Here is a 72,089-nt window from a genome sequence, read left to right on the forward strand (position 1 = left end):
ATTTGGTGAGTGAGTGTGGGTTTGCTACCTGTGCACGACCAGTAAGTTGGTTTGAGTCATACATACTGTTTCTTGGTCTACACGGTTAGGATCAAGTCAAGGTGATAGTCCTTCGAGTTAGGATTGTGTGGGTTCAAACGGAGGTCGATTTGGCTTAGAAATGAGTCAGTTATGATTTTATTTGGTGAGTGTGAACCGGTTTGCTGCCTATGCACGACCAGTATTTGGTTTGAGTAGTACAAGCTGTTTTCTTGGGTCTGCACGGTTAGGATCAAGTATAAGTGATAGTCCTTCGAGTTAGGGTCGTGTGAGTTCAAACGGGGAGTGATTTGGCTTAAAAATGAATAAGTTACGAATTTTACAGTGAAACCACTAAAACTGCATATTGTCAGGGCAGAATTGAGCAAGAGGAGTTTTTGGGTTCCTAGTGGCAGCCGATTTACATGGAATGATTATTTCGATTGTCAAGCATGTCTTATGATGTTTTAGTAGTTATTTCAAAACTTTAGTTTGGAAAAAAAACAAAGGGTTTGAGATTTTAGGCGAGGAAAAAAAATAAATTTTTTTAAGGTGACTTAAATGTAGTGTTCTTTGACGGATATGGGGTCAAGAGTCATCTCGTTTAGCCATATCGAATTGATGCATAGTGGACTTTGGACAAGCACCGGGGTGCTCTGCACTTGACAGGTATGGATTCCAGAAAAGTACTGGGATGCCATATCAACCTAGTACCATGGTTTGACAGAGCTTGATCAAGCGACATGAGGTTGAGTGGTAAGAAAAACAAAAAGAAATAAAAATCTAAAAGATGAGTTCTTAAGAAATTTAGTTGAGAAAGTTCATTCATTGTTTTTTTAGTTCATAAACATTTACTTGAGTTCACTTAGTTTAAATTGCATGGGTTTGTATGTGTGGTACTTGTTGTTTACAAATTTTGTACTTGTTGAGTCTTAAGACTCACTGTGGTTGTTTGGTGCAGGAGGGCATGCGCCAGAGGCGGAGGGGTTGGATTCTTGAGCGGACTGTATTGAAGCAAGACACTCGACCCAGTGACCCCTACGTTTTCCGCATGATTTTCTTGTGGAGTGTTGAGGGAGGTTAAAATAAAAAGACATTTTTTTTTTGCTTCTTTATGGTTATCAAATTAGTTTGAGTTTACTGGTTTTGCATTGGGTTTAGATACTTATAAACTAATTAAATTATTTTATAGATTGTTTTCATTTTCTGTTATGTATTTTTTTAAAAAAAAACTATTTATTTATTTAAAACTAAAGGGGTTTACAGTTGGTATCAGAGCAAGGTCCTGGTTTGGGTTGTGCCTACAGCTAAATGCAGAAAACTCGAGAAGTCACACCCCAAAGTCTGTGATTTTTTTCCATTTATATCTCTATTTGATGGTTGAGATATATTAAATGGTTCTTGATGTTGATTATTTTATAAAGTTGATTTTGTTGATTTCCTTATTGTATGATGCTTTGTTGATGATATGAGGGTATGTATATATTTATTTTATTTGAGCATGCTATGACTAAGTAGGGGTTGTGATATATCCCCAGATGCCTCCTAGACATCAGAATACACCACCGCCATTGAACGCCAGCGAACAAGTGTTAGCTGGCCTGGCTCATTTACTTTGTCAAAATGATGACACCTCTCAGGCGGCGAGGACTAAAATGTCGTATGAGAAATTTCATAAGATGGGGCCCCCGGAGTTCACTGGCTCCAGTGATCCATTCGTTGCTGAGGGATGGGTCAAATCCTTGGAGACAATTTTTCATTACATGAGACTAGAGGATGTAGCCAAAGTTAGTTGCACTATCTTCCAGTTGAAGGAGGATGCTACCCTTTGGTGGGAAGGGGCAGAAAGGACTGTGAATATGGAGACTTTAACCTGGGAGGAGTTCAAAAAGATTTTCTACGACAAGTACTTTACACCAGATGTTTAGGCACGACTAAAGAGGGAGTTTAGGAATCTCCAACAGGGAGATATGTCTGTGGCAGAGTACATCAAGAAGTTTGATAGGGGCTGCCACTTTTCGCTCCTCATTGCTGATAACCCTATGGAGAAACTACAACATTTTCTGGATGGCTTGAGTCCCGTTATTCGCAGGGATGTGTTGATGTCAGATCTTGCAGATTATGTCGCAACACTGAAGGGGGTCTTCAGGTCAGAGCAGACACTGAGGGACTTACAAGAGGAAGCATAGAGGAAGAGACCGCCTTATTCACAACCACAGTCGCAGGTGAAGAGACAGTTTACTGGACCTCCGAGGCCACAAGGGAAAGAGAAACCATACAGTTCAGGGAAGCCACAGGGTCAGCAGGCTTTGAAGCCTGCGATGCAACGGGAGAACCTACTTGTCAGACTTGTGGACGCCAGCATGCGGGGAAGTGTTTGCTAGGAGCCGGAGTCTGCTACAAGTGTAAGCAGCCGGGCCACCTGTCCTTCGATTGCCCACAGCTGAGGGGGCCCGTGACCGGGAGGGTTTATGTGATGAAGACTGAGGAGGCTGACCCAGGCACTACCTTGATTATAGGTAATCTTACGCGCTTTATTTTAGGTTTCCAAATATTTGAGATAGTAATCTATGCTGCCTTATCAATTGAACCTTAGCTCCTTTTATGCTTTGTGCAACTATCGTCCTATGTGTATGCCTATTACTTGAGTGCAGGCAGAGTATTGGTTTTGGGAGTAGCCGTCGAAGTCCTATTTTATTCAGGGGCTACTCACTCTTTTATTTTGGATGTGTTTGTGCGTCGGAAGGGGATTGCTCAGGAGGGCTTGACAGAAAGTCTACTAGTGACGATTCCTTCTGGAGAGGAGTTAAGTACGACTAGCATCGTTCGGAATCTTGAGATAGTGTTGCAAGGCCATACTATGGATGCTGACTTGATAGTATTCTCGATGCCAAAGTTCGATATCATATTGGGGATGGGCTGGTTGTCAATGAATCAGGCAGTAATCGACTTTCAGCGCAGGACAGTCCAGCTGAGTCCTCTTGGTGGAGAACCTTTCACCTTCGTGGCAGCGAAGAATTTAAGGAAGCCTCGACTTATATCATTCTTGCAGGCGAGGAAGCTCATTAACAATGGTTGTCCATCATTCTTAGCTAGCATTACAACGACTACAATGCAGGGTGGTGCTTCTATTTCAGATGTGGAGGTTGTTGGGGATTATGCAGACGTCTTTCCTGATGACGTTATAGGGATCCCATCGGATAGCGAGGTGGAGTTTTCTATTGAGTTGCTACCAGGTACAGTTCCAATCTCTAAGGCACTATATCGTGTTGCTCCTACAGAGATGAAGGAGCTGAAGGAGCAGCAACAGGAGTTGCTAGGCAAGGGGTTCATACGCCCTAGTGTTTCTCCATGGGGCGCGCCTGTCTTATTTTTGAAGAAGAAGGACGACAACATGAGACTATGCATCGACTATCGAGTGTTGAATTTGGTGACCGTCAAAAACAAATATCCATTGCCTAGAGTGGAGGCTCTCTTTGATCAGTTGCAAGGAGCTTCGATATTCTCAAAGATAATCTTCATTATGGCTACCATCAGTTGAAGGTAAGGGAATCAGATGTGCATAAGACAATGTTCAGGACTCGCTATGACCATTACGAGTTCTTGGTAATGTCATTCGGGCTAACCAATGCTCCGGCTGTATTCATGGACCACATGAATCGAGTATTTCAGTCGTATCTTGATCAATTTGTTATCATCTTCATCGTTGACATGCTCATTTATTCTCGGAGTAGAGAGGAGCATGGTCAGCACCTGAGGACAGTACTGGGGGTTCTAAGGGAGCGTAAGCTTAATGCGAAATTCGGTAAGTGCGAGTTCTGGTTAGAGAGGGTTACCTTCCTTAGGCACATTATTTCTAGCAAAGGAGTGGAGGTTGATCCGTCCAAGGTGGAGGCAGTCAGAGAGTGGGCAGTGCTGAAGAATGCATCAAAGATTCACAGTTTTCTTGGATTAGCGGGCTACTATCGGAAGTTCATCAAGGGTTTTTCCTCTATTGCAGTGCCCTTAACCGCATTGAGAAAGAAGAATGCCACGTATGTATGGAGCCCGGAGTGCCAGCACGGTTTCGATACCTTGAAGCAAGCTCTCATATCAACACCTGTCTTAGCTATGCCATCAGGGCAAGGTAACTATGTGATATACACTGACGCGTCTAAGCTAGGCTTGGGCGCAGTATTGATGCAGAATGGCAGGGTTATCACTTATACCTCTAGACAACTGAAAGTGCATGAGAAAAAAATATCCTACTCATGATCTTGAGCTAGCAGCAGTCGCGTTTGCACTCAAGAGTTGGAGGCACTATCTGTATGGAGAGAAGTGCACGATCTTCACCGACCACAAGAGGCAAAAAGAGCTGAACATGAGACAACGAAGATGGTTGGAACTAGTGAAGGATTATGACTATGAGATCAGCTACCATCCGGCAAAAGCTAATGTAGTGGTTGACACTCTAAGTAGGAAGATTGCAGTGATTGCATGTTTGTCGGTTCCAGGACCTCTGCAGTGGGAGATTCAAAGTCTTGGGTTAGAGGTATATACAGTAGGCAGAGCACCGAGACTGAATTTACTGACTGTACAGTCTACGCTATTGGATCTCATCCGCAGTGGTCAGGCAAGTGATGAGCAATTGCAGAAGTGGAGAATAAGAGATGAGGAGAAGGACAGTAGAATATACACCGTAAGCAATGGGATTATGAAGTATAAGGGTTGATTTTGGGTCCCTAAAGCAGATGCACTGAGAGAGCTGATCATGAAAGAGGCTTTACATCACCCTATTCCATCCACCCCGGGAGCATAAAGATGTATAAGGACTTGCAACAGTTGTATTGGTGGTCGGGCAAGAAGCGTGACATCAATCGTTTTGTGTCCAAATGCATGACATGCCAGCAGGTCAACGCCGAGCATCAGAGACCAGCTGGGTTACTGAGACCACTCCCTATTCCTGAGTGGAAATGGGAGAATATTTCAATGAATTTCATTGTAGGATTGTCGTGGACAGTTAGAGGCTCTAATTCCATTTGGGTGATTGTGGATCGTCTTACCAAGTTAGCACACTTTTTTCCAGTTAAGACTACATTCACCATGACGCAGCATGCAGAGTTATATATCGAGAGATCGTCCGATTGCATGAGATTCTAGTTTCGATCGTATCGGACCGGGACACCCGCTTTACATCCGCCTTCAGGAGGAGTCTTCACGCTTCATTGGGGACGAAGGTACAGTTCAGCATCGCTTTTCATCCCCAGACTGATGGTCAGACGGAGAGAGTGAATCAGATACTAGAGGATCTGCTGTGAGCTTGTGCTATCAATTTTCAAGGGAGTTGGGAAGCTAAGTTACCTCTAGTAGAGTTCACCTATAATAATAGTTTCCAGGCTTCCATTAGAATGGCACCATATGAAGCGCTCTATGGAAGGAAGTGTAGATCTCCTATTCACTGGGATGAGGTAGGTGAGAGGGCAGAGTTGGGTCCTGAGATTGTTCAGCAGACAGAAGCTACAGTGATGAGGATCAGAGATAGAATGAGGACTGCCTAGAGTCGACAAAAGAGTTATGCAGATTTAAGGAGGAGGGGCTTAGAGTTTGCAGTCGGGGACCATGTTTTTGTGAAGGTAGCTCTTTTGAAGGGTGTGATGAGATTTGAGAAAAAGGGGAAGCTAGCACCCAGGTACATAGGACCTTTCAAGATCCTTGACTGAGTAGGGACATTGGCTTATCGTGTAGCTCTACCTTCGAGCCTGGCAGCTGTACACAATGTCTTCCACATTTCGATGCTCCGGAAATACGTGTCGAACCCCTCACACGTGCTGCACTTTGAACCTCTGCAACTCTCACCGCAGTTGACTTTTGAGGAAAGGGCTATATATATAGGTCTTGGGTAGACAGGATCGAAAGCTGCGGAACCGAACAATCCCAATGGTCAAAGTCAAGTGGTTGAATCATTGAGAAGAGGAAGCTACTTGGGAAGTGGAGGCAGATATCAGGGAGCGCTACGTTGAGCTATTTGGTAAGTCTACTAATTTCGAGGACGAAATTCTTTTAAGGGGGAAGTATTGTAGCCTCCGAAAAATTTCACTACTAAATCACATGCTCTAGTATTATTGTTAGTAGTAGTATTATGAATTTTTTTTCATTATCATATTGTTTGATTTAATTAAATTGTTTAATGGCGAGTTCTTTTAGAATTTTAGATTTTGATGATACGAGGCCCGAGAGGAGAGGACAGGAACACGAGGCAAAGGCTATTTTTATAAAATAGGTTCTTGAGCTTAATTTTCGTGCCTTAGGATATATATATATATATATATATATATATATATATATATATATATATATATATATATATATATATATATATATATATATATATATATATATATATTGGATAGCACTTTTATTAATAAAATAGCTTTTGTGCACACGTTTTGTTTTATTTTATTTTATTTTTTTTATTTTTATTATTATATTTTTTTTTCCTCTTACGAAACAAGTTTCCCTCTCCAAATAAGCCTTAATTTTGAAAAAAAAAAAGTAAAGGGGGTTAATGGCTAGACTTTTGACCAATATTTTTTTTATAAGTATCATGTAGTAATTGTTTACACATTATATAAAGCTTAAAATAACCTAGGGATACAAAACCTAGAACCATTGGCCGCCGCCCCCAAAGTTTTTCCCCATCAATTTTCAAGCTTGGAATTGAGAGATCCAGGGGTGCTCGTGTGTTCCCCTGCCTCCTTTGCCACCTCGTGACGTCGTGGTGGTAAGATATCCAAGTGAAGGCAAGTACAAAGTTTTATCTATGCACCATTTGCCCATAGTTATTGTATGTTATAGTTTACACATTTTCTTTCATTTTAGACATAATAGATTGTTAAAGTTGATGTTTCATGATATTCCTTTCATGTCAAGGCTGCCTAGGATCCCCAAAAATATGCTGAATTGCTGGTTTACAGCCTGTGCACGATCAGTAAGTTGGTTTGAGCCGTACATGCTGTTTTCTTGGGTCTGCATGGTTAAGATCAAGTCGAGGAGATAGTCCTTCGATTTAGGATCGCGTGGGTTCAAACGGAGGTCGATTTGGTTTAGAAATGAATTACTTATGAATTTATTTGGTGAGTGTGCTCTGGTTTGCTGCCTGTACACGAACAGTAAGTTGGTTTGAGTCGTACATACTGTTTTCTTGGGTCTGCATGGTTAGGATCAAGTCGAGGTGATAGTCCTTCGAGTTAGGATCGTGTGGGTTCAAACGAAGGTTGATTTGGCTTAGAAATGAATTAATTATGAATTCATTTGGTGAGTGTGCGCTGGTTTGCTCCCTGTGCACGACCAGTAAGTTAGTTTGAGTCTTACATGCTGTTTCTTGGGTCTGCACGGTTAGGATCAAGTCAAGGTGATAGTCTTTCGAGTTAGGATCGTGTGGGTTCAAACGGAGGTCGATTTGGCTTAGAAATGAGTCAGTTATGAATTTATTTGGTGAGTGTGCGCTGGTTTGCTGCCTGTGCACGACCAGTAAGTTGGTTTGAGTAGTACATGCTGTTTTCTTGGGTCTGCACGGTTAGGATCAATTCCAAGTGATAGTCCTTCGAGTTAGGGTCGTGTGAGTTCAAACGGGGTGTGATTTGGCTTAGAAATAAATAAGTTACGAATTTTACGGTGAAATCTCTCAAACTTCATATTGTCAGGGCAGAATTGAGGAAGAGGAGTTTTTGGGTTCCTAATGGCAGCCAATTTACATGGAATGATTATTTCGATTGCCAAGCATGTCTTATGATGTTTCAATAGTTATTTCAAAACTTTAGTTTGAAAAAAAAAACAAAGGGTTTGAGATTTGAGGCGAGGAAAAAAAATAATTTTTTTTAAGGTGACTTGAATATAGTGTTCTTTGACAGATATGGAGCTGAGAGTCATCTCGTTTAGCCATATCAAATTGACGTGTAGTGGACTTGGGCACCGAGGTGCCCTGCACTTGACAGTTATGGATTCCAGAAAAGTACTGGGATGCCATATCAGCCTGGTACCATGGTTTGACAGAGCTTGATCAAGCGACATGAGGTTGAGTGGTAAGAAAAAAAAAGAAATAAAAATATGAAAGATGAGTTCTTAAGAAATTTAGTTGAGAAAGTTCATTCATTGTTTTTTTAGTTCATAAATATTTATTTGAGTTCACTTAGTTTAAATTGAATGGGGTTGTATGTGTGGTACTTGTTGTTTACGAATTTTATACTTGTTAAGTCTTAAGACTCACTGTGGTTGTTTGGTGCAGGAGAGCATGAGCTAGAGGTGGAGGGGCAGGATTCTTGAGCGGACTGTATTGAAGCAAGGCACTCGACCAAGTGACCCCTATATTTTTCGCATGATTTTCTTTTGGAGTGTTGAGGGAGGTTAAAATAAAAAGATATGTTTTCTTTTGCTTCTTTATGGTTATCGCATTAGTTTGAGTTTGACTGGTTCTGCATTGAGTTTAGATACTTATAAACTAAATAAATTATTTTGTAGATTGTTTTCATTTTCTGTTATGTATTTTTGAAAAAAAAAACTATTTATTTATTTAAAACTAGAGGGGTTTACAGTTGGTATCAGCTTAGAGATGGTGTAAGCGACTGTCGGAGAATTCTTTTCGTCGCTTCAAGGATTTCCACAAGGTATTCTTGCATCACTTTTCTAATAATCGGAGGTACCACAAAACTTCTTGGAGTCTGTTTTCCATTAAACAAGGCTCTAAAGAGTCTATCAGGGCTTATATTAAGATATTCAACCAGGTTGCTATTGATATTCCATCAGCCACCACGGAGATCTTGGTAAGCGCCTTTTCTTAGGGGCTTAATGATACTGATTTTTAAAGGATTTGGCTAGGAATCCAACTACCAATTTTGATTTATTAATTGAGCGGGCTTTGGAGTTTATTAATGTGGAGGCTCAAGCTGCCCTCAGAAAAGATGTTAACACTTCTGCACTGGTTCCAGCAGTGGCTCATTCGGGGGGACCTACTCAGCCCCCTAAAGGACCTCAGGCGGATCCACACCATCGTCATCTCAAGCTTCGACCTCAAGCAGTACAGCATGTAGATGCTCTTGCACACTTCCTGCAACAATGGCGCACTTATCATCTGACCAACACCAGCAACACAGAAAACTATTTTGCATTGAAGAATTGATGTGCGTAGGTTTTATACACTTGTTTAGCATGTTTTGACGTGTATTCCTATATTTTAAGCATGCTTTATCTATGCATTTTCATAATCCTTGCTTTACTTTTAGCATATTTACTATTCATTGTTCGAAAATCTGATCTTGGGTATTTTTTGTGTACAGGAGTCAAATTTGGAGAGGAAATGATGTTCATGGTGAATTTGATCAATGAACAAAGGAAGTTAGCGCCATCCATGTGTGCCACAAGACCATGTCAAAGGAACAAGAAGGAAAATGGTCTTGGTCGTGTGGAGCAGACCGGGTGTGCAGCATCAATAGAAGAGGGGGATGACATGGACGTGTGGTATCACACGACCGTGTGACTTTTGAAGCAGAATGAGAACATGGTCATGTAGATCTACATGATCGTGCAACCCTTCTAGAGGCCAATCATTGCCAGGCCGTGTGTTCCACACGGCCGTGCAACCTTTCCAGAGACCAAGATTGGTACGATCGTGTGTGCCACATGGCCGTGTGAGCCGCCCAGAGGAGAAGCATGGCACAACCATGTGAATCTCACACGGCTGTGTGACTCTGGCCGAGAGGTAAGCAGTCGAGGTCGTGTGAGGTCCACACGGCCGTGACACGGGTCGTGTGGCGCCCAAACCCCCTGTTCTATATAAAGGGTTTCTCCCTCTTTGAAAGGGGGGCTCTCCCTTTAGGGAGATCCAATCTGAAGGTTTTTCTCCATCTTTTGGGTGTCAATCTAGTGATCTGATGACGTTTCCATTCTCGATTCGACTCTAGTAGCAAGGATTGGTTCTGAAGATTACTCGTCATCTCTAGATAATTATTTCTTTTCTATCTTCTTGATTTGGATCGAAATGTTTACGATCTTCTTGGATCTTTTCCTTTGTTTCATGGAGTAGATTTTCTTGTTCTATGATGGAGGGAGTATTTGTGATGTCAACTGATGTAAGATTTCAAGGATTTGCCAACTTCTTGTTTCAATGATGTTGTTATATTTTGTATCAATTCAATCTTGTATGGATTGTTATGTTTGGATCGAATTACCATTCTTGATTGGATGTTTATAATACTTGTGGATCTTGTAGAGGAACTCTCTAGATTGTATGACCGAGGGGCGTTGTGACAGAGCTGTCCCGTTAACGGACATCTTGGGGATCACCTTGAAGGGTGAAGCAAGAATCTACAAAGAAGTGGGATAGATAGATGAGTTGTTCCCTATATCTTGATGTGAATTGATTAGTGATGTGTTTTTATATTGTATGACTGAAGGGCGTCATGACAGGACTGCCCTGCTAATGGACTTCATAGGGATCATGATTATTTAGTTGTTTAAGGTGTTGATATAAGTCCCTAGTCATTGTTTTCTGCAGGAGATAACAGACAACTTCTTACAAATACATGACAATTGAGGATATAATTGGTAAAATCATATTACATTGATAAGTATCACAAAGAAGCCAAATCTCTTAGAACTTTCATAAAGCCTAGTTTCTGCATTACTTTTTTATTTTGAGATATCTTTAGTGGTTATAACAAATCCTTATGGATACAATATCTTTTACATTACTGATGATGTAACCGTGCACTTGCGGTGACGTAACAAGTTTTTGGCGCCGTTGACGGGGATTGCGTCTATAACATTATAGATTATCATTTGAATTATACTAAACTTTTCTTTTCTTTTCTCACATCTATCTTGTAACTAGTTTTGTAATTTTTCTTTGCATTTTTTTATTCTTTTTGTTTATGAATCAAATTCTGTAATCTTGTTCTTGTATGCGAAGATCTAACTTTGTAGGTGATCTACTACCTTTTGATCCCGAAATTTATAGAACCTTTCATAAAAGGAAAACCTCACAAAGACATTCAGAAGAACAAGTACATTCAAATATGGAAAACAAACCGCTTAAAGATTACGCAGCACCTGATGCTGGAGGATTTCGTTCTAGCATTACAAGACCCTCTATTGAAGCTAATAATTTTGAGATCAAGCCTGCGATAATCAGTATGGTCCAACAGAATCAATTTGGGGGTGGACCACATGAAGATCCAAATCAACACTTAAAAGTTTTTTATGAAATCTGCGGAACTATGAAGATGAATGGTGTTCCATCTGAAGCTGTGAGATTATTATTGTTTGGGTTTTCTTTAAAAGATAGAGCCAAGCAATGGCTAGATTCCCTACCAGCAAATAGCATTACCACTTGGGAATAGTGTGAGCAACAATTCCTTGATAAATTCTATCCTCCAAGCAAGACTGCTCATATGAGAAATCTTATTGCAAGTTTTAGACAGTCAGACTCAAAATCTTTATTTGAAGCATGAGATAGATATAATAATATGCTCAGACAATGTCCACATCATAGATTGGAGAAATGGCTAGTGTGTAGGACCGTTGGGCAGGCTAGGAGGGGGTTGTTAGATATCCTGCAAAACCAAAAGAACAACCCTTCCTCGAACTCTTCAAGCTAACACTTGTAAATTAAAATAGCAAAGTAGTAAATTAAAAAACATAAAAAGATGAGGCACGAGTATTTATTTGGTTACAACCGATGTGGTTGTTAATCCAAGGAAGATCAAGCACTAAAAACTCCTTCAAGCGGAGAAGTCTCTTACAAAGTTGAAGCGCAGAAACAGAAGCTTAACTACAACTAAAGCATACAAGTGTTTGGAAATGAAAAGCTCATGATTGTTGAAAAGCTTTTGGACCAAGACTATATTTATAGTTTTGGTTGGGGCGCCTGGAAGGGTTCCGGACGCCCTGGGGGATAAAATTTTATCCCCCAACGTTCAGAATGCATTAGACGCGTTCTGGTCAAAATTCAAGTTCCGGGCGCTCGGAAGGGTTCCGGGCGCCCCGGACTGCTCAGGGCGCCCCGGACTGCTCCGGGCACCCTGGGCTGGTCCGGGCGCCCCGGACCCTGAGTCAACTCCGGTTGACTTCTTTCGCCTCGGTCCGGGTCTTCAACTCCGGTTCCGCTCGCTTGGGTGATCTCTGCCATCCGGAATAGGGCTCACCCGAACCCAACTTCTGGTCTTCTCGAGCGGGCTTCCCTCCGGCTTCTCATCCCTCGAAATTGCCGCGTGTTTCCTTCTCGTCCGCCGGCGTACTCATCCGTAGTCTTCGTTCCTCGGACGCACCGCGTGTCGTCCTTCTCGCTAGTTGCGTCTCTTGATCCCCGAACAATCTTCCGCTCCGGTTTTAGTCCCTCAGAATCACCGCACGCTTCCTTCTCGTCCGCCGGTGTACACTTCTGCAGCACCTCGTCCCTCGGACTGCCGTCCTTCTCGCTAGCTGCGTCTTCCGCTCGACTGCCTGTGCTCCTAAGCTCCTGAACACTTAGACATAAGGTTAGAATAACACAGGACCTAACTTAACTTGTTGATCACACCAAAACAACCTTGGGGTTCCAACAATCTCCTCCTTTTTGATGTGATCAACCCAAGTTAAGCTAGGGTCAAAGATAGACATGAAAATGAAATAATTACAATAACATGTAACATGATAGAAAAAATTAAATTTCAAAATTTTCAATTTTCAATTTCTACCTCCCCCTAGACTTATACTTTTTCTTCTCACCCTTTGATTACATAAAAAAATTGGGGTTGCAAGACAAATTTAAGGGTTGACACTTAGAAAATTTATAAAGATTTATTTCAATGATTTTCTGAAAAATATTTTTAAGCCAAGGAAAATTTCTAGGTCAAGAAAATTTTCCAAGTCATTAAGAATTTTTTTTTAGAAAATTTTGAGAACTTTGAAAATTTTGCAATAATTTTCACAATAGCAATCTCAAAATATCAGAGAAAATTTCTAAGTTAAGAATAACTTTTGGAAAATTTATAGGTTTTCACAAAAAAAATTTTTTCTAAGCCCAAAACTTTATGCAAGAAAATTTAAGAAAATTGATAACATACAAAATTTTCTATGCATTTATTTATTTTATTCTAATACTTTTATCAGAAAGTTTTAAATTTTCATTTCAATATATCATAACTTATTAAATCACACTTTTTCAGATTTAAAGTAAATAATATTAACATGTAGAAAATTCTTTTGACGAAATATTTGGTAAAAGATCTTTCAACAAAATAATAGGTAAAAAATCTTTCGGCAATTTTTCTGTTTTACAAGATTCGTTTGACAAAAGATTTTTTAATCCGAAAATTTTTTCCAATGATATAGAAAATTCTTTCGGCAATGTGCAAGATTCGTTCGAAAAAATATTTTGTAGTTTGCAGGAATTTTTTTAACAAAAATTCTAATTTGCAGGAGTCTATTAATAATAAATTTCTTAATCTAAAAAACTTTTCCGAAGATTCAATTTCTGATTCGAAAAAATCTTCAAGCAATTTTTCAATAAATTTATCCAATTGCTCAGAAGGTGGAGACCATACCTGACTTACCTTGTCAGCAATTGATTCTCCCCCTATTGAGTTGCTTGCTTCCAATATCTCTCCCCCTTCATTGATGCTCACCTGGGATGAGCTTTCTGTGTCCTTGGGATGGAGATCAACTATCTCGACAGTTTCCTCATTCTCGGACTGTTCTATCGGCGGCTCGGTGTCCATCAAGGAGTCGGATTCGGCTTCAGCTGGTTCTTCATAGATCTTCAAGAACTTTTCCCAAAGTTCTTTTGTGTTCTTGTATTCTCTGATTCTGTCGAGATCTTCTTTTGGTATTACAATTAGAATGTGAAATTTAGCTCGCGTGTTTGTCATAAACTCCTCACGTTGCTTGTGAGTCCAGAGACATTTATCGATTTCTTCTCCGTACGCGTTCTTCGGTTCTTCATAACCAAATTTCATTATGAAAGAAATACCAAAATCTGAATTAAGGTATGCCTCCATTTTTTGTTTCCAGATGGAAAACTCCCCCTCGAATACAGGTGGGTAGTAGCTAGCTCCGGCCATCGTTTTGTTGCTTCAGACGGCGGTTAGTCCTTCTGAGGTGTCTTGGCTCTGATACCACTTGTAGGACCATTGGGCCGGCTAGGAGGGGGTTGTTAGATATCCTGCAAAACCAAAAGAACAACCCTTCCTCGAACTCTTCAAGCTAACACTTGTAAATTAAAATAGCAAAGCAGTAAATTAAAAAACATAAAAAGATGAGGAACGAGTATTTACTTGGTTACAACAGATGTGGTTGTTAATCCAAGGAAGATCAAGCACTAAACACTCCTTCAGGCGGAGAAGTCTTTTACAACGTTGAAGCGCAGAAACAGAAGCTTAACTACAACTAAAGCATACAAGTGTTTGGAAATGAAATGCTCATGATTGTTGAAAAACTTCTGGACCAAGGCTATATTTCTAGCCTTGGTCGAGGCGCCTGGAAGGGTTCCGGGCGCCCTGGGGGGATAAAACTTTATCCCCCAATGTTCAGAACGCATTAGATGCATTCTGGTCAAAATTCAATTTTCGGGCGCCTGGAAGGGTTCCGGGCGCCCCGGGCTGCTCAGGGCGCCCCGGACTGCTCCAGGCGCCCTAGACCCTAAGTCAACTCCGGTTGACTTCTTTCGCCTCGGTCCGGGTCTTCAACTTCGGTTCCGCTCGCTTGGGTGATCTCTGCCATCCGGAATAGGGCTCACCCAAACCCAACTTCCGGTCTTCTCATCCCTCGGAATTACCGCGTGTTTCCTTCTCGTCCGCTGGCGTACTCATCCGCAGTCTTAGTTCCTCGGACGCACCGCGTGCCATCTTTCTCTCTAGCTACGTCTTTTGCTCCCCGAGTAATTTTCCGCTCTGGCTTCCGTCCCTCGGAATCACCGCACGCTTCCTTCTCGTCCGCCGGTGTACTCTTCCATAGCACGTCGTCCCTCGGACTGCCGTCCTTCTCGCTAGCTGCGTCTTCCGCTCGACTACCTATTCTCCTAAGCTCCTGTACACTTAGACACAAGGTTAGAACAACACAGGACCTAACTTAACTTGTTGATCACACCAAAATAACCTTGAACATAGTGTTGCATACATTTTATAACGACATTAATTATCATACTAAGGTGTCATTAGATTTTACTGCAGGAGGGGCACTTATGAATAAAAGTTTGGATGAAGCCGAAGATATTATTGAAAGTGTAACACAAAATTATCATCAGTGGGCCACAGAAAGAAGTGGAGGCTATTCCTTTTCAAACCCAACTAAAGTATCAAGAAAATTTGATGTGGATGTAATTACTATGATGTCTGTAAAACTAGATACTCTTACAAAGAAGTTGGAAAATATAGGAGCAAATACTAGCACGGTCAATGCCATAGTATGTTATTGTGAAACATGTGGAAGTTATGATCATGCTCAAGACTCATGTCCTTTAGGATCTATTTCCGCACAAATTAATCAACTTGAGTAGTATGATGCCATCGTTAGTTACAATCAGAGACAGAAAAATCCATATTCAAACACATACAATTCTGGGTGGAAGAATCATCCAAATTTCTCTTATAGAAATAATAAAAAACAAGGACCATCTATGGGGGCTAGACCAAGTTTCCAACCTGGGCAACAAAATTTTCAACAACAACCTTCTCAGAGCAATCAAATTTCTAGATTGAAGAAAATGATTGAAGAGCTCATCTTGAGTCAAAATGAAATGAAGCAAGAATTAAAGGTGCTAACTCAAAGAATTGATAATTCAAAAAAGCACCAGAAAATTCAAGATAGCCAAATTGCCCAAGTAGCTTCATCATCTTCAAGAGCGCCAGAACAGTTTCCAGGAAAGCCTGATGTTAACCCCATGGAACACTGTAACAGAATAGAACTTAGGAGCGGACGGACCTTGAGTGATCCTCAAGTGACTACTCTAAAAGGGATGAAAATTAAAGAAGAGCTCTCTCCTCCAACACTTGAATCAATTCAGATTCAAGATGAAGAGTAGAGTACCAATAAGGTTGAAGAGACTCTTCCACTTAACCCACAAAGTCAGGTAGTCCCTTTTCCTCAAAGATTAGTTATGCTGAAAAAAGATGAAGAATTTGGCTGATTTCTAGACAAAGTTAAAGATATTTGTGTGGAAGTTCCTCTAATTGATGTTATTCAGCAAATGCCAAAGTTTGCCAAATTCCTGAAGGACATCATGTCCAATAAGAGGAGGAAAGGAGACATTGAGCCCATAGCACTTACCGAGGAATGTAGCGCTTTATTTGAAAAGAACATTTCCCCGAAGCTCAAAGATCCAAGAAGTTTTTATATACCTTGCACTATAGGAGCTGAATTCATAGAAAAAGCTTTTTGTGATTTAGGGTGAGTGTTAGCCTCATTCCGTATTCAATTTGTAATATGTTAGGTCTTAAAAGCTTTAAACTTACTACCATGACACTGCAATTAGCTGATCATTCTTGCAGGTACCCTATGAGTATTATAGAGGATGTGCTGGTAGAAGTTGGTGGGATCATTATTCCCACAGATTTTGTGGTACTTGACATGGAAGAAGGCCCAAAAATTTCGATCATATCTACCCTTCCTTGCTACAGCTGGAGCTATAATTGATTCAAAAATCATAAACTTACATTGATAATTGGTAAGAAAAGGTTGGAATATAATTTATCAAATTCTTCTAACCATGTCTCTTCTCTTTTAGTGAGTGTCTGCAGTGGGGTGGACACTTACAAATTAGAGGATTGGAATTTCCATCCTCATGGGAGACCACCAGATGAAGGACATGATCCGACAAGCATTGGGAGAAGGCCTCCCATCAAAATTGAAAAGAATATCTACCCTCTGAGGGCAAGAAAATGAGAAGAAAATTAAGGAGACCGGTCGAGCTAATGACCTTAAACAAGCACTTCTTGGGAGGCAACCCAAGGGTTCTTTTAGATTAGATTCAATTTGTAATTGTCTTTTTCATTAATTAGTGCTTTTAAATTTGTTGTTAATTTTTGTTTTCAGGTTGAGTTTCACTTCCATGAGTTAGCCATGATTTCTTCATGGGCATGGAAGCGTTGGAGAAGTTGGAAAGGAGGAAGATCATCAATGACAAGATAAACAGAGCTCGGTCGTGTACCAGACACGACCGTGTTAAGTCTACAGAAGAGGAGGAGTATTCGATCGTGTGACTCACACTAGCTGTATGAACTTACCCGAGGAGGAGATGTGCTCGACCGTGTACTAGACACGGCCGTGTGAAGATTCTAGAGAAGAAAAATAGCTTGGCCGTGTACAGCACACGACTGTGTGAGTGTACCAGAGAGGAAGACTGCACTGCCTGTGCCAATTGACACGGCCGTGTAGAAATTCTCGAGAGGGAGAAGGATCTGGCCGTGTACCGCACACGACCGTGTGAATCAAGCTGGGAAGGAGAAAGCAAAGGTCGTGTCAATTGACACGACCGTGTGCGTATACCTGAGAAGGAGAAACCTTGGGCCGTGTAGATCTACATGGTCGTGCGGAGCAACTCGACCTTGGTCGTGTCTATAAGACACGGTCGTACCTAGGCCATGTTGGCCACATCCCCAGTTGCTTCTTTCTCCCAAACTCTTCGCATCTTCAACCCTTCTTCTCAACCTCTCAGATCTAAATCTTAAACTCATTTTTCTCCATAAACTTCATCAAGATCTAGATCTTAACAATAATTCTCCTCTCCTATTTTCAAGATCTATAACTTCTTTTCCCAAATATCTTACTTTTCAAGATCTATGTTTGCTAGATCACACTTTTCCAACAAAACAACACCTTTCCCTATTTGAACTTGACAATATGTCTAAGCTTTTGAAGAAACTTCGTAAGGGAAGCGGTGGATCAAAGAGAGGAAGGGAGCTAACAAAGGAAAAGGGAAAGGAAAAGACCACAAAGGGCAAGGGAAAGAGGATTTCACACGACGAAGGTAATGACAATGAATTCAATATCATTTTTAGAAATGAAGATCATAAATCTAGATTTGATATTCTTGTCAATAGAAAGATTGTGTGCATATGGTACATGGATCCAACTGTTCTAAATATTTTAGGGATTAGAGATGATGTTGATTGGATGATTGGTTCCCTTGATTGGAATGATATCATGTACACACATTTACCTACGTATCCTCATATTATACTTGAGTTTTTGAGTTCATTTGATGTTCACTTTGCTAATGAAGATTACGTTGGAAAAATAACTTTTAAATTAATGAATCAAGAATTTCAGTGGGCGTTTAGTGATTTCAATAATTATTTTGGATTATCTACCGATAGCTCTCGCATGGTGAGGCTAAATTTCACCCATGTTACAAATTTGATTAAATATTTATTTCAGAGATCGACTTCCAGGTTAAACATGGTGAGGCACTAGGCCTTCTTGGGTATGGGATCATCCACAACTTCCTAGACAAAGCCTTTCAACGAAATTCAATATTTAATCTCCTTACAGTAACCATTAAGAACAATCGAATCACAAGATTGAAAAACAAAAGAAACACAAAATCGAATCATAAATCCGAAACCTAGAATCATTAGCCTCTTGTGTTTGGTATTTCAAAATCCATACAAAAGATGAACTAGTTATGATGCGAAAACAAAACTAGTTATACCTTTTGTAGCTTATAAACCTCACGATCTTCTGTCGTATTCCTCTTCTTATCTCGGATGTCGTGTGGATGACGATCTACCAAGATGAGAATCCACCCAAGCCTCCTTCTCCTTGCAAGTTTCGGCCACCAACAATCTCCTAGAGATGAAGAACTTCGGCCACCAACCAAGCTCCAAGGGATGCTAAGAAATAATGTCTCCTATCTCTCCTTCTTCCTCTAACAAGATCTGGCCACCAACAACTCCTAGAGATGAGATGCCACCGGCCACCAAGGAAGAAGAATAGGGAAAGAAGATGGTCGGCCACCACCAAGGAAGAAAGGAGAAGAATAATAGATGTGTTATGAGGTGAGGCACCTCTACCCTCTCTTTTATATTCCTTGGTCTTGGCAAATAAAGATAGTTTTAAACATAACTAAAACTTCCTTATTTTCCTTGCCAATGACTAAAAAGGAAAATTTAATTAAAACTTTCTTTTAATCTTTCAATGGCCGGCCACATCATGTGCACTAAACAAGGCAAGTTTTAAATATAAAATTAACACTTCCTTATTTGTTTCTAAAAATTTTTAAAATAAAAATTTCTCTTTTAAATTCCCTTCATGGTTGGTTATAAAAGGAAACTTTTATAAATTAGAATCTCCCATTTAAAACATGTGGATGATTACAATTAAGGAAAGTTTTCTCCAAAAATTAAAATCTTCCTTTTAACTACAAATAAGGAAAGATATCAAACCTTTCTCTTAATCCTTTATAGAAACTATAAAAGGAAAGATTTAATTTTAAAACACTCTTTTAAAATCATGGCTTCCACATAAGGAAAGATTTTAAAATAAACTCCCTTTTATTATTTTTTTTATGTGTCCGGCCACCTAAGTTTGGGCTCCAAGCTAGGCCGGCCACATCTTAATCCCATCCAAGGCTTGGTTTGGCCGACCCTTGCTTGGGCTCCAAGCTTGGCTTGGCCGACCACCTAAGGATGGGTAAGAAGGTGGGCTTTAGGTGGATATAAGACTTTATAATTAAGAGGCTACGACAGGGACCGAGAGGAGGAATTGGTTTTGCTCTCCCGATGAACTTAAGCTTCCCGTGTTCTCCCCGAACACCCAACTTGAGTTCATCAATAATAACTCATACCACTAAAGAGTTATTATTGAACTACCGCACCAATCTCATATTACTATATGGGCTCCTTCTTATCATGAGTGTGTTAATCTCCCTGTGTTTAAGAAATCGAATGCACACTAATTAAATGAGTTACTGACAACTCATTTAATTAATATCTAACTCCAAGAGTAGTACCACTCAACCTTATTGTCATGTCGGACTAAGTCTACCTGCAGGGTTTACATGACAATCCTTATGAGCTCCTCTTGGGGACATCATCAACCTAGATTGCTAGGACACAGTTTCCTTCTATAATCAACAACACACACTATAAATAATATTATTTCCCAACTTATCGAGCTTTTTGATTTATCGAACTAAATCTCATCCACTGATAAAATAAATAAATAAATACTAAATATATGCACTTGTTATTATATCAGGATTAAGAGCACACACTTCTATAATAATAAAGGTCTTGTTCTTTTATGCAGTCAGTATAAAAAGAAACTACCTTAAATGGTCCTACTCAATACACTCAGAGTGTACTAGTGTAATTTTATAGTTAAGATAAACTCATACCAAATTATACTACAACTATTCCAATGGTTTATTCTTATCCATCTTAGTCGTGAGCTACTATTTATAATCTATGAGGAACTGATAACATAATCTTCTGTGTGTGACACCACACACCATGTTATTTATAATATAAATTAATTGAACAACTACACTTAGCATATAAATGTAGACATTTGACCAATGTGATTCTTTATTTAAAAATAAATATTTACAAAAAGCTAGGCTTTTAGTATACACTCTAACAATAATATCCTGTAAAATATGGAGGTAGATATGAAAACATGTTCACCACTGCATTATCAATAAAATCCTCATCTGAAGAATCTTCATCTTTATACACATCATGAAATCTGCACTCAACCCTACTAGTGTCACAGAATTTGCCAGGATCTTTATCTTCATTGACCCTCACTAGCCTTTGTGGAAAAGGAACCCATAGTGAAGGGCTTAAGAAAGGTACTTCCTTTATCCCATATTCCCTTTGAGCTTGAGGAGAAAGTTCAACTTGCTTATCTAGTGTTGGTGTGATCAAACGTTGAGGAAAAGGTACTTGTGGCCTTTGGGAACTTTCTGGAGTAATGAAACTGAGTTCATGTAGTCTTCTATTGTTCTTCTCCTCAATTCTAAACATGTCCTTCTTCAGAAGTTCTTCATGATTCTTGCCACTTCTCAACTTAAGATCATTATCATTTACACTAGATCTTGTTTGTGTAGGAGGAAGGTCTTCTTTGAACCATTTTGAAACTATACTATCAATCTTTTCCCCTAAATGTTTGAACCCCTCATTCTGTGACTTGTGAATTTCAAAATTCTTGGATGGTTAAATTGCAATTTGTTTGACAGGCTCTCTTGCATTTATGGCTTGCACTTCTTGAATTTTTTAGGGAGATTCCATCCAACTTTTGTTCGACCATTCATGGAAGTTCAATGCCACTTGATCAATTAATGTATATGCTCTATCTACACTCTTTCTATAAAACAACCTCCAGCTGATGAATCTAACAAACACTTATCTGAGAAAGAAATTTCCCTATAGAATATGTGCAGGGTTAGCCATTTTTCCAAACCTTGATGAGGGCACTGTCTTTGAAGAATCTTGAATCTATCCCATGCTTCAAATAGTGATTTTCCATGTGCCTGAGCAAAATTCGTGATGCAATTCCTCATATAAATTGTTCTACTTGTGTAACGTCCGTCCCTCCTGCTAGTAGGGTGCGGGGTTACGTACTTAACCATTTCTATTTCTATTTGCGGAAGCATATATGCATATTAAAATTTCTTTTAAAAGTAAAAACACATAAGAATATCTTGAAGTCATACGGACAATAACATAACACACTAGTCCATGTTAACATAACCAAATAACTTAAGCAGGTCTTCATTTGCCTTAGCCGAGCCACCACCACACACATCTCCTTGCCTCTCTTGCAGCTCCCTTAGGTCATCCATTCTTTGCCCTTATCTGTGGTACAAGGAAAGTAAGCTATAAGCACACAGGCTTAGTAAGATCCTTTCCTACTCACAAAATCCATATATCAATGCATAAACACATAAGCATACAACCATAAAATATGATCATCTACATCATAAGGGCATAGCATGTTATATCATAAAACATAAGAAACATCATGCTAAATCATATCATAAATCCAAATGTCATAGGAGCATAGCATGTCATATCGTAAATCATATCACATCAGTTCTTAAATAACATCTTGTTGTATCATATCATCAATCGTCATGTCCTATAAATCATAAATCGTATCATGCAAGATGTCTTTTAAAACATGGGTCATGTCATATGCAAGATGGTTTAAAACATAGCATATAGTACTTGAACATAATATCATCATGAGGGCCCGACTTGTACCACATACATACATAAATGCGCGCAATCCCTAGGACAGGGTAGCTAGCCCCGAACCTACTAGGGATCTAGGTCCGTTCATAGTCCGTCGACCTAGGGGCGTACTAAGGAGCTCATCCCTTTACTAGACCCGTTCATAGTCCATCGGCCTAGGGGCGCTTATGGAGCCCACCCTTGGTACAAGCCATATAAAGTAAAATATCATATCATGGTTCATATCATAACATAACACATCTTATCTTATCATATCATGAGGAGTAAAGCATGCATATTTGGGCACACAGCACATGCATGGATCACAAACATACATAATGAACATGTCTTTTATCACATCATAAAACATGCATATTTGGGCACACAACACATGCATGGATCATAAGCATACATAATGAACATGTCATTTATCATATCATAAAACATGCATATTTGGGCACACAACACATGCATGGATCATAAGCATACAAAATGAACATGTCATTTATCATATCATAAAACATGCATAATTGGCACACGGCACATGCATGGATCATAAGCATACATAATGAACATGTCATCTATCATATCATAAAACATGCATAATTGGGCACAAGGCACATCATAAAAGACATAATCATGCATAGCATCAGTAAATAACATTTCCTAATACATAACACATCATGTGAAGCATATCTAAGCTTTTAAACTCATAATGGCCGAACCACTCATAAGGAGAAAACCAAGCTATAGACAACATGCAAGTGTGAACTCCTAGCTAAATTCATATCATATTATCAAGGGGTACATGAGCATGCTAGGTTCACTTTTTAGCTTCTTCAAAACCCAAATTTTGGTCCTGGCCGAAACACACATGAAGGGAAACTAGATTTTAAATCAACATATAAGCATAATCACCTAGCTAAATTCATATCATATTATTGAGAGATACATGAGCATGCTAGGTTAACTTTTAGCTTCTTTAAAACCCTAGTTTTTGGTCTTGGCCGAAACATACATGAAGGAAAAGCTACCTTTAAAACAACATAAAAACATGAACACCTAACTACATTCATATCACATTATCAAGAGATACATGAGCATGTTAGGTTAAATTCCTAGCTTCTCTAAGCCCTAGTTTTGTTCTTGGCCGAAACATACATGAAGGGAAACTAGATTTTAAATCAACATATAAGCATAATCACCTAGCTAAATTCATATCATATTATTGAGGGATACATGAGCATGCTAGGTTAACTTTTAGCTTCTTTAAAACCCTAATTTTGGTCTTGGCCGAAACATACATGAAGAGAAAGCTAACTTTAAAACAACATAAAAGCATGAACACCTAACTACATTCATATCACATTATCTAGAGATACATGAGCATGTTAGGTTAAATTTCTAGCTTCTCTAAGCCCTAGTTTTGTTCTTGGCCAAAACATACATAAGGAGAAAGCTAACTTTAAAACAACATAAAAGCATGAACACCTAACTACATTCATATCACATTATCTAGGGATACATGAGCATGTTAGGTTAAATTTCTAGCTTCTCTAAGCCCTAGTTTTGTTCTTGGCCAAAACATACATAAGGAGAAAGCTAACTTTAAAACAACATAAAAGCATGAACACCTAACTACATTCATATCACATTATCTAGAGATACATGAGCATGTTAGGTTAAATTTCTAGCTTCTCTAAGCCCTAGTTTTGTTCTTGGCCAAAACATATATGAAGGGAAAGCTAACTTTAACAACTTTCAAGCATAAGAAAAACCAACCCAATCCCTTAACATAGCATACATATCATATGGATGTAGTAAACATGGTTAGTTTAGGTCTTAAGCTTCCCTCCTTCATCTATACTTGGCCGAAAGTTCAGATTTAAAAATCTAGGTTTTAAGTCAAACATTCAACATGAAAACATTTACTAGCTTCTTATACTAGGGTACTTATCATAAGATCATAATGAACATGCTTTATTTAGATCTTGATCTACCCAAACAACTCCTTTTATTTTATACTTGGCCGAAAGTTCCAACTTGTTACCATAGGTTTTAAGCATTCTACTCCTTTGTAAAAACAAAAGCAACTTGTACCACAGGTGAGGGGATACTTACATCCTTTCGCTTGTGGTTTTTCTTAAGGAAGAATACTCTAGGTGAAGAGGAAGAAGAGAGCTTCTTCTTCTAGTACTCCCTTTGATTTCTCTTGCTTGGGAAGGGGTAGACCTTGAAGGCTCCTTCTTGTAAATTAGTTTTCTTGGAGAGGAACCTTAGCTTAGCTTTTGGAAATGAGGAGGGGGAGAGCTTTTGGTTTCGGTGAAGAATGAAGAAGGAGAAGGAAGGAGGAAGAAGAAAGAAAAAGATTAATCACTTGTCTTTCCTTCTTTTCATCCTTTTTATTTCCTTTGTAATGATCATACCTTCATTCATCCCCCTTAGCCCTCCTATTTACTTCTCTCTTTTAATTCCCACGCAAATAGAGAGAAGAGGGGAAGCAAGCAACTTGTCTTTTGCTTACTTCTTCTCTTAACCAAGAGGAAGAGAAAGTAAGCTACTTGGTTTTCTCTTGTTCCTTTATTTAACCATCCTCTCACCTTTAACTAATATTTCTATTCTTTTCTATTTACATATCATTCATGTCTCTAGTGGTTATCATACTCCAATTTAACTTTATCATTTGTGGGAGGTTCAAGGTTCAATCCTTGACCACACCTCTTTTTATTTTTCGTTTTTATTTATCCCTTTTTCTCTTTCTTTCTTTTATTCTTCTATTTTAAGCAAAAATACTCCTAGGTATAGCTTAGCATTTTTTGTGGGCGTTACAACTTGGAGGGAAAAAATGATTCAGAAATTGCTTCTCCAATTGTTCCCATCTTGTGATGCTTTGAGCACGGAGAGAATATAACCAAGTCCTTGCTTTATCCTTGATGCTAAAAGGAAATGTCATCAATTGAACTGCATCTGCTGACACTCCTACACAGTTCATCACATCACAAAGCTCTAGAAATATCTCAAGGTGTAAATAAGGATTTTCTGATACTTCTCCTCCAAATTTGTGACCTTGTATCATGAAAATTAACTCTGGGTCTAGTTGGAAACTTTCTGCTTCAATATGAGGCTGCACAATGGAAGAAAAAAATCTTGCAGAAATGGGTGCAGAGAAATCTCTTAAGGACCTGCTTGACATGTTAGTGCTCATGGTATCTAAAAAAAATATAAGGAAAAATTAAAAATGAGGAATTAAAGACCAGAAATAAAATGTATCATGAAAACAAGAAAGAAAATACAAAAAGAAAAAGAAAAATGTCTAGAGTAACTCATATGCTAATCAACTAATGTTAATCGAAAACAGTCCCCGACAACGGCCCCAAAAACTTGTTACGAATCGCAAGTGTACGATTACGTCGTTAGTAATATAAAAGATTATCATATCCACATGGACTGCTGATTAAGTACTAGTTAACTTCGTACGATAAATTATCTAGACAAACGTAAGATTAACTGGGAAATAAAGTAAGATAAAGAAAGGAGGGAAGAGAGAGAATGGATCTCGAGAGGGGTTGAGCTAAGAGGATGGAGGATGATAGATTCTAGGATTTCGATTTCCTTGTAATACTAGGCGATGTTACATAGATTGTTTTAGTTTCTATCTTCTATGTTCATTGTCACGCCCCCAGAAGAGTCCCTGTCCGAGAAAATTTCGGCAGCATCTCCCCTGTACGGCGGACAATCAAAAATTTTCTACAAGCACTAAATACTCAGCCACAGGCGGCTGGAATCATAACAATAATAAAAATCAATCACCACGCAGTTTATATATATATTCAGCCTCTAGCTGACACAACCACGCAGTAATAATACTCTGACTCAAAAACCACCCTACTCAACTACACTCGTAAAGCTCAAAACCGACGAACTCACCTCTTCTGCCAACCAGGCAGGCATGTAGTAGAATAAAAACCAAATCCAAATCCATCGATATAATAAAATCTATATCATGTCCATAAGCAAATAAATCCAGAACATAACGAGTTCAAACAGTCTAGAACAGAAAGAAACCAAAGAAAACCAAACATATCCTGGAGGTCTGCAGGACCAGCACTACGTGCAGTGAGGACTAGCGACTGGAACTCCCTCCTGACAGCATCAACCTGAAAATATCAACAATGGAGGCGGGGTGAGTCCAACACTCAGCAGGTACAGTTGATATGCAAAGTAAAGAAACAACACCTAGCACTAATCATGCGTACAGTCTCCTGATAAGAAAGATAAGAATGCATCTGAAATAAACAGGAGAATACTGTACTAACCAGGTCCTGAGTATAAGGTCAAACAGTCCGAGGGATAAGGAAATCCTGTATGCATGTCAAACATAGGTATCCAAACAATATGCAGCATATAAATGCAGCAAACACAAACACAAGCAATAAATGCATCATGCATATGATGCCAATGATGCGTCCTGGTCACCCCTGACGCCAGTCGATCATCTCATACAAAAGTGAGGCCGAGTGGGTAGGGCTGTGACAACCGTGCACTCTGTCGTCACTACTCCTGATGAGTGACCGAGTGGACGGGATGCTGTCGGAGTACACCTATCCTCCTACCCCAAATCATAGATGGGGGAGCGCAATGCTCTCAACTCCCAGTACTCAAAGACGGGGAGGAATCCCTGCCGGATAACACGTTGTGTCACACTACCCATGAGCGGACCAACGGTGCCTAACAGAGTCCCTGCTGCAACACACTCAGCCTGAATCGACCACTAACCCATGAGTGGTGGTGTGTGCAGATCCATGTAATTGGCGATGTGCTCAACAATAATGGAGCGGACTATCGCACAGCATGCAATCATGCAAATGGTGCATGGCACTAACCACAAGAATATCCTGACCTAATCCACATATATATAAAAATGCATCAAAGGTCAACGAATCCAAAACAATCCAAAGGTATACCGAAGGTATAAAACCTAGGTCCTGAACATGGTGAAACATGGTATATCACTACCCCTATAAACAGGTATAAATAGGTAAAATATACCTGAGATGCAAAAACAATCAATCAATCAAGCATGTAAGATTTGGGTAGTGATTAACCGAAACATATAAGAAACACAATTAATACAACATGTTAATTTAATTACTAAGCATATCAAATGACATAAGTCAAAAGTACCCGCCTCCGATAAAATAGAAAGGTCCAGTCCGACTCCGAGATACTCGTCTCGCGTCACAGTCCTGTGTCAAACAATAAATCTTTTTATTTAGCTACACTTCTCGTAAATAGCTAAATACAATCTCTAATCCTAAAATTAGAGTAAAACCCTAATCGAATATAACTCAAGTTAACTAGAGTTAGTTTCCTTAACCTTAACCATTCTACTATTCGGTTTCAATTGAAACCTACACACGATTCCAAATTAACATATAATGCCAACACGACTAGCAAACATCTACAATAAAGTCCAAAACCCTAAATCTTACCTCAAACTCACAGCCAGATAGTTCCTACCGGAGAAGGGTTGTTTTGCTGCTGTAAACAAAACAAGCAACCCAAATCAGTATATTCCCTTCCAAATCAAGTTCCTAAACTAAACTAAGATAGGTCATCAAAGCTTGTATCAAGGATTCATTACCCAATTGACCTCCTCCTCCGGTTGTAACCCACTGTGGCTGGCAACAGCGTCACCTGCAGTGGTCAGCCAGTGATCACAATCCACAACGTGGATCAGAGCAGAAATGGGGAAAAACTAGGGCACGACACTGGTGAGGAAGATCCCTGCGATCGCCGGCTGCTCAAGCAAGGAATAGGCGGTGGTCGGCAGTGGCGTCGGAGCCGACTAGGGCACTCGAGATGGAGTAAAACTCGGCTCTGATGTGAGGTGATCGGAGATAGGGCTCGGGGTGGCCGGCTGTGGTGGCGGCGCGAGATGCTAGGGCACAGGGACGGCGTCACTGGAGTCGGGGCAGAGGCTAGAGTCGGGTCCTCGGCTGCGTTGGCTCGAGAGTCGCCGGCGCTGTCCCGTGCGGCGGCGTCAGTGTCGAGTAGAGAAGGCGGCTCGGCAAAGACCCGAGAGAGAAGAGGGCTCGGCAGAAGTCGGCAGCGTTGAGATGCTCTGCGAGTGGTTTGTGCCATCAAAGGAAGAGGAGAAGAGGAAGGAGAAGAACCGCCGAGTGGCCGGCGGTTAGGGCTTCGGCGTGAGAAGAATCGGCGTCGGGGAGAAGAAATGAGGAAACGGCGAAAATGCAAGAAAAAGGAAAAATAAATAAAGGAAAAGAATTAAGAAAATTTCAACTTTTCCTCATTTAATTGGGGTATCCAAAACAGGCTTTTCCCGGCCCCGTTTTTATCCCCGTCAACTTGTCCGTACGAGCTCCGAAAAATTCCCGAAAAATTTCCAAAAATTTCGGAAAATTCCCTTAATCATATTCGCCTATTTCCGGTATTTTACATTCATGCTCTTGTAGAAAGTTAGATTCATTACTGACTCTCCCCTATAGTGGATAAGCCGGCATAATCTCCTACTCCACGTCCTATGCTACTAAATGGAAGTGATTCCTATGATGTCCATTAGCGGGGCATCCTTGTCACGACGCCCCTCGATCATACAATATAGAAACACACTAACACACATAAACATAGAAATAGAAATAGAGATTACGCCCGATCCCCTACTTCCTTGTGGAGATTTGCTTCTCCTTTCAAGGTGATATCCTAGATGTCCGTTAGCAGGGTAGCCCTATCATGACGCCTCTTAGTCATACCATCAAGTGTTTCCCCCCTACGGGATTGACAATTCTACACAACTATTTGATAAAACATGCAAAAGATATATATAACCATTCACACACACACACACACATCATCAAATATAAACAAGGCATCAACAAGACATTGAATTGAATCATGGCAAATCTATATAGTTTACATCATTCATCACATCACAAATACTCCCTACATCCTAGATCTAGAGATCTACTCCATTGCAAGAGAATACAACCAAGAAACAAGACGTAAAGCAATCTACAACTCAAAATATAAGGAGAAGAGAAGAGAAAGCTTATCCATGTAGCAACGATCTTCTTGGATGCAATCCTTGCTCCGAAGGTGGACGGATCAGCGAAGGATGGAAGATCTAGGGTCCCCACCCCCCTAAGGGGGAGAACCCTTCCCCAAGTAATGGGGAAGAGCCCCAAGCCAAAGATCACCCAAGATCATGAGAAAAGGGGAAGAAACCCCCTTTTATAGGTTAGGCACGGGCACAACACGTCCCGTGACACGGCCATGTGGCCTTCACAGAACCTCGTGCACTTCCCTCTCGACCAAGGTGATATGGCCGTGTAGATTCACACGGTTGTGTGCTACTTTAGCACTAGATAGCCTACACAGCCGTGTGGCTCACACGACCATGTGTTTCTTTTGCTCTATCAAGGTTACACGGCCGTGTTGATGCACACGGTCGTGGCCTTCTTCTTCTTTGGAATATTGGCATGGTCGTGTGGGTCACACGGCATGGGCAAGCACGGCCTCTGGATAGTTGGTATGACCGTGTGAGTCACACGGTCGTGGCTTGATTTGCCTCTGAAATGGGCACACGACCATGTGGGTCACACGGTCTGAGCTGGTTTTCTTCCGAAGTTGCTCCTGTGTACAATTTAGCTCCATTTTCACTCCAAATAGCGTTCTATCAATCAAAACAAGCAAAGAGCAGATCTTCGAACAGAATATAATAGAAGTATGATATTATAATGAAATATTGTGCAAAAAACATAGATTATGCTAATGAAATATAAGTAAATGTGCATCCAAACATGCATAAAAGTATATATAATCTACGCACATCACAGATTTAGTATTCCACACAAAACAGTCTCTAATAATGGAAGACAATTTCAAGGGAGAAAAATTAAGAAATGGTGTTCTGATTATGACATTACACAAGCTTTTACCTGTTTTGTGGCATATCCACAGAGTAATGGACAAGCTGAAGTAACCAATAGAGAAATTATCAGAGGACTTAAAACTAAATTAGATCATGTTGGTGGTAGCTGGGTAGATGAACTACCCAGTGTATTGTGGGCATATCGTACTATTGTTGGGATCTAGCGCGCTAAACACGCGAAGGCGCAGTGGAAGTTATCTAGATCCTCTATCCAGCAGATCCATGTGAAGGGAATAAATATTGCATACAAACAATCTATACTAAGTTACATGATAGGATTATACCCTTGATGCGTGCACACGATCTCCCGACAGCTCGGATCTCAGCATGATCACACGTCAGCGCCTCTATGGTATCCACACGAACAAGCCTTATCTTTGTATGTCTCACAAACAAAACAAAATGGAGAAGAAAACACATAAGGTTGTGCTAGCAACCTCAAAGAGTGTTTCGGCCAAGAGAGGGAAGGAGGAAGAAGAAGAATGCAAAAGGTCTCAAACAACAAAAATATCATCCAAATGATATATATATATATACCCATCACATGAATACCAAGGGTCTTGCCCTTTCATCTTCCCATCCAATGGCTCAATTTTAACCATTAAACTTCCTTGGTGAACTCAAGTTCACCCAATGAGTCTAACCCATTGATTCTCATGAAATTCAAACTCAATCCAACAATTAAATCCATTTGAGTCTAACTCAATGAGTCCAATTCGGATTACACTTAATCCAATGATCCATCGCATGAACCCATCTCCATATCAACTTGTTCTTTGTGTGTGACCCTATAGGTTCTCATAACATTGGCAATGTACCCAAATCAATATTTAGATACATAAGCAATGAGTGGCATCTAGCAAGGCATCATTGCTACCCAAGCGATGAGAAAGTCGAGATTCAACCTAACATGTCCGTGGCTATTATCTTGTATGACGTGGTTCCTCTATCCTTGATATCTAAATTGATCAATGAGGCATAGACCGTGTCATCCTATTATCAATCTTTGTGTTTCTTGATCTCTAAGTAGACACACTCAAACAAATGAGCTCAATATCTCATATTGACTCATTTACGCATGGTCATGCTTTCTTGTGTCCTACTAATCAAGGGACCCACAGATATCGCTTCCGTCATATGGAAGGGATAGATCCCATCTATATCACTCACATCTCTCCACATAATTCATTGTATACCTAGGGATCGACTTTATAGTCCACCCTGTTACAGGTGACGTTTGACGATACCAAAGTATACAACTCCTTATGTAGGGAACCATAGTGACTTCAGGTCTAAGGACTATTCATACCAATAGTCACATGAGAATATTTATGGCACTCATATAACGATCTATGAAATATTCTCATGGCAGGTCATTCAGTGTATATTCTCTAATATATACTCATGTGTCAACCTGATATCTCATATACATGACTTGTGAGATTAAGTCATCCGTTGACCTACATGATAGTCTCAATGCATTAATATTGTCCCTGTATATTAGTGCTCCACTAGGAATAATTAAGAGTAGGGTTCTCTACAATATCTCACTATCAATTCAACTAATTGATATACTGTAGATAAGAATCTACCACCCAAGGACATTATTATACTTATTCAATTGGCACTGAACTGAAATAAATATAATAACCAACTTTGCCATTTATTAGTAATGATATATGATACAAAATGAGCCCTTTACAATCATCTCATAATTGGTACTAAGGCTAATACTAACAACTATTCTTCGAGAAGCTACAGGAATTACTCCTTTTCACCTAGTTTATGGTAGCGAAGCAGTGATTCTAATTGATGTCGGAGTAGAGTCCGATCAAAGAAGGCTTTATGATGACAACAACATGGATCGACACCTTATGGAGCTTGATTTAATAGATGAGCACGGGACAAAGCAGCAACCCAACTTATTTCTTATCGGCAAAGAATGAGACAGAATTACAACAAAAGAGTTATTCCAAGGTTCTTTCAAGTAGGTGATCTAGTATGGAAACGCATCAAGCTTGTGGGAGATGTTAACAACCTAGAGCCTCAATGGGGAGGACCTTATAAAATCATACAAAAACTTGTATCAGACGCCTATTACCTCCAGGATGCAGAAGGGAGAAAACTCAAACGACCTTGGAGTGCTAATCATTTGCAACCATATAGAACTTAGCAAATATGTTTATAAGTCATTTATGTATTTTGTTTGAACATTATTATTACAAATAATAGAGAAAATTTAGGCAATATTATTTCGGGGAGATATATACTCTTCTTTAAATCCCCATAAGAGTTAATCGGGGACCCTAAGGAGTGACCGACCTAGCTTCCTTAGGAGAAACTGAAGACTTTAAATCTCCATAACAGTCGATCGGGGACTTTAAGGAGTAACCGGCCTGGCTTCCTTAGGGGGAACCAGAGACTTTAAACAATTGAACAGTCGATCGGGGACCTTAAGGAGTGAGGCCATTAATGTGATCAGGAGATTGATACGAATACATAAAAACTTATTTCATGTAATTCTGAGCTCTTTAAGGTCATCTTTCATTTTAGGGCTCATTTATTTTATTTTTTTTTAAATTAAAATTTTAGACAAATTTGGAAATTTATCCCAAATTGGTAACAAACATGGAAATTCATCGTCAATTTGTGATGAATCCTAATTTGTCGCTAATGTTGCAAAATTTACTGGATTGGTGCAAGCTTTTGCAACGAACTTTTTTTTCGTTGCAGAGATTATAAATATTACAACGAATTTCATATTTTGACTTTGATTGACAATAAATTTCGTGACAAAAATTTATTTATTTTCATTGTCAATTTCATTGCTAATTGGCGACAAATTCAATTTTTGTTGCGAAATTCGTCACAAATTTATGACGAATATTTGTCATCCGAAAAATTCATCCCAAAAATTCTATTTTTTTTTTTTTTGTAGTGAGAGATCATATATCCATTCTCATACTTATACCCATTAAAGGATGAAATATCTTCTATACTAATATTTTTTTCCCATCTAACTATCATCATTCAAAAAAGTATATTAGAATTAATATTATATTATATTTTATATATATATATATATATAAAATAAATTAAACATTTATATAGCATACTCTTAACATTAACAAAAATAGTTTGTGAGTTTTGTGTGTGTATATATAATCGGGTATTCAGGTCAGATATCGGTAGTTCCTCGATACCCTTCTCCATTCAGATCGAATATCAGATCCTTCAATGGATTGAGAAGAAATTGTCATACCATCCTAGGTATATTATAGTAATGTTTATTATAGTCATAAAAGATCCAATGATAAGAAGGTGCTTTGTATTGGTTTGCCATCCAAACCATTCCTATAATAGCTAGTCATCTACCTTCTTGCATACTAAATTTTTTGTGGATGTTTTTCAAATAATTTTTTGTTCTTCAAACTTGACAGGCAAGTGTGACGAGATAATTTTATTTTTAACTTTCCTATTTTGGTATATAATTGTTTATTTAACTTACGATATTTTTCCAGTTAACTAGATAAGCCACACATCGATTTATACAAATTAAATCTTGTTCCCTTTCGTGGACATTCCTAGCTCTCACAAACCTTTTTTTCCATTGATCTTACATTGGGTGCTCCAAAAGGTATAGTTTCTAAGTTCTCCCTTTTCTTCTTACATTTGGTTTTTTTTTTCTTTTTTACAAGTAGAAATTGACTTTTATAATATTCATTTTTCCTATATTCAAAACATATTATAAGAGTTTTATTTTTAGTTATACCATAAAATATTAAAGGTGTAGAATTCAAAGGAGTGTCAATAATGCTTTTATAACTTCTCAACTTTGATATTGGTTCTTCTTCCTCTAGGGTCTTCCATGTTGAGTTGGTAGGTCATTTTACTTGTTTCGATGTCAATATGATTTCATCCTCGATTTGTTTGTTGCTTACCTTGAGATCGATGGTCAATTAGTCCTTTAGAGTGATCCTGCTTTGGTATCATATGCTGCTTTCATATCGAGTGTAGGAACAAAAACAATGACTAAAGGAGGAGTGAATAATTGTAATAGAAAAATAATTTGATGCAAACCTTAAACCCCAAGAGTTAGTTAAAATCAGGCAATGATTAAACAAAATCTTGAAAATCCCACGAATTTATTCTTCATATTAGAAGTAAAGAAATCTCATATAAAAGTTGATTCTTTAACAATAGAATATGAGTAATTAAAATTGTGTATGAAAAACATGTAAAATCTACTAGGATTGTAAAGATAGAGACCTTAAGTTCTTATACAAAGATAGATAAAGATAATAAGACCACTCGGGATACAGTGCAATGCTTTCACAGTTAACTAAGTATCCACGGGTTGATTTCTAAATACGGTGCACTGCTAAGTAATTTCCTCCAGTGAGAAGAGTAATGAGTCATTTGTATTTTTAGATTTACCTTAATTATCGGTGAAAAACTTTTGTGAGACTAAACTAATCATCTCCAAGAGTAATCAGTGCAAAAACTAGATACTTGAATAATAATAATAATAATAATAATAATAATAATAATAATAATAATAATAAATAAATAAATAAATAAATAAATAAATAAATAAATAAATAAATAAATAAATAAATAAATAAATAAGAGTGGAAATGGAGTTGCTTTAGAATGTTGACATTTAGTTGCTTAATAGTTAGGGGTCGAGCTCCCATTGCACCTCTATTTATAGCTTTAATTTCAAGTCGAGCTATGTGTTGTTTTATTCAATTCCACTCTACTTAAATTATCATTAGTCACAAAAATATTAATCATGAAGACTTACAATTGACTCAAAGGAAATAAAATATTTTAAAAAATAGGTATTTTAGTTTACATCCCTACTAAACAGACCTAACTCTCTCCTAATCCAAGTGTGTACATCTTCATAGTACACAAAAGTTGGGCATAAAAAACAATTATTTCTCTCAACATATAAAAAAACTCGTAGGCTTGTGTTTAAGTCAAACCTATCATCTTGATGTAGTTCATATCTCATTTGAATGCCGAGCTGTTTCCTCTGAACTTCTCGGAGAAAGCTACCATAAAAGTCTATTTAATGCATCCCTTCCTCTTTCTCTTCCTCTAATGCATATCCCTCCTCTCTTCATTCTTTCCATGCATATTGCTGTGTCACCGGAGTGCAGGTAGTCATCCTTTTCCTTTGGGAAATCTTTCCTTCCAGGAAGAAGATAGAAAAGGCTCAGCATGGGAACTCAAGTTCAATCACCCCCTGAGAACTATGACAGTAGACAAAATCAGGTAACAGTAGTCTATATTTCTACTTTGTAAATTTATCAGTACAGTAGCTTCCTTCGCATCTTACAGTATGCTCAGTAATATCAGCTTTATGTACATCAAGAACACTTGAATTCATTGGCAGAGAAGGATTTGCAGACTCAATTAATTAGTTTGATTATCATTAGGTTTATCTAGCTCGGTGTCAAAAGGATAGAAATCAATTTTCAGCTTGTCTGTCAGCTGTGTCTACTGATGCCAGCTTTTTCATTCCTGTGGAAAACGTTTATAATGAAAAAAAAAATAAATAAATAAATCAAACTTGTGGACGTCATCGATCGATTTGGTGTTCCATTTGCTTGGATTAGTTGAAAATAAATCAAACTTGCCGATCGATCGATTTAAAATATTCTCACGTGATGACTCCGATTCTGTATCCAAGCCTGTGATGGGACACGGGATCTATGGAATCGAGAATATAAAACAAATTTTTAGTTAAATTTGTTTAAGATCGAATAAATATAATTAATCTGTTGTTGAATTGGGAGCTGAGATTGAGAGATTGGTTTCATAAATCAAATGGTTTCTGGTCAATCGCAGAGCGAGAAGGAGAAGCAGAAGGAGAAGGCGATCGACGACTGGCTTCCCATCACATCCTCCCGCAACGCCAAGTGGTGGTACTCCGCCTTCCACAATGTCACTGCCATGGTCGGAGCTGGCGTCCTCAGTTTGCCTTACGCCATGTCCGAACTCGGATGGTACAAACGCAGTTGATGATTGATTTTTTAATTTTTCCTACTTGTTTTCTTCTCAAATTGAGGATCATATCGCAGGGGGCCTGGGATCGCCGTGATGGTCATATCATGGATCGTGACCCTGTACACCCTGTGGCAAATGGTGGAGATGCACGAGATGGTTCCCGGGAAGCGATTCGATCGGTACCACGAGTTGGGACAATATGCTTTCGGCGAGAAGCTAGGCCTTTACATCGTCGTTCCCCAGCAGCTGATTGTGGAAGTCGGCGTCTGCATCGTCTACATGGTCACCGGCGGCAGATCCCTCAAGAAGTTCCACGACGTCGTCTGTTCTGACTGCAAGCAGATCAAGCTCACCTTTTTCATCATGATCTTCGCCTCTGTGCACTTTGTCCTCTCGCAGCTTCCCAACTTCAACTCTATTTCTGGGATATCTCTGGCCGCCGCTGTTATGTCTTTCAGGTACGTACTCGATAAAATTACTTCACGATCGATCGATCGATCGATCAAAAAACAAAAGGACTGACTACTAATTCAATTGCTCGATCCATTCTAGTTATTCTACCATTGCATGGGTGGCTTCGGTGGACAAGGGGAAGCAGGAGCATGTGGAATACGGTTACAAATCTGATACACAAGAAAGGACTGTGATGAGGTTCCTGGCGGCGCTGGGAGATGTGGCCTTCGCGTACGCCGGCCACAACGTGGTGCTGGAAATCCAAGCCACCATTCCTTCCACTCCCGAGAAGCCTTCCAAGAAGCCGATGTGGAAGGGCGTGATCGTCGCCTACATCGTCGTCGCCCTCTGCTACTTCCCTGTGGCTTTCGTCGGCTACTGGGCCTTCGGCAACGGAGTCGAGGACAACATCCTGGTCTCTCTAAGCAGACCGCACTGGCTAATTGCCATGGCCAACATGATGGTCGTCGTTCACGTGATCGGAAGCTACCAGGTATATGATTTATATATATATAAATTATTTCCCCTGAATATATATAATCGATCATCATTCCAAATTAATTATCCTCGATTCTGCAGATCTACGCGATGCCTGTGTTCGACATGATGGAGACGGTGCTGGTCAAAAGGCTTCGCTTTCCTCCTGGTCTAACTCTTCGCCTGATAACACGAAGTGCTTATGTCGGTAAGCCTCTCCCTCCATTAATTTCCTCAATCGCACTTTAACGATTCGATTCAGTAAATCGTGGAGCAGAGAACTAAATTCCTTGGACTGTGAACTACCATGCAGCATTCACCATGTTCGTCGGCATAACCTTCCCCTTCTTCGGCGGACTACTCTCTTTCTTCGGCGGATTCGCGTTCGCCCCGACCACATACTTCGTGAGTGCTCCACACACTTACCTTACATTGCCACCACATTGTAACAAACCATTTGATATTGCCATTATGATTCCAGCTTCCTTGCATCATGTGGCTTGCTATTTACAAACCCAGAAGGTTTAGCTTATCTTGGATCACTAATTGGGTAAGCAAGTCAAGAACATCTCTTCCTTGCATATCATCTCTGTCAGAATTAACGAACCTAGCTGAATATGAATATTAATTTGTTTCGTTTTTTTGTTTTTTTCCTTCTTAATTAGATCTGCATAATTCTTGGGGTCCTGCTGATGATCTTGGCTCCTATTGGTGCATTGCGAGACATCATCGGAAACATAATAGACAAGCAATACAAGTTCTACCAATGAGAAAGGCCGGTGTTGACTTGGGAACGAGTTGGGTGGGGATTCATAGCGAGCCAAATTAAATACCAAGGAAAACGTAAGAGGTACATAGTGAAATTAAGTGCATTGTGTGATGTCAACAAATGGGCAATTGATTAAATTATTGATCGAGCGAAAAGGTTGTAGCATTCCAAGTGTCTGGAGTGCGAGTTGTTGTACAATGAATGTATATTACTTATGGTACCACCTTTTACTCTTAAATATAAGTCACGGTTTATTCAGGAGGACGACAATAAAAATTATAAGAAAAGTCATCCTGAAAATTTTTCTTTTTTCGAATCTGAAAATTTTTCTTTTTTTTACTTTTTGAAAAAGAGTAAATTATTTTTTTTTCTATTTACTTAATAGGCAGATTGATATGTGTAAATTATTTTTAATATTTTTAATCCATTTAAATCTGGTAGAAAGTAACTTCGCAAAAATCATAGCCTAATTTTTCTCTACTCGTGGTACATTTCACAACTACGAATACACCTCACATGGCTATCGATAATGGCATAGCCAGAAATTTTATACCTCCGGATTATTCTCGAGAGAGCTGATAAAAAAAAACTCTCAGACTACCTTCCTCCCTCTCACACGTTCTTTCTTTCTCTCACCGCAAATCCAAATTGCAACTCCTTTTCAACATTGTCAGCCCCTAGGCTAAAGCCTTATCAATCTCAAAAATGGTATTACAACCTTATCAGTCGACAGTTAATTTGGATCAGTCAATCAATCCAAATATGGTAACGGCAAAGATCAGATTGAATCAACGTAGGAAAGGAAATTCTAGATTTCATAGACGGATTAGCGGGATCAGTCGACAAAATAACATGATTTACAAGATCCGAAGGGTCGAAATAGAGAAAAGAAGGAAAGGCACGGGGTTCAGTAGACAGATACTTGGATTAGTCGACCGAAAGGTTCAATCTATGGAACATGGATCAGTCGACTGAACTGTGCCTATAAAATGGACTTGGTGACCAAGCCGAGAATCAACTCATTCATTCATTTCGATCACACTCACTATTTCGTCTCTGTTGTTGCTAGGTGTGTAGGTTTTCCTATTACTGTGCCGAGAGGCCATCCGACAACCTACGCCTAAGACATAATTTTCGTTGTTAGTGTATTTTATATTTGTACTTGCATTGTAATTTCTCATCTTATATATCTGTATGATTCAAGTATTTAGTGGATTGCCCATTAAAAGCGATTAAGGATCGCGGGCCTTGGAGTAGTAGTCCTTAGACTACGAACCATGTAAAAAAGAAATTGCTTTTTTGTATTTGTCTTCTCCCCATTCTGCTGCACTTTGATTTACTTTAAAGAAAAGGTTTTAAACAAATGAGATTCACCTCCTCTCTCGTCTCTTACGATCCAATAATTGGTATCAGAGCTAATTTGCTCTAATAGCTTAATGAATTTTTGAGCTTCTTAAAATCTTTTCTATTCTTTGAAAAAAGTTTTCTTTTCATTTTTTTTCATATAACATTATTTTTTATCTCAAACTAATAATCCTAAGATAAAGTTTTGGAAATTCTTTTTCTATTTATATCCTCTTGTAAAAATGTCGAAATCTCACCAAGAAGGATATAACACTATTTGTCCTTCACTATTAAATGGAGATTACTTGAGTTATTGGAAATGAAGGATGGAGTGTTTCCTTAAATCCAACATTGATATGTGGTTCATGATCATTTAAGGGTACTCACTACTGTTGGAGTAATTATGCTCTAGACATTGCTCATTATTGATGTTTGGTTAAATAAGTTTAAGTTAGGCATTATTTGTGATCTAACATAATTATTGAGTACGCAAATATGAAGAAAAGACCGAGTATGAAGACTTGACAAGAAAAGTCCCGGAGGAGCGGCCTCTTGGTAAAAAGAGACTTAGCATGACAAAGACGAAGATAGCACTTGAAGGCAAGCGCAAGGATGAGAAGTCGTGGAGACGAAAGCATCCTAAGAGCGAAAGGTTGATGGAAGATGCTTGGAGGCATAAAGTCTGAGCTAAGGAGATAATTTAAGTATGTAAATGTGATGTAAAACACAAGCTGTAAAACTGCTGTGATTCTCAAAACTATAAGGTACCAGTCGACTGGTATCCGCACCAGTCGACTGGTACCAAGTAAACAAAACACACAGAAAGGGGACAGCGGGATTGCAACCGTAAGATGAAGAGGAGAAGGGAAGGTCGGCACCAGTAGATGTCGGCGGTGCTTGAGTGCCGGCGAGAAGACGTCGACGGTGAGCAGCGCACAGTGGCATCGGCGCATAGCAAATCAGAAGAGGGCGAAGGGCTTAACCGACTGTGGCTCGAGCGTCGCAGGCGCTTGGGCTGTGAACCGGCATCGACTGCAGCACAAAGGGAAGAAGGAACCGTCGTGTGAGAGGAGAAGAAGGCCGCGAGGAGGTTAGGGCACGGCGTCGGGGTTCGGCAGGGGGAGAAAGAGGGAAGCACGCGGGAGAAAAACAAGGGAAAAGAAAATTAAAAGAAAAAGGAAATAAACTTTTTCTCGTTAAATCAGAGTAGCCTAAACAGGCTTTCCCGGACCCCCCGTTTTATCCCCGTAAACTCGTCCATACGGTCTCCGAAAAATTCTAGAAAAATTTCTAAAAATTTCAAAAAATTCCCTTATCATTATTCGTCATTTTTTCGATATTTTACATGGGGTATTATCTACAATTACCATTCATAAAGTTCTATTGGTTAAACATATAGAGTTTAATTTGCTTAGTGTGAGTCAATTGTGTGATGCTGGATACAATGTAGAGTTTCACCCCGACAAGTGCTTAATTAAGCATAAAATTCTTGAAAATATTGTGTTAAAAGGATTTAGGAAAACAAATCTATATTATGTTGATCTTTCATATGTTTTTAAATCCTCGATTAAGTGTTTAATAACAAAAGAAGAGGAAGAATGGATATGGCATAGAAGACTTGGACATATTAACATGAAGAACATAACCAAGGTAGCCAAGATGGAGCTTGTAAAGGGACTACCAAAAACCAAGTACATCAAGGACAAATTGTGTGATGCATGCCAAGAGGGTAAGCAATCAAGGTCATCACATAAAGATAAAACTTGAACTAGTACTTCATTACCACTAGAATTATTGCACTTGGATCTTTTTGATTGTCATAGAACACCTTCTTTTATGGGTAACAAATATTGTTTGGTGATAGTTGATGATTACTCTAGATATGCGTGGGTTTATTTCTTGAAACATAAGGAGGAAACTTTAGAAACAATCATAGGATTTACCAAGAGGGTAGAAAACGAAAAGAACCTAAAAATTGATAGAATTCGGAGTGACCATGGTGGAGAGTTTGAGAATTTAAACTTTTCTAGGTTTGTTTAGAGAATGGCTATAAGCATGAATTTTCTTGTCCAAGAACATCTCAACAAAATGGTGTAGTGGAAAGGAAAAAATAGGGCTTTGCAAGAAGCGGCTAGGACCATGCTTAATGCATACTCCTAACCTACCTACTTGTGGGCCGAAGCGGTTAATACCGCATGTTATATCCAAATCGTGTCTTGATTCATAAATTTTTAGGAAAAACACCCTTTGAACTATGTAATGGAACAATTCCTTCAATTCATTATTTCAAAGTGTTTGGATGTAAGGTCTACATTCTTAATACCAAGGATGACTTAGGAAAATTTGAGGCCAAGTCCGATGAGGGAATTCTAGTTGGATATTCATCTACTAGTAGAGGATATAGAGTTTACAATAAAAGGACTCTAACGGTTGAGGAATCATCCAATGTTAAATTTGATGAGTCTACTAGCACTTATCCTAGAAAATCATCTATTGATAAGGATATAATTGAACAACATCAAAATATTACTCAAGGAATACAAGACATAAATTTAGGGGATATTGATCAAGGGGGAGGAAGAAATATTTCGGATGATGAAATAAGCCATGAAAACAACAAACACCATGAAGATGATGCTATTATTATTTCTAGGACCTTAAGGTATCATCAAGATCACCCTATTGATCAAGTAGTTGGAGATGTTGCACAAGGGGTAAGGACTAGATCCTATTTTAGAGATCACACTAGTCAAATTGCCCTAATATCACAATTTGAACCAAAAACAATTGATGAACCTTTGGTTGATACGGATTGGATTCTTGCAATGCAAGAAGAGTTGAACCAATTTGAACGAACTAATGTATGGGAGTTAGTTTCAAAACCTAGTGGTAGTACAATTGTTACAACAAAATGAGTTTTTAGAAATAAGTTGGATGATCAAGGGAAAGTCACTAGAAATAAGGCTAGGTTTGTAGCTAGGGGATTCAATCAAGTAGAGGGATGATAGCCACTATCGTGACATGTAAAATTCACGGTGTTTGAGGTGGTGGTAAATTTAAATAATATTGTTTGAGGAATCAATATTATTCTAAATTTAGGGTCTTGACCAAAGTTTATTTTGTGATTCTTAGGATGACTTTCAATCCACTGGCTATTATTCTGAAAGAGAACAAACTTACTGGTCCCAACCACATAAATTGGAATAGAAACCTGGACATTGTCCTAACTGCTGAAGGCTATAAGTTTGTACTGTTAGAGGTCTGCCTTAATGTGCCTAATAGAGATTCTTGTAAAGAGGAGATTGAGTATCATAGGAAATGGGTCAAGGCAGATGAGATGGCGCAGAGTTACATTTGGCTTTTATATCAAATGCGCTGCAACATAAGCATCAGACCATGCCTACTGGCCATGACATGATGTACAATCTTAAGGAACTCTTCGGACACTAGAATCAGGCTGATAGGCAAGACTGTATGATCTTTAGGTACTGGACTAAAATCAGGAATGAAGAAGCCGAAAGGCAAGTGCTTCATTTGTAAGTACTCTGGACATTTGTAGGCGGACTGCCCTCGTAGGAAGAGAACAATATAGGTATATCTTTTGCTCTAGTAGTTGGAACATGTTTAGTGGTGTTATCTATCGATACCTGGCGTGTAGATATGAGAACCACTGATCATATCTGTAAATCTTTGCAAGGGTTCTAAGAAACCCGACAACTACATGAAGGAGAAATCACTATTTACATGGGCAATGCTACAGAAGTAGCAGCTGTTACAGTGGAAGATGTTTATAGGAATAAAATATTGGTTTTAAGAAATTGTCTTTACATACCAAGTTTTAGAAAGAACTTGATTTCAGTTTCTAAAACAATACAAGGATGGATATTCTGTCTATTTATGATAGCAAAGGTGTTATCAAGATAAATAGGGAAGTTATCTGTTCTGGTACGTTCATTGACAATTTGTATACTCTAAATCCAATAACTCCCATGATGCAACCAATGGAAATTAATAGCACATCTTCTAATTCTAATAAGAGAAAGGAACCTTCGGAAATGAACCAAATATATTTTTTGCATCTAAGGCTTGGTCATATTAACTTAAGAAGGATTTAAAGGACTCTTGAGTTCATTAGTGTTGGAAATCTTTCTAACTTTGTGAATCTTGTTTGGAAGGTAAAATGACCAAGAGACCTTTTAAGGCCAAGGGGTATAGAGCCAAAGATGTGTTAGAACTGGTTCATTCTGATTTGCGTGGTCTTATGTCTATCCAGGCAAGAGATGGTTTTAAATATTTTGTCTCTTTTATAGACGATTATTTGAGATTTGGGTACATTTACTTGATGCGCCGCAAGTCTAAATGCTTTGATAAGTTTTAAGAGTACAAGGCTGATGTGGAGAACCGTCATGGTAAAGTATCAAGATACTATAGTCTGATTGTGGTGGCGAATACCTCTTTGGAGAGTTTAGGAATTACTTATCGTAGGCTGGGATTCAATCTCAATTGTCTGCACCTGATACACCCCAACAAAATGGTGTGGTAGAATGAAAGAATAGGACTCTTATAGAAATGATTATATCGATGATGAGTTATTCAGAATTACCAGATTCATTTTGGGGATATGCTCTGGAAATAGCAGTGTACATTTTAAATATGGTACCTTCTAAATCAGTGCCCTCTACTCCCATGGAATTGTGGAATGGGCATAAGCATAGTCTGAGTCATATTCGGATGTGGGGTAGTCCAGCACATGTGCTAAAGGGAGATACTGACAAGTTGGAATCACATACAGAAGTTTGTCTATTTGTAGGATATCCTAAGGGAACGAAAGGTGGTTTGTTTTATAATCCTAAAAATCAGAAGATCATTGTTAGCTCAAATGCTTGATTTTTAGAGGAAGATTATGTAATGAACCATAAGCCATGAGTGAAATTGTTCTAAAAGAAATAAGAGAGGACACGTCTAGTCTAGTACCAACAGTGCAAGATGAAATATCACAAGAAACTGCAACACATATCACAAATGATGCACAGTTACAGACAGTACCTCATCGTAGTGGGAGGGTTGTGAGCCAACCTAAGAGATTTATGTTTTTGGGAGAGTCGTCGGACTTAATCCCTGGTGAACATGAACCTGATCCCGAGGCATATGACGAAGCACTCCAAGATAAAGATCCGATATCTTTGTAAAGAGCGATGAATTCTAAAATATAATCTATGTATTCTAATAAGGTTTGGGAGCTTGTAGAACCACCAAATGGTGTAAAAGCTGTTGGATGTAAGTGGATCTACAAAAGGAAAAAAGGAATAGATGGGAAGGTGGAAACCTTCAAAGCAAGGCTTGTTGTGAAAGGGTACACTCAGAAAGAGGGAATCGATTATGGGGAAACTTTTTCGCCGGTGGCCATGCTTATGTCTATCCGGATACTCTTATCCATTGTCGCTCATATGGATTATGAGGTTTGGCAAATGGATGTCATGACAGCTTTCCTTAACGGAAGTCTTGAAGAAAATATCCATATGAAGCAACCAGAGGGGTTCATTGAAAAAGACAAAGAACATCTAGTGTGTAAGCTAAATCCGCCTATTTATGGACTGAAACAAGCTTCAAGGTCTTGGAACATCCAGTTTAATGAAGTAATCTAGTCGTATGGATTTATTCAGTGTCTGAATGAGTCTTGTGTATACAAGAAGTGTGATGGAAACGTGGTGGTATTTCTTGTACTATACGTAGATGACATTTTTGATAGTTGGAAACAATATCAAAGTGTTGTTGGAAGTAAGGATATGGTTATCCAAGCAATTCGATATAAAGGACTTGGGTGAATGCGCACATATTCTCGGGATCAAAGTAATAAGGGATCACAAGAAAAGAATGTTGTGCTTGTCCCAAGCTTCATATATCGATACAATCCTTGCTCGTTTTAGCATGCAAGACTCCAAGAAAGATTTTCTGCCTTTTAGACATGGAGTAGCTTTATCTAAAGAGAGGTCTCCGAAGACATCAAAGGAGATAGAGGACATGAAGGCAGTTCATTATGCTTCGGCTGTCGGAAGCCTAATGTACGCTATGCTGTGCACGAGACCGGATATCTGTTTTACCGTGGGCATGGTTAGCAGATATGAAAGTAACCCAGGAGTGGGATATTGGACTACCGTAAAGCATATATTAAAGTACTTTAGAGAGACTGGATATTATATGCTAATTTACAAGGCAGATGATTTGCTCCCTATGGGATACACGGATTTTGACTTCCAATCATATAGGGACAATAGTAAGTCGACCTCGGGGTTTTATGTTTACTTTAGGAGGTAAAGCCATAACAATGGAGGAGTGATAAGCATAGATGCTTTCGGACTCCACCGTGGAAGCTGAGTATGTGGCAGCCTCTGAGGCAGCCATAGAAGTTGTATGGCTCAGAAACTTCTTGATGGACTTAGATGTGATTTCTGGTTTGCCCAAAAATTATTGCAGTGCATTGTGATAATAAGTGGTGCAGTAGCAAACTTGAAAGGACCATAAGCCCATAAGGCAAGTAAACACATAGAGCGCAAGTACCATCCAATGCGAGTCATCGTATAACGAGAAGAAGTTGTTGTCGCCTAGATTGCATCAGATGATAACCTGGGAGATCCTTTCACTAAGGCCCTTAAGGCAAGAGCTTTTGATGAAAATGTTGAAGGGTTGGGAATCAGATGTATGGCAGGGTAGATGGCAGCATAGTCTTTTAGTATAAGTGGAAGATTATTGGAATGTATACTAAAAGACTAGCTTTTTGTATAAGCATTTATTTAGAAATAAGAATCACATTGGTCAAATGACTATATTTATATGCTAAGTGTAGTTGTTCAATTAATTTATATTGTAGATAACATGGTGTGTGGTGTCACACACAGAAGATCATGTTATCCGTTCTTTATAAATTATAAACAGTAGTTCATGACTAAGATGGATAGAACAAACCATTGGAATAGTCATAGTGTAATTTGGTAATAGTTTATCTTGACTATAAAATTACACTAGTACACTCAGAGTGTATTGAGCTGGACCATTTAAGGTAAGTTCTTTTTATACTGGCTGAATAAAAGAACAAGACCTTTGTTATTATGAAAGTGTGTGCTCTTAATCCTGATATAATAACAAGTGCATATATCTAGTATTTATTTCTTTGACTTATCAAAGGGTGAGATTTAGCTCGATAAATCAAAAGGCCCGATAAGTTGAGAAATGATATTATTTATAGTGTGTGTTGTTGATTATAGAAGGAAACTGTGTCCTAGGAATCTAGATTGATGATGCCCCCAAGAGGAGCTCATAAGGATTGTCATGTAAACCCTGCAGGTGGACTTAATCCAACATGACAATAAGGTTGAGTGGTACTACTTTTGGAGATAGATATTAATTAAGTGAGTTGTCAGTAACTCATTTAATTAGTGGGCACTCTATATCTTAAACACAGGGAGATTAACACACTCATGATAAGAAGGAGCCCAAAATATAATTTGGGATTGGTGCGGTAGTTCAATAATGACTCTTTAGTGGTATGAGTTATTATTGATGAACTTGAGTTGGGTGTTTGGGGCGAACACGAGAAGCTCAAGCTCATCGGGAGACCAAAACCAATTCCTCCTCTCGGTCCTTATTGTAGCCTTTTATATAAAGCCTAGTATCCACCTAAACCCAGCTTCTTACCCAAGTAAAGGGGCCGGCCTAGCCCATCTTGGTGTCCAAGACGTGGCCGGCCACATGAGTTGCTTGGAGTCCAAGTTAGGGCTAGCTCAAGCACATCTTGGTGTCCAAGATGGGGTCGACCACACAAAGGTATGAAAGGAAATTTTATTTTTTTAAAAAAACTTTCCTTTTATAGACATCCACAAAGGGATTTAAAAGAGAGATTTTAAATTATAGAACTTTCCTTTTTTAACGGTCACAAAAGGAAATAAAAAGAGTTTTCAATTTGTGAAAACTTTCCTTTTATAACTTCCACATGGTTTTAAAAGAGAATTTTAAAATTTAAAATCTTTGCTTATATAGATTTTCTACAAAGGATTAAAAGAAAGACTTGAAATCTTTCATTATTTGTAGTTATCTATATTGTGAAAGAAAGATTTTAATTTTTGGATAAAACTTTTCTTTTTTTGAAACTATGATATAAAAGAGAAGTTTTATTTATTAAAATCTTTTCTTTTATAGATATTCATAAAAGGATTTAAAAGAGAGAGATTTTAATTTATAAAACATATCTTTTATAGCTTTCCATAAAAGGGATTTTAAAAGAGAAGATTTTAATTTTTGATTGAAATCTTTTTCCTTGTTTGTGCATAATAGAGGGTCGGCCATGTCATGGTCTAAAAGAAGTATTAATTTTTCTTTTTTAGCCATGATAGAGAAATAAAAGGAAGTTTTATTTTTGTTATAAAACTCTCCTTTTTTGGATTCACCAAGGATTATAAAAGAGGGGGAGAGGGTGCCTTCATGGGTGACACAACCTCTTATATTCCTCCTCTTCATAAAACATGATATTCTCTATCACTAGAAAATTTTTTGATAGATTTTGAATATTATCTAAATTATTACAAATTTTTTACAAAAAATAAATATTTTATTATTAAAAGTTATCGAACATTATTTTTAAAAACATTAATTTTTTTGTGGATAAATTCAATTTTATATGTTTAGATAAATTATCATGATTTTTCAAAATTAGATTATATTTTAAGCATTTGATTATTTTAATGAATATTTCTACTTAAAAATATTATTCTAGTTAAAATTTACTTTTTTGTTGTGAAAGTTTTTCCACAGATCAATCAATTTCTATTTGACCCTGAAATAACTTTTTGTATTTTTTGAAAACTTAAAAATAATTTTCAAATTGTTTTAGTCAAAGCAGGTTTTTTAATCCCAAAAATAATTCTCTGAAAATATTCCACCTTGTTTACTGATTCATTCAACCTTATGATATGTTTTTTAATTCTTTCACTAATTACCCCAGATTTGTTTTATGTGATCAAAGGAGAAGAAGAGATAAGTTAAGGGAGAGGTAAGTGCATTTATTTTGAATTTGTTTTTATTTGCAAATGAATGACATATATATTTTGTGCAATTTTAAGTTGTCAAAATTAATTATTACTTGTTTGTTTAACCCTGACTTAACTTGAGTTGATGCACATCAAAAAGAGGGGATTGTAAGTACTCCGGGTTGGTTTTGATATGATCAACCAAGTCAAGTTAGGTCATGTTGTGTTTCATTCCTTATGTCTAAGTGTGCAGGAACTTAGGAGCACAAGAAGTTGAGCAGAAGACGTAGCTAGTGAGAATGATAGCATGGGGACAAGGTGCATCCGAGGGATGAAGTGCTACAGAAGAGAACACCAGTGGATGAGAATTACATGTGCGACATTCGAGGGATGAGAAGCTAGGGAGGAAGCCTGCTCGAGGAGAAGGTCTGAGTTGGGTTCAGGTGAGCTCAACTCTGAGCGACCGAAGTATCACCCATGTGAAGAAAAGTCAACTCTAAGGTTGACTTTAGAGTCTACCAAAAGCTGCTGGAGGCTCCGTCAAGGAGATGGAAGGCTCCATCAATGCCTGATCATGGAAGGCATCTTCAACGATATAGAAGGTGCCCTTGAGTCGTCATGGAAATTGCTCTCAAGCCTATTGGAGGTGCCTTCAATAGCTATTCACTGAAGATAAAGGTTTATCTTCAATGGATAAAGCTTAACTTCTTGGAGGTGCCTTGAACCTCCTTGGAGGCATCTTCGAGCGACGAAAACCAGTGGTAACATTATCCCAGGAGGATATAAAAGATCTCCTGGAGCTAGGAATTAAACAGAACTTGAAGAATAACTTCTATATTAACTTTCCTAGTCTTTTCTAAACAATCAACGAGTGTCAAAGGCTTCTTCACCTTCAACAAAAGAGTTTATAGTGAGCTTTTCAACACCTTGGATTAATAATCATCTGAGTTGTAACCAAGTAAACTTTAGCATTTTACCTATTCTTTTTAAGTTGTTTTCTTTAATGTTAATTGCTTATTATTACTTAATATAATTGTGTATCCTTGTTAAGCAAAAATAAGAGATTTTTTCTAACTTACTTGCAGGGCTATTCACACCCCCCCCCCCTCCTCTACCTAGCCTATCGGGACCTACACAAGATATAGGAGGTAAGTTTGTATAACTATTATCATACACTTTTGTTAGTACTTGTCTAGTTGTTTCTAGCATGTATGACTTGTGTTGAGTCAGGCACTGTTTACGGTCATGGTTCGAGTTGACCACAGAAAAGACTAGTTGAGTCGATGGTACCTAAGTCTATTTCCAGAAAAGTGATTTTTTCTAGAGATTCGATTGATGCTGAGTCAAATAGTGGAGGTCAAGCCCATCAAGCCCTACTAGAGATCAGGGATTGCAGTCTCAAGAAATACTACCAACCATACCAACCCCGACTACTACCAACTAAGTGAAAGATAGAGTTATATATCATTGTTGACTTGGGTAGTAGAGGATCAATTTATCCTAGGTGGCTTTGTCAATGGAGGACCGATTTACTCTTGTTGGTTAGGTTAGTAGAGGACTAATTTACTCTTGTTGGTTCGGTTAGTAGAGGACCAATTTACACTTGGTTCAATCAATAGAGGATTGACTTACTGTATTTCATTCAGATTATGATCCTTGGATTCCTCGTGCCTGGTTAGATAACCTAAAAGGCATATTTGAGTACATGACTTGTACAGACGTAGAAAGGACTAAATTAGCTATATATTAGTGTTGGCTCGACCAATATAGGATCGATGTATTCTTTCATGGGGATTTTGACTATGGATCACGTGTACCTAGTTGTATAACCCAGAAGATACATTCAGATAAATGATCTACAGTGAGGTGGACAAGTGTAGAGTTATCTTCTTAACCTTTACATAACCAAGAGCCACATGAAGGAAGATACAGAAGATGCTTTTTGAGAACAATGTATCACTTAGTGATTAGTTTAGGTTTTGTTCAGAGTGAGTATTTCTCTATCTCCTTTGGTATAGCTCATTGTTAGGAGTTCTAGAATCTTAAGTGGGTAAGTACTCTATAATAATTTTGATGTGGTCAACCAAATTAAGTTAGGTCATGTTTGTGTTTGATGCCTTGTATCTAAGTGTGTAGGAACTTAAAAGCATAAGAAGTCGAGCGAAAGATGCAGCGGACAAGAAGGATGGCAACGGAAAGGAGTTGACGAGCTGAATGCATCCGAGAGATAAGGAGCTGTGGAAAAGTACACTAGTGGACGAGAAAGATGTGTATGACATTCAAAGGATGAGAAGCCGAGAAGGAAGCTTGCTCAAGGAAAAGATATCGGAGTAAGGTTCGGGTGAGCTCAGCTCCAATTAACCAGAGCATCACCCATGTGAAAAAGATCAGCTAAGGAGCTGATCTGGCTCAGGGAAGGCACTTTCAATGGATTAAAAGGTTCCTTCCATGAACAGTGTCGAAGGCGCCCTTTAGCCTGTTAGAGGCGCCTTCAATAACAATTAGCCGAAGATAAAACTTTATTTTCGATGGATAGAACTTATCCTATTGAAGGCACCTTGGACCAACTTGAATGTGTCTTCAAGTTACGGATAACATTTTTCAAGAGCTATAAAAGGTCCCCTGGATCTAGGAATTCTACAACAACTAAACTACAACAATTGTATACTATTTCCTAGTGATTTTTGAGCTTAGAAAGTGTGTAAGAGGCTTTTCCATCTTCAGCAAAGGATAACTTCTAGTGGAGCATTCTTCAACGCCATGGATTAACAACCGCCTAGATTATAACCAAGTAAACAGCCGTCTTACTTTCTTTAGTTGTTTAGTTTATTTCTGCTTTATTTTAATTATGATATCTAACTAAATTAAAAGATTGAAAAAAGGGTTATTGTTGGGGAATAGCTCGTTACCCCAAATTGCTTTCCTATGTATTTGTTAGTACAGCAGAATAAAAACAATACAAATATGAATACGAAAGCTAAACTACAAAGACAAGAAAGAAAACAAGCAAAGCACTACACGTCAATTTACGTAGTTTAGAGATAAAGCTCCTACTCCACTGCTATCCATAAGGTGGACAATCCTGATCTGTCGGTGGATGACTCCTTGGAAAACATTCGGCTAGCCACGTAGCTCCTTGCAGGTGGAGAAACCTCACCATAACTCTCACAAGAACACTTGAGATGCTAGGCACTTGGAAGACTACTAATAGGGGGTTAACCACCTCTATTTCTTCAACCTTAACCAAGGTCCAAATCCTTGGTTATATAGGCCACGGGTTGGAAAACCTCGCCTACCAGTCGACTGGTAAGTATACTAGTAAATTGGTAAGTATACTAGTTGACTGTTCTCTGTGGAAATTCGACTGTTGCAACCCAACGGCTCGATATCAGTCGACTGGTGACTTTAACAGTCAACTGCTCCATACTGGCTGAGTGAATAGAAGAATTCCATTCACTCCCAGTCGACTGCACTAGTCGACTGGTAAAGGTACCAATCGACTGGTAAACCCTAAATCTAGGGTATTACCCCAAGTATAATCTCTCAGTACTCTGACCCTCATGACTCACTTGACCCTATCTCATAGCCTTGACCTCTTGCCTTCAAGTCTACTTTCTTTGGCTCTTGTCCCTCGGATGCATTCAAGCCTGCTGCTTGCCCTAATGTCATCCTTCGCATATGCCTCGAAGTGTGCTTCCCTCGGATCTTGTCCTTGCTACCTTATCCACAGTTCCTCGAATACTCCATCCTTCACCGGACCTGAAGCTATCAAGTTGAGTCATATGTGCATTATACAAACCTACACAACTAAAATACATATATCAAATACAAGAGGAAACCTAACTTAAATCCTTTGCCCAAACTATCAAAACTCATGGTCACACCGATCCATCTTGACGCAAGATTGCTTCCAACAATCTCCTCCTTTTTGATATTTGGCAATACATGTAAATTAGAAAAAATATAATAGAAAATAACAATGCTAATCAAACATGCAACATGAATTGAAACCTATCACAAGGCTCCCCCTACACCTAAACTCTTCATTGAGCTAGGAATTTCTCTCCGCAAAGGTATTTAAGGTTTTCCACACTTAAACCTTACTTCTCCCCTTTTACCTAATATCAAAAAGATTTCAACAATATCCCAATTATTGAATCTTGATCATCCAAACTAACCCTAAACTCATGTAGTTATCCTCCAAGGATCTCATACCCCTATACGAGTTGTCTCGATCAAATCCAATATAGAAAAATAGTTTTTAGACTATATTAGTCGATTGCCATAGGCACTAGTCGATTGCCTCATTGAATCAACCCCATAGAACCATTCTATGTTTGATAAATAGTGTTACCAGTTGATTGGTACCATGTTTTTAGCCTAAACAGTATTTCTGACCCAACTTCAGAAATGTACCAATAATTCCACAGACATCCAAAAATCCTCAAATTTTATGAAGAGGTCTATTTTTCCTGTGTCTACTTAGAAAAAATACATTTAAAAATATACATATCTCAGATTCCATAATTGACACAAAACCTAAAACTATCTAAATAGTTCAATTGAGCCTTGACCTAAAGTCCTAATTTTGGTTTTCTCTTGATGTATCTGCCCATACTAAAGCACAATGCATCCCTAGATTTAGTTTATATGACATCTATACATCTAAAACTAATTTTCATGCAATATGAATCCAATTTCATATTTTCATGCATGAAACATAACTCAATTGTGTCAATTCTTTGGATTTGAGACTTAAGTCCATCTCCAAACCACTTTGGCACATTCCATTACCCAACTAGACTCCCAAGTAATATCCACTTGAGATTCATTTGTCATGGATCTCAAATTGACTCTTTGAGCTCCCTCTATTGCTCTTAACTTTGCCATCTTCTTAGATGCTTTCTCCATTATGACTAAACAACAATGGTGCACCTTGGACACTTCATCATTGCCAAAATTATATGCAAGCCTATCATATTTCTTCTCATTGGCTTTGGATGACTCTCCCTTGACATTATAATTTACCACCCTTGCATATGATTTCTCGTTGGCCTTGAAGAAACTAGATCGGTATCACAAACCTGATCTATCATTGTTGGGTCTTTGACTACCCAACAACATACCTAACCCCTTAGATCCAATATTAAAGCTCTTTAGGGTTTTCTCCAAATTATCAAGCTTTACCTTCAAAGCTTGATTTTCATTTTCTAGATTCCTAACCCTAGAATTGACTTATGCACATTAGACATTCCTAGACCTATCCATCTTTCTAGGCATATGTCTCTCCATTTTGGGATTAATGCCTAGGTTCTCCTTAGGACTACCATTATTAGATTTATCATGAATAGATCTGTTAGTGAGAGCCCTAGAGCCAATCATATGATGATTATTGTATGGACTCGATGTATCATATTCCTATATATATTTATAAAGACATTTCTTATGGTTATTATACTTACTTGTATTGGTGCCAAATAACTAAGTATAATAGCGTCCTTGAGTAGAAGGTTCATATGTATATCAATCGACTGGTTGAATTGATGATGAGATGATATAGAGAACACTACTCTTAATTATTCCTAGTCAAGTATTAACATTCAGGGATAATGTTAATGCTTTGAGACTAGCATGTAGGTCAACTGGATGACTTGATCTCACAAGTCATGGATATTAGATATCAAGTTGACACATGGGTATGCATTGGAGAATGTATACTGAATGACCCGCTATGAGAAAGTATCATGCATCGTTATATGAGTGTCATATACTTTTTCATGTGACTATTAGTATGACTATCAGTCCTTGGACCTGAAGTCACCATGGTTCCCTACATAAGGAGTTGCATACTTTGGCTTCGTCAAACGTCACCCGTAAATGAGTTGACTATAAAGGCGATTACTGGGTATGTAACAAATTATACGGAGGTATGTAAGTGATGTAGATGAGATCTATCCCTCCTATATAACGGGAGTGACATCATGATGCTTGATAGAGTGAGACCACTAAGAGCATGGTCATGCCCAAATGAGTCAATATGAGATATTGAGCTTGGAGTTCAAGACATAAATTGATTAGAGGATGACACGGTCTATGCCTCAATTGATCAATTTAGATGTCAAGGATAGAAGCACATTGTCACATATTGTGAGAGTCACAATTAGTAGTCACAAAGGTGATGTTGGATCTCAACATTCTTGTAACTTGGGTAGTAATGATGTGTTGCTAGATACCGCTCATTACTTATGTTTCTAAATGGGTTTAGGAGCATTGCCAACGTTACAAGAACTTATAGGGTCACACACAAATGATAATTAGATGGAGATTAGGTTCATATGATGGACCAAGAGGATTAGGTTCATATGATGAACCAAATTGGATTAAGAGTAATACAAATTAGACTAATTGAGTTGGACTCAATTTGATTCATATGTTGAATAAGTCTAATTTTGACTATGATTCATTGAGTCAATTTAATTCAATAAATAGAGATTCATTAAATTAAATTGACTTGAATTAAAGGTTAGGTTTGATAAACCATGGGAGATAAAAAGGTCAAGTTTGACTTGATCACTTGAGAGGGAAGATGAAGGGTCAAGTTTGACTTGACCAAATGCCACCTCATTGTAACTTGGCATGGGGCCGACCAATGATGATGTTTCACATCATCAAGGCTACATCATTGTGTGCCACCTCATGAGGAAGACCCAGAGCCATGACTCTTGGTGTTCCATGGAGGTATTAAACCTCCATTAAGTGGCCGGCCACTTTAGGTGTGTGAATGAATTGCATGGTGTGCTTATTCACTTCTTCTTCTTCCTCTCTAGTTTTTCTCTCCGTCTCATCCTCCATTGCCGAGACTTCTCAAGGGTGCTAGCACACTCTAAGTTGTTCTCTCCACCTTTTTGTTTGTGTGAATACGTGTAGAGGAGTGTTCACTTGACACTCTACGAGATCCGGCAACCTTTGGACGAGCGGGATAAGTGAAGGGCATCGCTACAAGGGTAATGCTCTTTTGATGTAGATCTAAGGTCGATCTAGTGTAGACAAACATGTACAAGATTATTTTATATATTTTTGCACGGATCCGTGGCTAGCTTCGGGGTTTCCGCAACGCAAAAAGCGATTTTTGTGGCTCGAATTGCTAACAGTGGTATCAGAGCCACGTGTGAAGCATGTACATGTTTTGTTTTTGTTATTATGAAAAGGTTTCAGATCTATAAGTTTCTATAATTTTTATATTTTTATGGATTTTGTGAGTATTTTTCTTGTAGAGGTGAAGCAACAAATGCTTGGACACTTGTAGGCTTCATCTACCAAGAAAAAACCTTCCGAAACGGCAAGGTCTCGCCAAAACAAAATTATTTTTGTTTGGGACATTGACTTAAGGAGATGTTAGATCAAGATGGGACACCCGTGATATTCATTTCGTGAGAAGGGGCACTGCCTCTAACCCCGCAAGGGACATTGTCTCACGATCACGCCCGAAAATCGCTAATCGGGACCGCAGGGAAGTTGTGACTCATAAAATTGATAAAAATCGTAGTAAAATTATAGAAATTTATGTAAAATACATAATTTAGAATTATGTATGATATTGTGATGATCATGGCCCAAAAACCCAATTTGATTGGATAAAATTGTGTTGTAATTCATAATATGGCCTGCGCGTCATTTTTTTTGTATTGTGCGTGTTGTATATGATATACGACCTGCGTGTCGTGCCTCCCCTTTTATGTTCTTATTGTAAATAGATTTTAGACTCGAATATAACTTGAGTTTCATATTTGTAATGTACAAAATGAAGAGGTGGAAGGTCCACTCAAGAAGGAGCTACGAGGAGGGTGATTTCAACACATGGCGGTCAAAAGGAGACGCTTGAAGAAGTCGTTGACCCTTGGTTGACCGTCTGATCTTCTCATTGGCTTGAGAAGATCGTAGTAGGGCCATGACCTCATCACAATTAATTAATTAGTATATATAATTGCTTGTGTGTATGTGATGCATGCTAATGTAGGGTAATTAGTGCCTTAATGCGTATATGATACACATTCATGATTAGATTCGATCTTAATCAAGTCAACTAGAAATGCCTACCAAGTTTTAATACCCATCACTACCTTGATCATTTGTTGTTGTTGAATCTGCCAAAGCAGAGCAACGCATATTATCTTGGTAGGGTGCGAAGGGACAATCTTGGTCCCGCCTATCAAAGCTTGGGTGAGTACAAACTCAATTAGATTGAGTATAACTAGTTAACTCAATTGGATCGGGTAAAACTATTGGCATTTCCAATGGTTGGATAAATAAGAGTTGCATAGAGATGTAATTGATAATTATTATCTACCGATCATACTAAGTCTTGGGCGATTTAGCCAAAGCTAACTCAAGGCATAATATAATGTGGATCTTGTCCCACGAGAATTATAGCTAATAGGTATGAATCTAGTAGTGTGGTTTGACAACATCCATGACTTGATTCTACAAAAATCCTATAATTCAGTGGGAGCATCATTTAGTTAAAGGCATAATTAAATGATCAGTGGAATATGATATTTACTCTCTGCTTTATTTATGTTGTAGATTGTCATATTGACAAACACGAACACTTTCTCCCTGCATTCTGTCCATGACAAGGACAAGCTCAATGGAGCTAATTTCCTGGACTGGTACAGGAATCTGAGAATCGTTCTCACACAAGAAAGAAAACTGTACGTCCTGGAGCAGCCCATTCCGGAGGCACCTCCTGCCACTACCACGCAAGCTGACCGAGATGCTTATAAAAAGCATCAAGATGATGCATTAGATGTGGCATGCCTCATGCTTGCAACCATGAACTCTGAGCTTCAGAAGCAACACGAGTTGATGACTGCTTATGATATGGTTGAACATCTTCGTCAACTATATCAAGGACAAGAAAGGAACGAGAGATTCGAGATCTCTAAGGCATTGCTTCAGTGCAAGATGCAAGATGGGACTCTCGTAGGTCCATATGTACTCAAGATGATTGGGTACATAGAGAACCTACAGAGGTTGGGATTCCCACTTGGCCAAGAACTGGCCACTGACTTGATCTTGCAATCCTTGCACTACAACAAAAACCCTCATAGACATCAGTTTTCCACCGGTGTCTATTACATTTTCGATCGATGTCTATGAAGCCGATGTAAAAGGTCTGCCATTTTAGACATCGGGTTAAAACCGATGTAGTATCACTTAACGACACCGGTGTTCGAATCGGTTATTAACCGGTGTAGTATCACTTAACGACACCGTTTCATCAACGGTGTAAAACCGATGTAATATTATATGTTAATAACACCAGTTTTAGCAGCGGTATACGACCGATATAATATTAGTTAATAGCACCGGTTTTGCAGCGGTAGAAAACCGATGTAATATGAGTATTTTTTAACAGCACAAATTTGATTTCCGAAACAATGAAAAATCGACAATAACAAAAAAAACACAAATATTGACAAATTATACAAATATTCTTCATTCAACAGTATCAATAAAATACATAAATATTCATAAATTACATAAATAATCTTCTTACAACAGTATGCATAAAATACCCAAACATTCTTTTTACATCAAAAGCTAATAGATATCAGAATCAAGGTAGAACATTCTTTTAACAACACATCAAGGTAGAACCGCACTTCAAATGTAATCTAGCATGCATTCAGCCCACTCGAACCGCACTTCATCAATTTCAACTCTGGAGTACTTGAGATTTGTAAACTGTAAAAACACATAAATAATATATTAGTAAAGATGCAATTTTGAAAGCTGGAAATGGTAAAGATGCAATTTTGAAAGCTGGAAATGGTAAAGATGCAATTTTGATTTATTTATTTTTTTTCCAAATATCTGCTCTAGCTCTAACGAGGCCAGTCTAGTTTTTCTGATCTCTATCCTTCTAACACTTCAAATCAAGCATTTTGAAAGCTTTTCAGTCTGATTTTGCAATGAGAACTACCAATAAACTAAATTTGGAATGCAAAATATCTAAACCAAAGAAAGTCCCTTTCTAATTGATACTTGCAACAAAGATAATCTACAATACTTTATATAAAGTTAATTCATGATCAGGATCCAATAATCCACCATATGTCAAATAACTAAAACAAATGTGTACATGTATCAAATAAAATAGAATACTGAGTTTTTAAAGGCTACTGTGGAAGACTATTGTTCATAATGCTTAATTCATTGAAGGATAATTGCGTGCATCCGCATACACACCGCTACACATATACATATGCAATTTAGCACAAAAAAATCATTGTAAAATCTAAAACTTTCATATATGACACTTAGTATATGCTTCTTAGAATATAACATAGATAATTTGCTCCTTCTAATTAAAGTGCAGAGATTGATAAGAACCGACAGCATCATACAACAAATTACTAAGCATGATAATGGTTGCACAAAAAAATATGACTACACAACAAATCCAGTGAAGGAAGCATAGAAGAACAAAGAAAATGTTCATAGTTACCAAGTAAATGAAGAGATATACTATTTATTGTACTACCTCTGATGTCATCTTCCAAATCTCATAAGCAAGAATGCTTTTTGTAGATATACAAGTTCCATGCTGGCAATATACAAGTTCCATGCTGATATCACTCTGAAATTGCAACACAACCTCAAAAGGCTTGTGCTCTTTCCTAATAAGCTTTTTTCAATGTAAGCTCGAATAAAAATATAATGCACCTAGGTTAAACAAAATATACATATAAACGCGAATGGAACTTCAATTTACTGAAAAATATCTATAGCTGATTAGATCGATCGTGTTGGCAGTGATGCAATGAAAACTGGCAACAGCTTCATTGGCACTGCAAACAAACCAAATCAATATGATCTGTTAAACAAAATGCTACTTCAAGACAGATGTTTTTTGTAGATAAATGTGGAGATTTTTTTTTCTTGACAAAATATGGGCATACAAGAACATTACTGTGGAAATTGAAAAGCACCTGATCCTCTGACAGGCAAAATTTGAAGGGGACCCTTTTTGACAAGTAGAATAGATACAATACACATCTCTCTTAGGAATATGCAATCATCTGGCTATTGGATACTAGACATATCAGAATGTAACGGTTGAGGTGACTGAGTCTTGATTAGAGGCTTCAAGGATTCCATGATACTAGAAAAAGAAGGCCTTTTCCATGGCTCGCTGAAGCTCAACATGTGATTTAAGTTAGTGTGTGGGGAAGCACGAGTGAAGAAGTATGTTAATATTTAGTAACCATGCATGCATCAGGCAATAGATATCTATACCTGGCCCAACAGGACTCAATTATGGCAGCCACATGTCTATTTACAGTACTTGGGATCTCAGGCCTTCTTGCCTTGAAGCCAACTGCAGCAACCACCTGCAAGGGCACAACTTGTATTTTCATATACAGTTGAAGGAAAATATATCAATTAATGGGACCCAGCACTGTCAAAAGAAGTTACTTTTATTTGTAGCTAAAATAAACAAAGACTTGATGGATAAAATTTACAAAGTAAGCTTGGATATGGTGGATGGTGAGGTAGATGCTTTCAGTGTTTGGAAAAGTGTTAACAAAGTCAATCTTGGCCCATGTTAATAGGTCGATAAAAGTAAGCTTGTATTTTGATTGTTGCTTCTTAGATGGTGAATTAACAGATTGAGAACATCCATATTCTAATCCTGAATATGCTATAGAAGATTGATTAATACAGACTAGAATGGCAATTAATGATTGAAAAAAAAAGAAACATTGACTATCATTTAGAAGATGAAAATCCTTCTAGATGTCCATTAAAAACTTACTATACATTTTCTGATTCCCAGCACATAAAATCAAAACAAGTAACTGCTATAAAAAATATAAATGACTCCACAAAAGATTTGTCATGGCAAACATACCTTTCCAAAAAAAGTATCTTACAATCTTTAACCTTCAAGGCAAAGAACCAATAAAGCTTGCAAACACAAACGAAAAACATCAAATAACAAGACCTTTTTTCCAAATAATTCTTTTCTTTCTCAAAAGAAATTAAAAAGGAATATGGCATGATTTTTGAAGCTGGCAGAGTTGTTACACCTAAAAATCATATCAAACCATGTAAACGTTTTATGGATGACTACCAACAGAAATTTCCAAAGTTTATTTAAATTGAAGCTTTTGTGCAACATGAGTTCTCAAACTTCGATTTGCATGTAGTAAATAAGCATGACATGGTACATAAAGCTAATAATAACATGTTTTAGACTTATGAAGTAAAAAAACAAATTTCCTCAAGAGAATAATCATATCTATCAAGAACTATCCTTCAACAATACAGAGGAAAACAAATGAAATGAAAGAAAAGAATGAATGGGAATAGTACAGACTTCAAGAAAAAAAGGAGTCAATTTGAAGCCTATATAGCAATTCCTATAACTTGTACATGTACTTACAAGCTAGGCTCATGCTCAAGTGTAGTCTTCTCTCTATGAGGAGAAAAAATATCATTGAATTCCACAATGGAGAGACAAACCTGAAAATTGACATAAACAATAAATGAGTTCAATGCTTGAACATATAGAACATCTCATTGGTATACCCAACTTAATAAGTATGGTCAAGATTACTACTAAATCCAGGAGTCCAATTTGTTTTTTGTAACTACAGCTAAGAAATAAAATACAAAGTAACACAAACAAGTAATGGGATGGAGCATTAACCATCAATTGTAACTTGTAAGTCATTAGGTGACTTTTTGTAGTGAGAAACAACATAAAGGGAAATCATTCCCTGTAATATAAATGAAAAAATAGCACAAATTTAACCAAATAAAAGTACCTATAAACATATCTCACTCTCCTTGTGATATTAGAAAAGTATATCTCGGTTGACATAGTAAAGGGCACATTCACTTGGATGTGGAAGTCTAGACAAATAAAAGATCATTTAGAGAATGACCTGAAAAACAATTATTTACTTTTCATCAAAATACTAACATAGTAATATTTGGAATGTAACTTGCAACATCCAAGCAAAGTAATTCATTAAGCCATGACTTAATTGAATCCTCAGTAGCATATCTGCTAGCTTGTGCAATTCCATCTTCTTGAAAAGCTTACTAGTATATGGAGATGGAAAAACACGAGAGTTTCATAAGCAGATAACGATGTCGTTGCCTCGCTACAGGCCACTGCTTAGACCCCCTCGTGTGCAACCGTTTGTGAACGGACTGCCTCGTGAGGCATCGACCCCCTCGCGTGCAGCCATTCGCAAATCGACCGCTAGTAAACTAGTGGTTTGGAGAGGCTGCGACCCCCTTGAGTGTGGCCGCACCTAAAGCATCCTCTCATCGCCAGGCGAGGTTACGCACGGTGCTGCGGAGAGGGAAGAAATAAGATATAGGGTTACCTTTGAACTCCTTGCTTACTGCGAAGAGGGAAGAACCTGGTGTGCTGCAAATACGAAAGGAAAGAAGGGGTGGGAGAGAGGAAACCTAGCGGTGATAGAGGAAAGGAAAGGAGATGGAAGAAACCTAGCAGTGGAAAGGAGATGGAAGAAACCTAGCGGTGATAGAGGAAAGGAAGGAGAGGGGAGGAAATAATGATAGAGTGGGAAGGAAAGTTTTGGTTAATATGTTTATAAAATAATGATATTTATATAATATGTCACCATACAAAGTTTAATATGATCATTTTTATAAAAAAATAATTAATGATAAAGAATGTCATTATAAAATATTTATAATGATATTTTTTAATAAGTGTCATATAGAAAATGTCACAATAGATTTTTTTTCTTGTAGTGAGAGGAAGGGGCGTCGATCTAGGAAGGGGAAGGACAGTGCGATATAGGTTTAGGTTTGGAGGGAAAAGTGAAGTGTTACAAATTTTGACTAAGTATTGGGAGGAAATTAAATTATTTTATTTATCATAGACATCGGGTTTTAAAAACCGATGTTAAAATCGGTGTCTATTAACGAAAAAAAGACGCTCATAGACATCGGCTAAAAAAACCGATGTCTATGAACGAAAATCTGCGCTCATAGACACCGGTTTTTGGAAAAACCGGTGTAAAATACTCAAAGACATCGGTTTTTGCTTAAAACCGTTGTTGTTCCACCGATGTCTATGAGAGTTTTTGTTGTAGTATTGCCAGAGAGTTACAGTCAATTTGTCATGAATTACAACATGAATGAAATTGATAAGTCATTGCCTAAGCTACTAAGCATGTTGAGAACTGCTGAGCTCAACCTTAAGAAGGTAAAGCCCAACTCCATTTTGATGGTGCAAAAGCATAAAGGCAAGGGCAAGCCTAAAAGCAAGGGAAAGTCTCAAGCCAAGGGCAAAGGCAAGGTAATGAAACCTAAAGGAGGGGTTGCCAAGGATGCTACCTGCTTCCACTGCGGTCAGACCGGGCACTGAAAGAGGAACTGCAAAGTATACTTGGAAGATCTTAAGAAGAAGAGAAATGAGATTTCTACTTCAGGTATGTATGTTATAGAAGTCAATCTCTCTATTTCTTCATCGTGGGTATTAGATACCGGATGTTCTTCTCACATTTGAACTAATGTACAAGCACTGAGAAATAGCAGGACATTGACGAAGGGTGACGTGGACCTACGAGTAAGCAATAGAGCACGGGTTGCTACTATTGCTGTAGGAACTTACTATCTATCTCTGCCCTCTAGGCTTGTACTAGAATTAGATGAATGTTGTTATGTGCTTGCTCTCACAAAGAACATCATTTCAGTTTCTTGTTTAGACAAGAAAGGCTTTTCTTTTATAATAAAGAACAAATGTTGTTCCATTTATTTGAAAGATATGTTCTATTGTAGTGCCCCTCTGATAAACGGACTCTACATTCTAGACTTAGAGAACCCCATCTATAACATAAGTACCAAAAGGTTCAAGTCAAATGAAATGAACCGAACCGAACCTATCTCTGACATTGTCGTTTAGGTCATATAAATGAGAATCGCTTATCCCAGCTCCATAAAGATGGTTTGCTAGACTCATTTGATTTTGAATCATATGAGACATGCGAGTCATGCCTACTGGGCAAGATGACCAAGAATCCCTTTAGTGGACACAGCGAAAGAGGAACTGACTTGTTAGGACTTATATATAGTGATGTATGTGGCCCTTTCAATGTCACTGCCAGAGGTGGTTATAGGTACTTCATTACATTTACTGATGACTTCAGTAGAAATGGTTATGTGTATCTAATGACACATAAGTCACAATCCTTTGAAAAGTTCAAAGAATTCAAGAATGAAGTACAAAACCATCTTGCCAAGAGTGTTAAGGTATTTTGATCAGATCGAGGTGGTGAATACCTTAGCCATGAGTTTCGTGACTATCTAGTTGAGTGTGGGATTCTATCCCAACTTACTCCTCCTGGAACACCACAGTGGAATGGTGTATCCGAAAGGTGGAATCGTACCCTATTAGATATGGTACGATCTATGATGAGTCACACAGATCTTCCTATATCCTTTTAGGGATATGCTCTAGACACAACAGCCTTTACACTTAACCGTGTTTCATCCAAAGCTGTGATAAAGACATCATATAGGATATGGACTGGGAGAGATGCCCAGATATCTTTTATGAGGATTTGGGGTTGTGAGGCTTACGTTCGACGTCAAGTCTCAGACAAACTAGAACCCAAATCCGATAAGTGCTATTTCATAGGATATCCCAAGGAAACGAAGGGATATTACTTCTACATTCTCAGTCAACAAAAAGTGTTTGTGGCTAAGACTGGAGTATTTCTAGAAAAGGACTTTATTTCTAGAAAATCTAGTGGGAGTATGTTCGATCTTGAAGAAGTTCAAGATATGGACCATAGCACTGAAGCCTTGATGGAAGTTGAACTGGAACCACAAAATATTGTGGATGATGAAATTGTTGCTCAAGGAGTTGAGGAACAACAACCAGTTCAAGTAGATCTACCTCTTCGCAGGTCTGACAGGGTACGTCGTCAGCCTGAGAGATACTCATTTCTCTTGCCTGACCATGATGACGTTATGCTCGTTGAGAATGAGCCTACCTCCTATCAGGAAGCTGTGATGAGACCAGATTGTGAGGAATGGCTAGAGGCCATGAGATCCGAGATGGAATCCATGTATACCAACCAAGTATGGACTTTGGTTGATCCACCTGAGGCGTCAAACCCATTGGGTGTAAGTGGGTCTTTAAGAGAAAGACTGACATGGATGGACATTTGCATACTTATAAGGGACGTTTGGTAGCTAAAGGTTTCAAGCAAATTCATGGTTTTGACTATGATGAAATCTTTTCTCCAGTAGCGATGTTTAAGTCCAATCGGACCATGCTTGTTATTGCAGCCTACCACGATTATGAGATCTGGCAGATGGATGTCAAAACCGTGTTTCTGAATGGAAACTTGCTCGAGAATGTGTACATGACACAACCTGAGGGTTTTGTAGATCCACTGCATACTGGCAGAGTATGCAAGCTGCATAAGTCCATTTATGTACTAAAGCAAGCTTCTCGGAGATGAAATCTTCGATTTGATGATGCAATCAAACAGTTTAGTTTCATCAAGAATGAACATAAACCCTGTGTCTACAAGAAGGTTGTTGAGAACACAGTTGTCTTCCTTGTATTGTATGTGGATGACATACTACTCATTGAAAATGGCATCCCTTAGCTACAGTCTGTAAAGACTTGGCTGGGGAATTGTTTCTCAATAAAGGACTTAGGTGAAGCAGCCTGTATTCTAGGCATAAAGATCTATAGAGATAGATCTAAGAGATTGCTTGGCCTAAGTCAAAGTATATATATTGACACGATATTACTACGGTTTTCCATGCAGAATTCCAAGAAAGGATTTCTACCGATGTCACATGGTGTGAATCTTTCAAAGACTGAAAGTCCCTCTTCTAAAGAGGAGAGAGACCGCATGGATAATATCCCTTATGCTTCAGCCATAGGATCTATCATGTACGCCATGCTATGTACTCTACTCAGATCCAGGTGAACATCACTGGATAGCGGTCAAGAATATTCTTAAGTACTTGAGAAGGACTAAAGAATATTTCTTGATATATGGAGGCGATGGCGAACTAGCTGTAAAGGGTTACAGTGATGCCAGCATCCAAAATAACCAGAATGATTATAGATCGTAGTCTGGATTCATGTTTTGTTTGAATGGTGGTGCTGTAAACTGGAAGAGTTCGAAGCAGGACACAGTTGTTGATTCTACAACAAAGGCCGAGTATATTACTGTATCAGAAGTAGCAAAGGAGTCAGTTTGGATCCGCAAGTTCATTATTGAGCTTGGGGTGGTTCCTAGCATAGCCGATCCTATAGAGCTCTATTGTGATAACAATGGAGCAATTGCGCAGGCTAAGGAACCTCACTCACACCAGTGGACTAAACACATACTATGACCCTTCCATCTCATTCGAGAGTTCATTGATAGAGGGGATGTGAAAATTTGTAGAGTACTCACAGAGGCGAACGTCGTTGATCCCTTGACCAAGGCTTTGGCACAGAGAAAGCATGATGGTCACACTAGGTCATTGGGCCATAGTGCCTACACTGATTGACACTAGTGCTAGTGGGAGATTGTTAGTGAGAGCCCTAGAGCCAATCATATGATGATTGTTGTATGGACTCGATGTATCATATTCTTATATATATTTATAAAGACATTTCTTATGGTTATTATACTTACTTGTATTGGTGCCAAATAACTAAGTATAATAGCGTCCTTGAGTAGAATGTTCATATCTATATCAATCGATTGGTTGAATTGATAATGAGATGATATAGGGAACACTACTCTTAATTATTCCTAGTCAAGTATTAACATTCAGGGACAATGTTAATGCATTGAGACTGGCATGTAGGTCAACTAGATAACTTGATCTCACAAGTCATGAATATTAGATATCAAGTTGACACATGAGTATGCATTGGAGAATGTATACTGAATGATCCGCTATGAGAAAGTATCATAGATCGTTATATGAGTGTCATATACTTTCTCATGTGACTATTAGTATGACTATCAGTCCTTGGACCTGAAGTCACCATGGTTCCCTACATAAGGAGTTGCATACTTTGGCTTCGTCAAACGTCACCCGTAAATGGGTAGATTATAAAGGTGATTACTGGGTATGTAACAAATTATGCGGAGGGATGTGAGTGATGTAGATGAGATCTATCCCTCCGATATAACAGGAGTGACATCATGATTCTTGATAGAGTGAGACCACAAAGTGCATGGCCATGCCCAAATGAGACAATATGAAATATTGAGCTCATTTGATTAGAGTGAGTCTACTTGGAGTTCAAGACATAAATTGATTAGAGGATGACACGGTCTATGCCTCAATTGATCAATTTAGATGTCAAGGATAGAAGGAAATTGTCACATATTGTAAGAGTCACAATTAGTAGTCACAAAGGTAATATTGGATCTCAACATTCTTGTAACTTGAGTAGTAATGATGTGTTGCTAGATACCGCTCATTACTTATGTTTCTAAATGGGTTTAGGAGTATTGCCAACATTACAAGAACCTATAGGGTCACACACAAAGGGTAATTAGATGGAGATTAGGTTCATATGATGGACCAAGAGAATTAGGTTCATATGATGAACCAAATTGGGTTAAGAGCAATCCAAATTAGACTAATTGAGTTGGACTCAATTTGATTCATGTGTTGAATAAGTCTAATTTTGACTATGATTCATTGAATCAATTTAATTCAATGAATAGAGATTCATTAAATTAAATTGACTTGAATCAAAGGTTAGGTTTAATCAACCATGGGAGATAAAAAGGTCAAGTTTGACTTGACTTGAGAGGGAAGATGAAGGGTCAAGTTTGACTTGACCAAATGTCACCTCATTGTGACTTGGCATGGGGCCGACCAATGATGATATTCCACATCATCAATGCTACATCATTGTGTGCCACCTCATGAGGAAGACCAAGAGCCATGACTCTTGGTGTTCCATGGAGGTATTAAACTTCCATTAAGTGGTCGACCACTTTAGGTGTGTGAATGAATTGCATGGTGTGCTTATTCACTTCTTCTTCTTCCTCTCTAGTTTTTCTCTCCGTCTCATCCTCCATTGCCGAGACTTATCAAGGGTGCTAGCACACTCTAAGTTGTTCTCTCCACCTTTTAGTCCGTGTGGATACGTATAGAGGAGTGTTCACTTGACACTCTACGAGATCCGGCAACCTTTGAACGAGCGGGATAAGCGAAGGGCATCGCTACAAGGGTAACGCTCTTTTAATGTAGATCTAAGGTAGATCTAGAGTAGACAAACATGTACAAGATTATTTTATATATTTTCGCACGGATCTGTGGCTCTGATACCACTGTTGGGTTTTTCGGGCCGCAAAAACTGCTTTTTGCGTTGCGGAAACCCCGAAACCCCGCCACCGAAACCGTGCGAAGAAATAAAAATTTCGTAAAACTTTCACGTACAAGTTTTCTAAGCCTAGATCTACTTTAGATCTACAAGATAAGAATTTACCCTTGATGCAAAGCTCTTCGCTTAATCCCGCTCGTCCACGGTTCGCCGGATCTCGAGAGTATCAAAGTAGATACTCCTCTATGTGTATCCACACAAGCAAGAGATTGAGAAGAAATCTTGAGTGTGCTAGCACTCCAAGAAGTCTCGGCCAAAGAGGAGGAGAGGGAGAGAAGAATCAAGGAATGAGGAAGAAGATAGAAGTTACACTAAGCAGATCAAATGACCACATAAAGTGGTCGGCCACTTCATGAGGGGATTTTATCTCCATGGGATACCAAGAGTCACAACTCTTGATCTCCCTCATGAGGTGGCACACACACATAAGCAACCATGATGATGTGGAGCATCATCATTGGTCCACTCTTTGCCAACTCACCAATGAGGTGGCAAATGGTCAAGTCAAACTTGACTCTTCATCTTCCTCTCAAGTCAAGTCAAACTTGACCACTTCTCTCCCTTGGTTGATCTAATCTAACCATTGATTCAAGTCAATTTTAATTTAATGAATCTCTATTCATTGAATTAAATTAATTAAATGAGTCTAAGTCCAAATTAGACTCACTTAACACATGAACCAAATTGAGTCCAACTCAATTAGCTCAATTTGGATTACTCTTAATCCAATTTGGTTCATCACATGAAACTAATCCTTTAGGTACATCAAATGAACCTAATCTCCATCTAATTGCCCTTTGTGTGTGACTCTATAGGTTCTTGTAATGTTGGAAATGCTCCTAAACCCATTTAGAATCATAAGTAATGAGCGGTATCTAGCAACACATCATTACTACCCAAGTTACAAGAATGTTGAGATCCAACATCACCTTATGACTACTAATTGTGACCCCTCACAATATATGACAAGTGTCCTTCTATCCTTGACATCTAGATTGATCAATATGAGGCATAGACCATGTCATCCTCTAATAAATCTAAATCTTGAAGTCCAAGTGGACTCACTCAATCAAATGAGCTCAATATCTCATATTGACTCATTTGGGCATGGTCATGCACTTCGTGGTCTCACTCTATCAAGAATATCGATGTCACTCCCGTCATATAGGAGGGATAGATCCCATCTACATCACTCACATCCCTCTGCATAATTTGTTACATACCCAGTAATCGCCTTTATAGTCCACCCAGTTACGGGTGACATTTGACGAAGCCAAAGTATGTAACTCCTTTTATAGGGAACCATGGTGACTTCAGGTCCAAGGACTAGTAGTCATACTAATAGCCACATGAGAAAGTATATGATACTCATATAATGATCCATGATACTTTCTCATGGCGGGTCATTCAGTATACATTCTCCAATGCATACCCATGTGTCAACTTGATATCTCTATATCCATGACTTGTGAGATCAAGTCATCAAGTTGACCTACATGCTAGTCTCGTCGCATTAACATTGTCCCTGAATGTTAATACTCGACTAAGAATGATTAAGAGTAGTGTTAATACCCTGAACTATATCATCTCACTATCGATTCAACTAATCGATTGATATAGGTAAGAACCTTCTACTCAAGGACGCTATTATACTTAGTTATTTGACACCAATACAAGTAAGAATAATAACAAAAAATAAATGTCTTTATTTATATACAAGAATATAATACAATGAGTCCATACAACAATCATTAAATGATTGGCTCTAGGTATCTAACTAACAATCTCCCACTAGCACTAGTGTCAATCAGTATAGGCTCTAAGGCCTAATGACCTAGTATGACTATCATGCTTTCTCTGTGCCAAATCTTCACAAATCTTAACATCTCCTCTCTCGATAATCTCTCGAATGAGGTGGAAGCGCCGCAGTATGTGTTTGGTCCGCTGGTGTGAGCGAGGTTCCTTATCCTGTGCTATCGCTCCATTGTTGTCACAATAGAGCTCTATGGGATCAGATATGCTAGGAACCACCCCAAGCTCAGTAATGAACTTGCGGATCCAAACTGCCTCCTTTGCTGCTTCTGTTGTAGAATCAGCAACTGTGTCCTGCTTCGAACTCTTCCAGCTCACAGCACCACCATTTAAGCAAAACACGAACCCTGACTGTGATCGATAATCATCCTGGTCGGTCTGGAAGCTGGCATCACTGTAACCCTTTACAGCTAGCTCATCATCACCTCCATATATCAAGAAATATTCTTTAGTTCTTCTTAAGTACTTAAGAATATTCTTGACCGCTATCTAGTGACTTTCACCTGGATCTGACTGGTATCTGCTCGTCATGCTCAAAGCATATGTGACATCAGGATGAGTTCATAGCATGGCGTACATGATAGATCCTATGGCTGAAGCATAAGGCATCTGATCCATGCGGTCTCTCTGCTCTCTAGAAAAGAGACCTTGAGTCTTCGAAAGACTCACACCATGTGACATCGGCAGAAATCCCTTCTTGGAGTTCTGCATGACAAACCGAAGTAGTACCTTGTCAATGTATGTACTCTGACTTAGGCCAAGCAATCTCTTTGATCTATCTCTATAGATCTGTATGCCAAGAATGTGGGATGCTTCACCTAAGTCCTTCATTGAGAAACAAGTCCCTAGCCAAGCCTTGACAGACTGCAGCAAAGAGATGTCTTTCCCACTGAGTAGTATGTCATCCACATACAATATAAGGAAGACAACTGTGTTCCCTACAACCTTCTTGTAGACACAAGGTTCATCTTCATTCTTGATGAAACCAAACTGTTTGATTGCATCATCAAATCGAAGATTCCAGCTCCGAGAAGCTTGCTTTAGTCCATAAATGGACATACTCTGCTAGTATGCTGTGGATCTACAAAACCCTCAGGTTGTGTCATGTACACATCCTCGAGCAGGTTTCCATTCAGAAACACGGTTTTGACATCCATCTGTCAGATCTCATAATCGTGGTATGCTGCAATAGCAAGCATGATCCGAATGGATTTAAACATTGCTACTGGATAAAAGGTTTCATCATAGTCAATACCATGAATTTGCTTGAAACCTTTAGCTACCAAGCGACCCTTATAAATAAGTTCATCCATGTCAGTCTTTCTCTTAAAGACCCACTTACACCGAATGGGTTTGACCCCTTCAGGTGGATCAACCAAAGTCCATACTTGGTTAGTGTACATGGATTCCATCTCGGATCTCATGTCCTCTAGCCATTTCTCGGAATCTGGTTTCATCACAGCTTCCTGATAGGAGGTAGGCTCATCCTCAATGAGCACAACGTCATCATGGTCAGACAAGAGAAATGAGTATCTCTCAGGCTGACGACGTACCCTATCAGATTTGCGAAGAGGTAGGTCTACTTGAACTGGTTGTGGTTCCTCAACTCCTTGTGGAACAACATCATCCACAACACTTTGTGATTCCAGTTCAACTTCCATCGAGGCTTCTGTGCTATGGTCCACATCTTGAACTTCTTCAAGATTGAACGTACTCCCACTAGTCTTTCTAGAAACAAAATCCCTTTCTAGAAATATCCCAGTCTTAGCCACAACTATCTTGTGTTGACTGGGAATGTAGAAGTAATATCCCTTCGTTTCCTTGGGATATCCAATGAAATATCACTTGTCGGATTTGGGTCCCAATTTGTCCGAGACTTGACGTTGAACATAAGCCTCACAATCTCAAATCCTCATAAAAGACACCTGGCCATCTCTCCCAGTCTATATCCTATATGGTGTCTTTATTACAGCCTTAGATGGAACTCGGTTGAGAATGAAGGCTGCTGTGTCTAGAGCATAGCCCCAAAGATACATGGGAAGATCTGTGTGACTCATCATAGACCATGCCATATCTAATAAGGTACGATTCCTCCTTTCGGATACACCATTCCACTGTGGTGTTCCAGGAGGAGTGAGTTGAGATAGAAATCCACAATCATCTAGATAGTCACGAAACTCATGGCTAAGGTATTCACCACCTCGATCTGATCAAAGTATCTTAATACTTTTGCCAAGCTGATTTTGTACTTCATTCTTGAATTCTTTAAACTTTTCAAAGAATTCTGACGTATGTGTCATCAGGTACACATAACCATATCTACTGAAGTCATCAGTAAATGTAATGAAGTACCTATAACCATCTCTAGCAGTGACATTGAAAGGGCCACATACATCACTATGTATAAGACCTAACAAGTCAGTCGCTCTCTCTCTGTGTCCACTAAAGGGAGTTTAGTCATCTTGCCTAGAAGGCATGACTTGCATGTCTCATATGATTCAAAATCAAATGAGTCCAACAAACCATCTTTATGTAGCTGGGATGGGCGTTTGTCATTTATATGACCTAAGCGACAGTGCCAGATATAGGTTTGGTTGATGTCATTTGACTTGAACCTCTTGGTACT

At 38.5% G+C, this 72,089-nt stretch overlaps 1 protein-coding gene, 2 long non-coding RNA genes and 2 other non-coding genes across 14 annotated transcripts; 3 read left to right on the plus strand and 2 right to left on the minus strand.

The window, feature by feature from the left end:
* The first annotated feature begins 7,907 nt into the window (after positions 1-7,907).
* Positions 7,908-10,207, plus strand: LOC122029849. Of its 5 annotated transcripts, none has more exons than XR_006125207.1 (4): positions 7,908-8,078; positions 8,282-8,816; positions 8,982-9,173; positions 9,330-10,207. It is a non-coding gene; the product is annotated as an uncharacterized LOC122029849 (long non-coding RNA). The 5 variants fall into 5 exon arrangements; XR_006125208.1 differs by having other exon boundaries at positions 8,985-9,173; XR_006125206.1 differs by having other exon boundaries at positions 8,282-8,692; positions 8,778-9,173.
* Positions 10,208-11,438: 1,231 nt separating this feature from the next.
* Positions 11,439-11,545, minus strand: LOC122030676. The gene has a single exon (XR_006125539.1). It is a non-coding gene; the product is annotated as a small nucleolar RNA R71 (small nucleolar RNA).
* A 9,880-nt stretch (positions 11,546-21,425) lies between these two features.
* On the plus strand, positions 21,426-21,531 carry LOC122030690. Its single transcript, XR_006125549.1, has one exon. It is a non-coding gene; the product is annotated as a small nucleolar RNA R71 (small nucleolar RNA).
* Positions 21,532-35,303: 13,772 nt separating this feature from the next.
* LOC122030537 (lysine histidine transporter 1-like) lies at positions 35,304-38,098 on the plus strand. Its single transcript, XM_042589748.1, has 8 exons — positions 35,304-35,436; positions 36,013-36,170; positions 36,246-36,629; positions 36,724-37,117; positions 37,204-37,309; positions 37,415-37,506; positions 37,583-37,651; positions 37,767-38,098. The coding sequence occupies exons 1-8, from the start codon at positions 35,383-35,385 to the stop codon at positions 37,869-37,871; spliced, it is 1,362 nt and encodes a 453-aa protein (XP_042445682.1). The 5' UTR covers positions 35,304-35,382; the 3' UTR covers positions 37,872-38,098.
* Positions 38,099-58,791: 20,693 nt separating this feature from the next.
* Positions 58,792-61,657, minus strand: LOC122030515. Of its 6 annotated transcripts, none has more exons than XR_006125457.1 (7): positions 61,641-61,657; positions 61,071-61,158; positions 60,686-60,765; positions 59,536-59,630; positions 59,229-59,431; positions 58,963-59,087; positions 58,792-58,876 (listed from the first exon to the last, which is right to left on the minus strand). It is a non-coding gene; the product is annotated as an uncharacterized LOC122030515 (long non-coding RNA). The 6 variants fall into 6 exon arrangements; XR_006125455.1 differs by having other exon boundaries at positions 61,071-61,190; positions 61,641-61,655; XR_006125452.1 differs by lacking the exon at positions 61,641-61,657 and having other exon boundaries at positions 61,071-61,219.
* Positions 61,658-72,089: the final 10,432 nt, after the last annotated feature.

The sequence above is a fragment of the Zingiber officinale genome, chromosome 10B, assembly GCF_018446385.1.
Source record: "Zingiber officinale cultivar Zhangliang chromosome 10B, Zo_v1.1, whole genome shotgun sequence".
NCBI lineage: Eukaryota > Viridiplantae > Streptophyta > Magnoliopsida > Zingiberales > Zingiberaceae > Zingiber > Zingiber officinale.

Excerpts from the sequence above, each read along its gene's own strand:
- LOC122030537 (XM_042589748.1), top strand. The coding sequence starts at position 35,383 with ATGGGAACTCAAGTTCAATCACCCCCTGAGAACTATGACAGTAGACAA. Across the intron at positions 35,437-36,012 it reads ATGACAGTAGACAAAATCAG|AGCGAGAAGGAGAAGCAGAA; the intron begins GTAACAGTAGTC and ends GGTCAATCGCAG. Across the intron at positions 36,171-36,245 it reads GCCATGTCCGAACTCGGATG|GGGGCCTGGGATCGCCGTGA; the intron begins GTACAAACGCAG and ends ATCATATCGCAG.